This window comes from Lactuca saligna, chromosome 5 (assembly GCF_052625555.1).
Source record: "Lactuca saligna cultivar CGN05327 chromosome 5, ASM5262555v1, whole genome shotgun sequence".
NCBI lineage: Eukaryota > Viridiplantae > Streptophyta > Magnoliopsida > Asterales > Asteraceae > Lactuca > Lactuca saligna.
Window position 1 is genome coordinate 1,129,707 of NC_136421.1, and position 72,089 is coordinate 1,201,795.

Consider the following 72,089-nt stretch of genomic DNA (forward strand, 5'->3'; position numbering starts at 1 on the left):
CCAGATTTATCGTTGCCTATAACCAAGAAATGGAATACAATGGAAAAGTGCTTTTTTTGTTGTATTTCTAATTGCCCACTTTGGATAATTTCCCGGAAGAAATGAAATACCCCAAATGGGATAAGTCAAATAATAAAGTTATAACTGAGATACCCCTAATGGGTGAGGTCACATAAGAAATATTGACTGTAATACCCCTGATGGATTTAGTCAAATAAAAAATAACAACAAAAATAACCCTATTTCATTAACTAATTAAAATGACACTAATACACCTAACGGGACTGAAGTAATTTAACGTCTTTGATTGAATAAAATACCCCTACTTTAATAATTACTTGAAATAACATACACATATTGGATTATAACTGATTCGAATGACTAAATTACCCCTAAACTACATTCACATGCCCTCTTGAAATATTTATAATGACTAAATTACCCCGTACACACTAATATTAATTAGATTATACATATTACAAATACATATGAATCCAAATATCAAATGTTTATATTAGTATAACATACATGAACATAACAAACATAAATTCCATTGTTCAATCCATATAACAAACACACAGTTAAAGTTGTAATTAATCTAACTCCATTGGCGATCCAACACTACTACCTTCACCTTCAACTCTTTTAGCAAGCTCTAGTTTAAGAATTCTCTCAAACTTTTTCCTCTTGCTTGGTTGTCCTGTAGTATACACATGGCCAACAACTTTATTTACCCTGCCTAGTTCCTTAACTTGATTAACCTTGCCCAGTTCCTCAGCTTCATTAACCCTCACCACTTTCTCAGATCCGTTTACCCTCATAACTTCATTAGTTTGTGGCTCAACTGCATCACCCATAACAATATCTTCTCCACCCCCTTGCATATTCACTTATTCTTGTGTTTGCATGATCTTTTTTTTTCTTTGTGACATTAGTTTTAGGAGGCCTTGGCACTTGAGTGTAAGTGATATTGTTGTGCCCTTTTTGTTTGCATATGCCATAAGTAACCTTTTTCCCTGCCTTTGAAACCGTGTGTTTTCCAAACCTTTCAGAAGCATTCCTTATTCTTTTCATTGTTGGCTTGCTTGGCATTCTTCTTTTTAAAGAAGGCAATGGAGGTATAAAGTTTGTAGAAGGCCACATATTCATCCCATTTATGCCACTAATAGACTGTTTGTAGGTATTATGTAAGAAGGATCCTAGGTACAATGGGTCTATATATGGTCCATCATGTGTTATGTTTAAATACACTAATGTAGCTACTGAATGAACATAACCATACCCATTTAGTTGCAATAACCTGCAACTGCATTCCTTTTTGTGATATCAACAATGTATGAATCATCCATTTTCCCTATTTCAAACTTCATACCCCCACAAGACACAACCCGCCAATGCCTACAAAATGTAATGAAATTTTTTAGTGGTGACAGAGGTAAGGTATGTATGATTAATAAGTGTGCATACCTTTGCTCATTTTGGAGAATATTCAATCTTGTTCTGATGTTTGAACAAACAAAATAACAATTCCATCCTTGACTTGTTAGTTTCATTGTCACCATCCTTTGCATCACATATATACAAATCTCCTCTAACATGCTGATAATATATTTCTTCCTAGCATCCAAAATGACACTATTAAAGCTATTTGAAAAGCCATTCTCCATAGATTCACAAGATGAATCGTAAACTCTAAAAAAAAGCTAGAGACCAAGTCTTTGGATCTCTATCCATAAGATGCTTAATGGCTTCAGAATTCAACTTTTCAATCTCTTTCATGACTATGTTAAAATGTGCCTCAGTTGTTACCTTGCTTGCTCTCCAAAACAAGTTTTCAAACTTGACTCCACTAAACTAATTTCTAAAATTAACATATATATGCCTAGTACATTCCCTATGTTCTACTGCTGGGAATACTTCTTTGATTGCCTCAACCAAACCCTACATATGTTTTAGTAATATGTGAAGTTAGAAATGTAAATATTTACTATACTATGTTTAATATTTTACAAACATACCTTGTGTTGATCATAAATTAAAACCAAGCCACTTCCTTCATTCCAACACTACAAATCTTCTAAAATATTTTCAATGAACCATTTCCAATCTCCTTATTTTCCGCACATATAACTGCCCGAGCAATTGGGAATATTCCATTGTTAGATTCCCTACCAACAACATAAAGCAACTCACCTTGGCAAAAACTTTTCAGGAAACAACCATCCAAGTTAATGATCCTTCTACACCCTCCCCTCTACCCCTCTTTAATTGCAGTGAAGCATATGTAAATCTTGCTGAAGTAATACTTACCATCAGGCATTGTATCCACATAAATTTTAATAGTGGATACAGGATTTGATCTTTTAATCTCCTCACCGTAAGACCATATTCTAGCTTAGTTTTCTGCTACCGTGCCTTCAGCTAGAGTCAATGCATACTTCTTGTCTCTCCTACACTGACTCATACTTACAACAATGCCAAAAGTGGTTTTCACCTCCTCTCTAAGTAATCTCACACTCATCTTTTGATTGTTATTTTTTTTGGGTATAGTGGGTACCTATCCATCTATACGTCACAATTTATTCGAATTTGAAATTATTTGAACAATTATGGTCACTAATAAGAGACCTGATATGGAAAGACTTATCATCACTCATCCATGAACCCCAAACCCTAAATGTACATTTTTCATCACAACATTTGGCTAGCAACCATCTATTATCTTTTCACAATACATAATTGATAACAATTTGCAACAACATAGTTACAGAGCATGTGTTTCAATTGTTTAGAACTCTCAAACCTCATACCTAAAAAGGTTCTTTCTCATTCCAGTGTAGCTTTTCACTCAAAATATTTGGCAACTGAGGATAAACATCTTCATTATCATCCATGGCTTCTTCCAAAGGGTCACCCGAAGCTGCATTCTCACCCATGTCAACATCGGGGCCATTATCCTTTTTGAAAAAATGAGGGCTACTATGGTTATCCTCATCTTCGTTACCACCCACATCCTCAGCGCTATGATCATCCTCATCCTTATCTTCATCTTCATCCTTATCCTCATCCTCATCCAAATGGTCTGTCTCAATTTCCTTAATTAGTCCTGCACCATCAATCACTTCTTCAACTATGTTATCAACAACCTCCCCTTTGTGTTCTTCCAACCATTCCACCATGTTACTATTACCAAAATGGTCTACATACATAAGGAGTATAACACCACATTCATTAGCTATTGCTATTAAATCAGCATAATCCATCCCATTGGAAATTAAGGTCAAACCTTTGGGAAAATGAACATCTGGTTGGCAGTAATAGTTCTTCTCACACTTTTCTCTAGTGAACCTTTCGATAAACTCATAACACCTACTCTGGTCCATGCCTGCGAAATCGATGTCCGACAACCTCTGAGTAATCCCCCTAGTGTAGCGTATGGGGTATTTTGTGAAGATTCCTTGGAAATGCACATCGACTTGGATGAATACGGGATCCATGTTTGAGGTTTAAGGAGACAAAAGAAAGTAATGGTTTATCGAAAGAGATGGAAGTGGTGAACAGTAGACGGGAAAAGATCTCGTTTAAGTAAAGTTTTTATTAAATGACATAGCATACACAGTCAGCAAGCCAAGGGGTTTAAGTAACACTGGTTTCACAAATATGACCGACTGACTATATCACAAATGGAATAATGACGTAATTGACCCGACAAAATAAAGTTTGTTCCCTCATAAAGCCACTAAAAAGCTTAAGTGACTAAGAGGGTAAATCCTAGAAAGTTCATAGTACATATGTGTCAATTTTTCCTATATATATATATATATATATATATATATATATATATATATATATATATATATATATATATATATAGTTAGTGTGACATCCCCATTTTCATAGCCATAAAAGAACGATTTTGTTTATGCTTTATAAAAATCAGAGTACCTCTTTTAATAAAAATGTTGCGGAATTTGTTCCCAGTAAAACATAATAAATAGATTTTCAAAGCATTTATGAAGAAAAATATATTTTTTTTCATTTAAAACATTTGGTATGTCATCGTCAATACAGAAACATAAGCATAAACATAACTTACATTTATTTACACTAGTGATCTACATCTCTTTTAATTCTCTCATTGTAAAGTAGCTTCGTATCGACACCTGTGATACAAATAAACTGAGTGGGTCAGGTTGGGAAACCTGGTGACTACATAGGGTTTTCAACCCATAATAATATAATTATTATGTTTAATCATCAAACAGTTAACCCAATTACCCATCCCCATTATCTTCTTTAATCTTAAGGATCTACCTTAAGAATCACCTATTTCTTGTTCATTCATTCCTAAGGATTTTCCTAAGGAATAGGTACGAAGTCCATCGTTGTCAATGACACAGCTGTCAAGCACAGCTGCTAGTTCTATCACTTAGGCACACCTGCCATAGTTGTGACATTCTATATGAGGCGCTTTTGTCGGTATTGTTGTTTAGATGCTACTGTCAAGGTTATAATGTTCTCTATTAGGCATAGCTGATGATATTATCCTTAGAGCGCAGCTGCTAGGATGTTTATCGTAGATCAACAACATCTATAGCTTGTGGCGTAGCTGCCAGTGCTCATCTATAGGGTACTAGGTCCATTGCTGCCAATGTTCACCTATAGGGCACTAGGTCCATACCACTAATATTCCTATATTTCAGCTTTCACCCCTCGTCCTTCATATACCCATGTTTTACCCAACATATTTTGTAGATATAAAAATACGTATACAGTTTAAAACATTTAAAACATGTATAAAAATCTCTCACCCAGCATAGACAGCAAGTATTCAGACAATATGCACACATAGCACGTAATTTATATTAAATACTTCATATCTATGTGTAAGATGAAAGGGACCATGCACTCACCTGGGAAGGTGGTGACTCGGCACTCGGACAGCGCTTCGTTACTCTTAAAACAACTTCCTCGACAAAACCTAGTATCAATATCACTAGGGTTTAGTCTAATCTTCGCTGAGACTAATTAATAGTCTCGCTATTATTACTATTATATAAGCATTAAACAATACTTATATAATCCATAATAATATACCAACTACTCCTTATAAGGTCCTAATAACATTACTATATTGAAACATGAGTTATACTAAAGATAGGGTAGGCATAACTCACTTATAGTGGGTTTTCTCGAAAACCGGGCTTCGCTGGAGCAGTGTTTCTCAGCCTAAAGGCTCTTTTCTTGAGGTTTCGGGAGCCTCGGGGCTTCCTTCGGGTGCTATGGGGTTTACCTAGACTTTAGGGGGAGTTTGGGGCTTTAGAGAGAGAAACTAGAGAGAGAAAGAAGGGTTTGAAGGTGTGAGGAAGTGAGGGAACCCGACACCTCTATTTATAGGGGTTCTGACTAATGGAATCGCCGAGTAGGAGGACCTACTCGCCGATTTGGGCCATGTGGCAGCATTCTGGTGGTGCCACGTGTCTAATTCTGGTGGTGCCACATCACCTCCTATCGCGTATCAGCCTTCAAACTTAGAAAAATCATAACTCTTGCATACGAGCTCCATTTTCGACATTATTTTTTTTCAACGCATAGGTAAAATCAATATCTACAACTTTCATTTAGACTTCATCGGCTAATTCTCGACCGATCTCAAATTTAACAGTAGGAGGCGTTTAGATTGTTAAATAACCGCGAAGAATTCGTAACTCCTTCATACGGACTCTGTTTTCATCTGTCTTTTTACCGTTGAGTTCCTATTAATGAGATCTTTAACTCTCATTTAGTTAGCGTAAGCCAAAAACTGCTCGAACTAAAAATCGAATTTCGGGCCATGCACTGCTAAGCCAAATCTTAGAAAATTCATAACTTCCTCATACGAAGTCAGATTTGGGCGTTCTATTTTTGTATGTTCTCGGTTTAACATATACTACAACTTTCATTTAGATTTCTAAGGCTAAAAGTCGCTCCATCATAAATTTACTATTTACGCTTCTCGGTGTCGTGCCGGTTTTGCCGTAAAACTTCGACGGACCATAACTTCTTCGTTATAACTCGGATTTCGGCGTTCTTTATACGTACGGAAACCTTGAGACATACTCTACAACTTGTTTAAGACTATTTATTATAAATAATATTTTTCCAAAAATTCGTTTTCTATACTTATTGCCTCTAAATTGACTAGCCCGGATCTACAAGTGTTACAGTTAGGTATATATATGAACAATAATTATTGTGTGGATGTATGACTAGACTTCAACCATTGATCTTATATAATCTCCAAAATGGATGATTGGCATTTTTCATTTATCTTATCTGTTTACCTAAATTAAATGACTAGACTTCAACCATTGATCTTATATAATCTCCAAAATGGATGATTGGCATTTTTCATTTATCTTATCTGTTTACCTAAATTAAATTATATATATATATATATATATATATATATATATATATATATATATATATATATATATATATATATATATAGAGAGAGAGAGAGAGAGAGGTGGGTTCAATTGAGAAAATAAAGAAGGTTGAGAATGGGAGAATCATTCTCAGCCACTCATTTAATCTAAGCATAAAAGACACGGTGACAAACTTGTAAATATCGTAATAACCTTTAATCTCAAATACGTAACTATAGAGAATTCGATAACTGTTCGTTCATCATCAAAATTTTTCCTCCAACCTTCAATAATCTTCCAGATTTCTTCAACTAAACCGAAATTTCTTCGCTGTTGATGAAATTGGAATCGGAGTTATGGAGTTGCAATCACACTTGACATTGAGGGACTTAGAATCGGTACTCACAGGTTCCTAATCGGATTTTCGGAAATCAAAATCAAATTGAGAAATCGATCAGAGATAGGATGTCGCATCTGAAGTCGAAATCGGAAGTATATGATGATTTGGAATTGATAACTTGATGTTTTTAACATTTTTAAAATAGTTAACTTGTTTGCACTCCAACTGTTTGATGAAATGCATAAACTAAATTACCACGTTATATTTACATATGAATATGTTTTCTCACCTGAATCAGTATATGATTATTAAAAACACAAAACAAATATGCAAGTCTGTATGTTATTCATATGTGAATAACATATAAAAATTATATATATTTGTCAAAATACCTTCAATACGCATAAGTGAATATACATTGTAATATTCTTATGTGAATATACTGTGTAATATTCATCAGTTAATATATCATCTAATATTCACAAGTGAATATACTCTGTAATATTCACATGTGATATACCATGTAATACTATGTAATATTCAAATATGAAATATCATTTAATACTCATAAGTGAATATATCATCTAATATTCACAAGTGAATATACTATGTTAATATTCACAAGTGAATTCATCGTCCAATATTAAAATATGAATATACTATGTTTATTATATGCTATATTCATATATGAATGATACTTAAATTGTAAAAAAAAAATCATACTTTTTATTCATAAGTGAATAACGAATGTACTGTAATAAAATTTGATGTATTGTTATTCATTTATGAATAACGATAGCTGAAAATATAAAAAATAAAAAATTTTATTTTATCTTAAAACTATATTAATATGGATGTCTATTTGTAGAGAATAAAAAATCATGAATTTTGGTATATTTAAAATCATTTTTTGATAAAAATAGCTTATAAAAATTAAAAAAAAACGATAAAAACTATGTTTTTGTATATATTAAGGTAATGATTAGTATAGTTTAAGGAAATATATTATATTGGAAAACACATGTGCATTCGTTTCCCATTTCCGCCGGTACGTTGGAGCCTTTTGCGGCAAAAATAAATGATTGACTCAGAATGATTACCCCATTCTCAACCTTTTTTTTTCTCAATTGAACCCTCTCCTATATATATATATATATATATATATATATATATATATATATATATATATATATATATATATATATATATATATATATATATATATATATATATATATATATATATAAAAGCAAATCGATAGATGTTTCAAATGCTAATTTTACATAGTTCAATAATTCACTTTCGGAAAAAAAATTTCAATCCTCCGATTATTGTCTTCTTCATTCTTCTTTATTCAATCAATATTTTCTTGTACCCGACTTAAAAAATTGTAAAATAATCCTACAAGTAGCAAATATTTAAAGTTTTAAAATAACATAATACTACTTATTCATTCGTTTAGAATATTTGATACTAGGAAAATCTCATATTACTTTAATACTTTAGAATTAAGTAATTTTAAAACTTATTATAGCCTCATAATATAACTCAAAAACATAATTGTCTCAAGTGTCAACACAATCCACATAAAATGTCATTATCCCAGAATCATCCACATAATCTCGCATCGGTGTCTACAATCAAGTCGGTGCCTTTCTGTGATCCTGAGAGGTACCTGAAACACATAACACATAACACGGTAAGCACAAAGCTTAGTGAGTTCCCCAAAATACCACACATATCTCATTAACATCTCATAGCTATGCTCAAATAAGACCCTGTCTTAATGGGACCCTCCAGTCCCACAACTCGGGTGGACTCTTCGGTCCTAACTTGGTAGGCTCAGAATAATACACAACAAAAATCACAAAGACATAATGCAGGATATCACAATAATCAATATAACACATAAGACACTCCGGTCACACAAATATTACAACTCTAGGTAAAGTATAGTGAGAAACTCACCTCGTAAGCAAGCAAGTAATAATCTCGTACACGAATTTCAAACTAGCCTCCAACTAACACATAAGATAATAATCTATAATTAACACTTAAATCAAAACTTGAAATAACTAGGTTATTCTCTCTCTCAAACTCTTGGAATGGGTACAAGACCATTTTACCCCTCCATGGTTCCCATACTCCCTGCCTTGACCAAACCCTAAAGTCAACATAAGTCAACACTCGAGTCAAACCATCCATGTTGACCTGACTCACCGAGTGCATCTATGTGACTCGCCAAGTCCCCCTTTGTTCCTTCAGAACATCGCAAAAACCTAACTCAACTTGTCGAGTTGTCCCGCTAACTCGTCGAGTTACCCATGTCAAGACTCATCAGGGAAAACCCTAGCCGACTCGTCGAGTCCCTTAAATCCAATTCTCATTCAGATGTTTTAAGGTAGATCTACCACTCCAAACTCTAGATCTATCCTCCCAAGGTTCGAATGTCATGTAAAGCTTTGATCTTTACGTTCATGCAAGACATATTTGCTCCATAATGCCAATACAAGCTCTTACTAAGATGTTTAAGCGCAATAACTCTTTTATGGCTGGATAAAGCTGGGACCTTTGGACTCTATGGACCTCTCATGGTCCAGATCTGATGTCTCAATGCTTGGCAAGCACAATTCATACCATGTCTCAAGGAAATATGGAAAAAACCCCAAAAGTTCCTCATTAACAAGATCTACACAACATGATGAGCAAGGTGATGACTTTTACCTTCCAACAGAAGCTCCAAGTGAATGAATATTGGATCTCATAGCCTTTCCTTGTTCCTTGATTGAATCTCACTTATTCTCTTCCAATGATTCACCAAAATACTCAAATATTAGCTCTATTACTCTCTTTTAGCTCTAATGGCCGATTAGGGTTTCACATAGCGGTGTTGGATAGCTGGTGAGGTGGATATGAGGACATAAGTTCCTTTAAATAGGTCACAAACACGAGGATTTAGGGTTTCCTCACACGAATTCAACTCGAAGATTCAGCTCTCTAACTCGTCGAGTCGATTATTAAACCCACGTGACCAAATCGAACTCTACTCGATGAGTTGGACACACAACTCGTCGATTCACTCATGAAATCCCAAAAATAAATAAATGAATAAATGTAATACCTGAGAGTCTGGATGTTACAATTCTCCCCCACTAGAATATGACTTCGCCCTCAAAGTCATGCTCCAGAAATAACTCTGGGTACTGCTCGTACATCTCGGAATCAGGCTCCCAAGTCCACTCATACCCCTTCCGATGTTGCCACTGGACCTGAACTAGGGGCACCTCTTTGTTCCTTAGAACCTTCACTTTTTGATCCAATATCGAAATCAGACTCTTAATATAATTCAAGCTCGCATCCACCTGAATATCCTTTAATGGTACCACCGTCGTCTCATCGACTACACCTGAATATAATTCACTTTTTGCCACTGGACCTGAACTGAGACACGTGGAAGGTGTTATGAATCTGACTCAACTCTGCAGGTAGCTCTAACTGATAAGCTACCTTATCTTGTCTGGAAATCACTCTGAAAGGGACAATGTATCGGGGCCCTAGCTTGCCTCGTTTCCTGAATCGGATCACCCCTTTCCATGGTGATACCTTCAGGAGGACAAAATCTCCCACCTGGAACTCTAGCTTAGTTCATCGCCGATCTGCGTAACTCTTTTGGTGACTCTGGGCTATCAATAACCTCTGTCTGACCTATTGAATTTGCTCGGTTGTCTTCAACACTATCTCAGTGCCACCCATCACTCGTTGCCCTATTTTTCCCCAACAGATGGGAGTCCGACACCTCCTCCCATATATGAGCTCGAAGGGAGGCATGTCAATACTGGAATGGTGGTTGTTGTTGTAAGAAAACTCAGCCAAGGGCAAATAGGTGTCCCAACTTTCTCCGAAGTCAACAACACATGAACGTAGCATATCCTCGAGCGTCTAAATCATCCGCTCACTCTGCTCGTCTGTCTGTGGGTGGTATACGGTACTGAAATGCAACCGGGTACTTAACTTCTCATGAAATTTCTTCCAGAACTTGGAAGTAAAATGCACATCTTGATCTAACACTATTGAGGTTGGCACTCCATGCCGTGCTACCACCTCTATCGCATAAATCTCAGCCAATTTCTCTGAGGAAGAGATCTCATTGATGGAGAGGAAGTGAGCACTCTTCGTCAACCGGTCTACAATCACCCATATTACGTCAACCCCATGCACGGTCCTTGGTAGCTTGGTGATAAAATCCATCAAAATCTGTTCCCACTTCCACAGAGGAATCTCTATAGGTTGTAACGGGCCATGTGGACTCTGGTGCTCCGCCTTAACCTGGAGACAGGTCAAGCACCTCCCAACTACCCATGCCACGTCCCTCTTCATACAGGGCCACAAGTAGTCTCTCTTTAGGTCCAAATACATCTTAGTGGCCCCTGGGTGGATCGAGAATCTCAATCTATGTGCCTCCTCCATCAATACATGACAAGCTCCTCCTGTATAGGGCATCCATATCTGCTCTTCGAAAGTCATAAGCCCACGACTGTCCATCCCAAACTCGGAAACATGCCCAATCACCCGCTCCCTTTAGCGGTTCTCCGGTCTCACGACCTCCACTTGGGCCTCTTGAATGATATCTAAAACTAGAGTCATCGATGTCATCCTCATGCACATATCTCAGATCGGAGCACTCGTTGATCTATGGCTCAAGGCGACGACTACCACATTAGCCTTTCCTGGATGATATAGGATCTCACAGTCATAGTCCTTCACTACATCAAACCAGCTCCTTTGTCTCATATTCAGGTTGGGCTGATCCATGAGATACTTCAGGCTCTTGTGGTCCATATATATGGTACACCGGACCCCATACAAGTAGTGGTGCCAGATATTGAGGGTGAACACCATTTCCCCCAACTCTAGGTCATGGGTGGGATACCTCGTCTCATGAGGCTTCAGCTGCCTCGATTCATATGCTATCACGTGGCCCCTCTGCATCAACACCACACCCATCCCAAATGTAGAAGCATCACAGTAAACCACCAAGTCCTCCACTCCGTCGAGAAGGGATAACACGGGGGCTTCGTACAACCTCTGGAGAAGGTTCTCAAATGAGGCCTGCTGCTCGGGGCCCCAAGTAAAAGTAACACCCTTTCGGGTCAACCTAGTGAGAGGAACAACAATCTTGGAGAAATTTCTGATAAATCTCCGATAGTGGCCGTCTAAACCTAGAAAACTCCTGATCTCGGTCGGGGATCTCGGAATCTCCCATCTCATAACTACCTCGATCTTGGCCAGGTCGACCAATATCCCATTCCGATTAACGAGGTGTCTAAGGAACTGGACCTCTCATAACCAGAAATCACACTTGGAGAATTTGGCATAAAGCCTCTCTATCCTCAAAACTCCAAGAATCTCTCTAAGATACTCCTCGTGCTGCTCTCTGGATCTCAAATACACCAGGATATTATCGATGAAAATGATCATCGATCGATCCAACATAGGCCTACACACCCAATTAATGAGGTCCATGAATGTTGTCGGTGCATTGGTGAGCCCGAAAGGCATCACCACAAACTCGTAGTGGCCATAACGAGTCCTAAAGGCCGTCTTCTGGATATCCTCCTCGCAGACCCTCATCTGATGATATCCAAACCTCAAATCAATCTTGGAATACCAAGACGCCCCCTGTAGGCTGTAACTGATCGTCGCTCCTCGGTAGTGGATAACGGTTCTTGACTGTCAGCTTGTTAAACTCCCGGTAATCAATACACATCCGATGTGAAACATACTTTTTCTTGACAAAAAGGATCGACGCTCCCCACGGTGAGCTACTCGGTCTGATAAAACCCTTACCCAAAAGCTCCTGGAGCTGTAAGGATAACTCCTGCATCTCTGGTGGCGCAAGGCGATAAGGTGCCTTGGAAATATGTGCCGCTCTAGGAGCCAAATCGATCCGGAACTCCACGTTCCTCTCGGGAGGCACACCCGACAACACCTCAGGAAAAACATCCAAAAAGTCGCACGCTATCAGAAACTCAGCGATAGAACTCGGCCTCTCTGTGGCAACCCGCGTATCCATCACATACGCCAAAATCCCCATACAACCCTGCTGCAGACTCTATCTCGCCCTGGCAGCAGAACATAAAGTTGATCCATATCTAGTACCCTTTCCATACACCATAAACACTCCCCCACTAGGGTCTCATATTGTCACTAGCTGACGCTCACAGTCGATTACAGCTCCAAACCGACTCAACAACTCTATACCCACTATGACACAGACATCACCCATCGCGATCGGCAATAGGTCTATTCGAAACTCAACCCTAAAGATCTCTAGTACACATCCCCAGATCACGTCAGTAGCAAAAACTGCATGCTCGTCGGCTATAGAAACCCTCAGAGGCCGACTCAACGCCTCACGTCGGATATTGATGTGACGACTAAAACCTAAAGACACGAAGGATCGAATCATACCCGAGTCAAATAATACCAAAGCAGGTATATAACTCACAAGGAAAGTATGTACACACAACATAGTATAAGCGAAATATATCTCAAAAGAATATGAATAAAGAATACGTATTACCCACGACGTCAGGTGCTGCATGGACCTCCTCCGTTGTCAGCTGAAAGGCTCTCCCACGAACCATCGGTGTCTCGACCTTCGCTGGCAGACTCTTAGTAGCACATAAAGAAGCATGTGCAGATCCCTGTGCTGATCCCTAAAGAAGTTGGGGGCACTCGGCCTTCCGATGGCCGGTCTGTTTGTAGTGAAAGCAAACTGCAAACCCTTTGGGGAAATCCTTCGCCGTGTACCCCTCCTTGCCACCTTTTTAGCAAATCCCCGCTCGGCACGATCCCTCGCGACTCTTGCCACACTTGCCACAAGTGCGGCCCTTCTGGCCTCCAACCCTCGTATCAGCGGGCTTAGCCCGCATCATCGCCGACTACGACTGAACTGGTCTCTGGTCTCCACCCCGAGACTCCTACTCCTCCCTGGTCTGTAAGTCTAACTCGATCTCCCTCCATCTGGCATTGGTCTGAAGCTCAACTAATATACTGTATGATGAGTTCGCCATGAACTCTCGTATATCCCTCCTCAATATGCTCAGATACCAGCTCACACGTTCCTGCTCAGTGGACACGTGTTTAGAGTAAAATAATGCCCTCTCATGAAACATCCTCGTAATCTCAGTTACTGACTCTATCTTATACCTGAGAGACATAATCTCCTAGGCCAAACGTTCCCTTTTTACAGGGGGAACATACTCGTCTCATAATAACTGGATGAACCTCTCCCATGTCACTGCAGCATGATCTGCAGGAGTAAAACTAGTAGTCACAAACTTCCACCAGTCCTTCGCCCCTGCACGAAGCTAGTTCAGCGCAAATCGAACCCTCAAATGAACAGGACATGAACATGTGTAAAAACACCCCTCAATATCAGAGATCCATCTCATAGCAGAAATCGGATCATGGGTCCCATCAAACTCTTATGGCTTCGTGTTGCTGAACTCCCGAAACAACAACAAGTCATGTAACGCCCGTAGATCCGGGCTAGTCAATTTAGAGATAATAGATGTCGAAAACGGAGTCAAAATGAAAGTTGTAGATATTATTTTACCTACGCGTGGATATAAAGAATGTCAAAAACGGAGGTCGTATGTGAAAGTTACGGATTTTACAAGTCGGAAGTGTGCTGTGCGAAAATGGGTGATGTGGCACAATCTTAGCCATTGCTTTCTCCCCAAGTCTTGCCACTAGATGGTGACATGTGGCACCAAGTTCAACCATTTTCACCCTATAAATACCACCTCTCCCACCCTCATTTTCTTCACACATTTCCCATTCTTTCTTCTCTTTACTCTCTCTCTCTAGAACCTCTCTCTAGCCCCGAAATCCCCCGAAAAGCCTAGGGAACCTCCCTAGCACGAGGCGAAAGCCCCGGAGTGCTCGACGGCTCCGAGAAGAAGAGCTTTTCGGCTCGGAAACGCTGCTCCAAGCAAAGCCTGGTTTTCTATAAAACCCGCTGTAAGTGAGCTACGCCTACGCTATTTTTAATATAGTTTTTATTTAATTATATTAACGTTATTAAGAACATATAATAAATACTTGGGCTATTATTATGGGTTATATAAGTATTTTTTTAACACTTATATAATAGTAATAATAGCTAGAGTATTAATTAGTCTCGGCGAATAATAGACTAAAATCTATTGGTGATAATACTAGGTTTCGTCTAAGGAAATTATTTTAAAGTAAACGAAGCGTTGTCCGAGTACCGAGTCACCACCTTCTCAGGTGAGTGCATGGTCCCTTTCATCTTACACATAGATATGAAGTATTTATTATATAATTTACGTGTTGTGAGTGCATAGTCCCTTTCATCTTACACATAGATATGAAGTATTTTAATATAAATTACGTGCTATGAGTACATATTGTCTGAATACTTGTTGTCTATGCTGAGTGAAAAAATTTTATACATGTTTTAAATGATTTAAACTGTATACATATTTTATATCTACAAAACGCGTTGGGAAAACATGGGTAGATGAAATAGTTGTTTTGTGATAACACGATGGGAGATATCAGTGTTGTCAGTGATCCAGTCATCTAGTGGAGTATAGATGACAACTATGGACGATACTAGACGGTCCAGTGGAACGATAGCAGTTTCGTAACATGTAGGTATTTTTGAACTAGGTGCTCATTAGGTATTTTTGAACTAAGTGTGTTCACTACGTATCTTTGAACTGAGTGTGTTCACTAGGTATTTTGAACTAAGTGTGTTCACTAGTTACTTTTGAACTAAGTGTTTACCAGATGTTTCGGACTACTTGTTCACCAGATATATTCTATAAGCCTTGGTAATGATGGACTTCATGTCGATTCCTTAGGATGATCCTTAGGACTAAATAAACGAGGAATAGCTGATTCTTAGGGTAGATCCTTAAGATTAAAGAAGATAATGGGGATGGGTAATTGAGTTGATTGTTTGATTGTTTAAACATAATAATTATATTATTGTGGGTTGAAAACCCTATGTACTCACCAGGTTTCCCAACCTGACCCACTCAGTTTATTTATATCACAGGTGTTGATACGAAGTCACTTTACACTGAGAGATTTAAAGAGATGTAGATCACTAGTGTAAATAAATATAAGTTCTGTTTATGCTTATGTTCCTGTATTGACGATGACATCCCAAACGTTTTAAAATGAATAAAGTACGTTTCTTCAGAAATGTTTTAATAACGTATTTATCATGTTTTTCTGGGAACAAATTCTGCAACATTTTTATTAAAAGAAGAACTCTGATTTTTATAAAGCATAAACAAAAATCGGTCTTTTCTAGCCGTGAAAATGGGGATGTCATAGTTGGTATCAGAGCATTAGTTTAAGCGAACTAGGAATATGGATTTATTTCTAGACTTAAACTTAGAATGCTAAGCGATGATTGTGAGGTATGAGCACTAGCTTAATTTAGGAATGATGCCTAAATTACTTTTATGTGTTAAATGATTTGTTATGCTATAGTTTGATCGGATCTATGGTCTGTTGCCGACCGGATATGGAAACCTTATGTGTTTAGGATTCTAAACATACGAATACAATATTAGAACTAGCATATAAACGTTTCAGAGCGATAAGGATGATTTAAACGTCAATCCTATGTAAGGGTCTAGATTCACCTTATTCGGTGTATAGATCAAGATGGCAAGGACCCGTAGTGGAAACGTGAATGCAAATGAGAATAGGAACCAACCCCCAGTGGTTCAGCAAATACCTGTTGTAGAAGAAGTTGCACCTGAGCCAGTCACCATGGCTGGAGTTCAAGCCATGATTCGGATTATGCTAGCTGAACAAAGGGAAGAAATGAGGCGGATGTTGAATAGGGACGAACCTACTATGCCCACTGAGCAACCCGAGCTGATTCCCGAGCAATCGGAGGAAGGGAACTACAGCCGCTAAGTGAGTCAAGTGGGGACTCAAGGTGATCAAAGGGATGGCCCGGAGAGGAGAAACGACAAGGATGGGCGAATGTACAAGAATTTCTTGGGTGCGAAACCACCAAGTCTCTCAGGATGCCCAAAGCCTGTTGAGATTATGGATTGGATCTCCGAGATGGAGATGGTGTTTGAGAGCTGTGACTGTAGCGAGAAACAGAAGACCGTCTTCGCTGTAAGACAACTGAAAACTGGAGTTTTGAGCTGGTGGAAGCTATTGGCAGATACAATGCCACGAGGAGAAGCCTTAAGGATGTCATGGGAAGAGTTCTTGGAACAGTTGAAAATGCAGTACTGCTCAGAGATAGATCTGATAGACCTAAACAACGAGTTTCAGAACCTGAAGAAAGGGAAGATGAGTGTTGATGAGTATGTCACCGCATTCACCAAGAGGATGAAGCTATTCCCCTACTTGGTGCCTACTGAACTCTCCAAGATTGATAGGTTTGCTAACGGATTACCCACTGACTTTGGCCCAATGGTCAAAATGGCAACTACCTTGAAAACAGCTGTTAGGGCGGCTAAGAATGTAGAGGCCCAGATAAGGGAAAAGGGTCTAGAAAAAGATAAGGCAGGAGAGAAGCGGAAGTTTGAAGGATCTTCAAGGTCCAACAAGGAGAGAAAATTCTCGAAGCCTGGAGGAGGAGGTGAAGCAAGATGGTGTGATAAATGAAAGAAGAAACACTTTGGAAAATGTAGCGAAGAGATGACATGTTTCAAGTGTGGAAAGTCTGGGCATTACGCCAATGAGTGTACATCTAACAAGAGGTTGTGTTATGATTGTAAAGAAGGGGGGCATCCTTCAAGGAATTGCCCAAAGAAAAATAAAGTAGCAAGACCAGAAACGCCACCGACGCCAAGGGCATTCCACATGATCCTCGACGAAGCAAAAAAAAAAACAATGCGAGGAACCAAGGATGAGGAATTCATACCCGAAGATCAAGCTATGAGGTAGCCAAAGAGATAGAACCATATGATGTAGTCTAATAGTTTCAAGAAATAATAAAATCTTCGTTTTGTTATCTGGTGTGTTAAACTGTTATGTGATTTTCTTGAATGGTGACTTGGAAAACTGCGAGACAATACTTGGGATGAGTATGAGTAGGTGTGAAAGGTAGTAGATGCATATACTACCGGAAGCACAGGACTCACGCTTGGATCAGGGAAAGTCACAAGGTTACCAAGAAGCTAGTAATTGATTTCGTTTTATTCAAGTATGTCGTTACCATTGTTTCGGTAATGACTAAGAAAATTGTTGTTATCCCGACCCTAGTGGTCATATCACATTGAGTCCGACTACGATGAGTAGGTTACGTGGTTCAGAGAACCAAGTTTGATGTAGCGTCCGACTTAAACCAAACGATTGAAATCAAAGCGATCAATAGAAGTATCGCGCTCGTTGTTAAAAAAAGTTGGTAGCTAGAAATGCTACATGTTAAAATGTGATTATATCACATTAGACCATGAAGGAAGGCATATTTCATTCCGGAATTTGACTCTAAGAGACCTGAGTCTAAGCGTTGTTACGTACGATCATAGGTCATTAGAATATGACACCTCGATCAATTGTAGCAATCAAATTAAGTTGTCCTAAGAAGAAGAAGGTGTCTCTGATAAAGAATGAGCTTGTGACACGAAAGTCATGACTGAAAGTCTAACGAGCAGGTGCAAGACCAAGCACCACCTGCAATCAAGGAGTCCAAGAGTTAGATACCCGTTCGAAGCAACATAGAAGTTACAGTTACTACCTAGGATGAAGAGATAATGTATGGAGTCATTATACTGCCCTGTTTCGTTGATGATTCCGGGACGTAATCATCCTAAGGGGGAGATAATTGTAACGCCCGTAGATCCGGGCTAGTCAATTTAGAGATAATAGGTGTCGAAAATGACTTTTCGACAAAAAATTATTTAGAATAAATAATTTAAACCAAGTTGTAGTATATGTCACAAGGTGTCCGTACATATAAAGAATGCCGAAATCCGAGTTATAACGAAGAAGTTATGACTCGTCGAAGTTTCGTGACGGAACCGGCACGACACCGGGAAGCGTAAAAAGTGAATTTACGATAGAGCGAGATTTAGCCTTAGTGATCTAAACAAAAGTTGTAGAATATGTTAAACCAAGAAAATCCATAAAAAGAACGCCCAAATATGACTTTGTATAAAGAAGTTATGATTTTTCTAAGATTCGGCTTAGCAGTGTACAGCCCGAAACTCGAATTTTAGTTCAAGCGGATTTTGGCTTATGTGACCTAAATTAGAGTTGAAGATCTCATTAATTGGAACTCAACGGTAAAAAGACAGACTAAAACGGAGTCCGTATGAAGGAGTTACGAATTCCTCGCGGTCATTTAACAGTCTAAACGCCTCGTACTGTTAAATTTAAGATCAGTCGAGAATTAGCCGACGGAGTCAAAATGAAAGTTGTAGATATTATTTTTACCTACGCGTGGATATAAAGAATGTCAAAAACGGAGGTCGTATGTGAAAGTTACGGATTTTAGAAGTCGGAAGTGTGCTGTGCGAAAATGGGTGATGTGGCACAATCTTGCCCATTGCTTTCTCCCCAAGTCTTGCCACTAGATGGTGACATGTGGCACCAAGTTCAGCCATTTTCACCCTATAAATACCACCTCTCCCACCCTCAATTTCTTCACACATTTCCCATTCTTTCTTCTCTTTACTCTCTCTCTAGAACCTCTCTCTAGCCCCGAAATCCCTCGAAAAGCCTAGGGAACCTCCCTAGCACGAGGCAGAAGCCCCGGAGTGCTCGACGGCTCCGAGAAGAAGAGCTTTTTGGCTCAGAAACGCTGCTCCAAGCAAAGCCTGGTTTTCTATAAAACCCGCTGTAAGTGAGCTACGCCTACGCTATTTTTAATATAGTTTTTATTTAATTATATTAACGTTATTAAGAACATATAATAAATACTTGGGCTATTATTATGGGTTATATAGGTATTTTTTTAACGCTTATATAATAGTAATAATAGCTAGAGTATTAATTAGTCTCGGCGAATAATAGACTAAAATCTATTGGTGAGAATACTAGGTTTCGTCGAAGGAAATTATTTTAAAGTAAACGAAGCGCTGTCCGAGTACCGAGTCACCACCTTCTCAGGTGAGTGCATGGTCCCTTTCATCTTACACATAGATATGAAGTATTTTAATATAAATTACGTGCTATGAGTACATATTGTCTGAATACTTGCTGTCTATGCTGAGTGAAAAAATTTTATACATGTTTTAAATGATTTAAACTGTATACGTATTTTATATCTACAAAACGTGTTGGGAAAACATGGGTAGATGAAATAGTTGTTTTGTGATAACACGATGGGAGACATCAGTGTTTTCAGTGATCCAGTCATCTAGTGGAGTATAGATGACAACTATGGACGATACTAGACGGTCCAGTGGAACGATAGCAGTTTCGTAACATGTAGGTATTTTTGAACTAGGTGCTCATTAGGTATTTTTGAACTGAGTGTGTTCACTACGTATCTTTGAACTGAGTGTGTTCACTAGGTATTTTGAACTAAGTGTGTTCACTAGTTACTTTTGAACTAAGTGTTTACCAGATGTTTCGGACTACTTGTTCACCAGATATATTCTATAAGCCTTGGTAATGATGGACTTCGTGTCGATTCCTTATGATGATCCTTAGGACTAAATAAACGAGGAATAGCTGATTCTTAGGGTAGATCCTTAAGATTAAAGAAGATAATGGGGATGGGTAATTGAGTTGATTGTTTGATTGTTTAAACATAATAATTATATTATTGTGGGTTGAAAACCCTATGTACTCACCAGGTTTCCCAACCTGACCCACTCAGTTTATTTATATCACAGGTGTTGATACGAAGTCACTTTACACTGAGAGATTTAAAGAGATGTAGATCACTAGTGTAAATAAATGTAAGTTCTGTTTATGCTTATGTTCCTGTATTGACGATGACATCCCAAACATTTTAAAATGAATAAAGTACGTTTCTTCGGAAATGTTTTAATAACGTATTTATCATGTTTTTCTGGGAACAAATTCCACAACATTTTTATTAAAAGAACTCTGATTTTTATAAAGCATAAACAAAAATCGGTCTTTTCTGGCCGTGAAAATGGGGATGTCACAAGTCACCTCCCTGTGGCCTGGCAGTGGCGATAGTTGTGGTGGCCGTAGCAGTGGTCACCTCAGTAACAACATCATATCGTTCATCAAAGGTCTCAATCAGTGTGGTCTTAATAGACCCAAACATATCAGGAATCGCCTCTCGAATGGTTGCGGCCCCTCCTCGTGAATAATCATGTGAATCTCATCATCACTAGTCCCACTGCTCCCGGGGTCGTGGCGTGTACCCACCATGATGTCTCTAAACATAACACAAAATCATCAAAGGCTCGCTTAAGCATACTCACACTCGATCACCCGTCCCTACTTGTTCCTTGGTACCTTAAGGATTCTTACTTGGGTTGCATACATATCTGGTGCTTTCAGTAGTACGAGCACAATACCACCTTCCACACCAACCTATAGTCACCCCAAGTCCTCCTCCTAGGTTCCCATTTTACAAGTACTCTAACTCTCATGAATAAAAGACTTCCCTCTCAGTAGATCTCACATATGCTCATCTAAGTATCTCTCTTAGATTATCTCAAGACTTAAAACTCTATCTCTAAGTGATCTTGCTAGATACTCTTACTCAGCACATACTCAAAGCACATAACAAATAGCAACGACTCCTAGGCTAAGGCATCACAAATAAGGAAACTTTAGCCCTAAGTATGAATTACTTATCCTATCCTCTAGCATGCATCACTATTATCTCATAAATATCTCATAACATAAATAAGTAAGGGTATCTTGGGAAATCGCCAATCTGGCTCTCGCTGATTGTCTCAAGTGTCAACACAATCCACATAAAATGTCACTATCCCATAATGATCCACATAATCTCGCATCGATGTGTACAATCAAGCCGGTGCCTTCCTGTGATCCTGAGAGGTACCTTTAAAACATATCACATAACATGGTAAGCACGAAGCTTAGTGAGTTCCCTAAAATACCACACATATCTCATTAGCCTCTCATGGCTATGATCAAATAAGACCCTTCGGTCAATGTGTCTTAGTGGGACCCTCCAGTCCTACAACTCGGGTGGACCCTCTGGTCCTAACTCGGTAAGCTCAAAATAATACACATCACAAATCACAAAGACATAATGCAGGATATCACAATACTCAATATAACACATAAGATCCTCCGGTCACACAAAGATTACCACTCTAGGTAAAGTATAGTGAGAAGACTCACCTCGTAAGCAAGCAAGTAATAATCTCGTACACGAATATCAAACTAGCCTCCGCCTAACACATAAGATAATAATCTCTAATTAACACTTAAATCACAACTCGAAATAACTAGGATATTCTCTCTCTCAAACTATTGAAATGGGTAAAAGACCATTTTACCTCCCCATGGTTCCCATACTCCCTGCCTTGACGAAACCCTAAAGTCAACAGAAGTCAACACTCGAGTCAACTGTCCATGTTGACCTGACTCACCGAATGCATCTATGTTACTCGCCGAGTACCCCGTATTCCTTCAAAATATCATGAAAACCCAACTCAACTCGTCGAGTTATCACGCCAACTCACCGAGTTACCCATGTCCAGACTTATCAGGGAAAACCCTACCCGACTCGCCGAGTCAGCTCTTTGACCCGTCGAGTCCATTAAATCCAATTCTCATCTAGATGTTTTAAGGCAGATCTACCACTCCAAACTCTAGATCTAGCCTCCCAAGGGTAGAATGTCATGTAAAGCTTCGATCTTTACGTTCATGCATGACATATTTGCTTCATAATGCCAATAAAAGCTCTTACTAAGGTGTTTAAGCACAATAACTCTTTTATGGCTGGATAAAGCTAGGACCTTTGGACTCTATGGACCTCTCATGGTCCAGATCTGATGTCTATGCTTGGCAAGCACAAGTCATACCACGTCTCAAGGAAATATGGAAAAAGCCCCAAAAGTTCCTCATTAACAAGATCTACACAACATGATGAGCAAGGTGATGACTTTTACCTTCCAACAGAAGCTCCAAGTGAATGAATACTAGATCTCACAGCCTTTCCTCGTTCCTTGCTGGAATCTCACTTATTCTCTTCCAATGATTCACCAAAACACTCAAATATTAGCTGTATCACTCTCTTTTCGCTCAATTGTAAGCCACACCATCTGTGATGATGAGGTAGAACGGGCGACGAGAGCCAAAGCTTGCTCCGACTGTGTGGATTTCAACCAAAGAAGAACGTAGCGATCTCGTTTTGATTGGGTTCAGTTGAAGCAAGATCAGTTTTCGTGACCGGAACAACACAAGTTTCTGGTGGAGGATTAGGGTTGAGAATATGTGTTTCAAGATCAAACGTTTCTAGGGCTGACACAATATTTGTCTTCCATAAGGAGTAGTTTTCTTTGTCAAGTTTTATACTTACAGATGGTATTTGAAAATTAGGGAGAGAGTTGAAGTGTGCTAATGACAGTATTCATGCCATTGACGTGAATTTGTGAAGGGGAAAAAGAAGGGCTAGAGCCAGTGGCGGAGCCAGGACCAAAATAAAGGGGTATCCCAATTTTTTTTAGGGTAATCTAATTTTTTTTCCCGGGACTTGGGTTTCCCGGGTTTGTTTTTGGTTTTAAACCCAAATCTTAATTGAATCCTTAGCTAACCTCAAGTCTTGTTATATAAACATGAAGTTGAAGTATATTGATACTTGAATCGATGTGGGACTCAAAGTAGATATCAAATAAAGCATGAGCATAAAATGTTTATATAATAGAAAAAAATGGCTGAGTTTACATGTGTTTAGTGATGTGGGATAGAATAGTTGGGAAAATAAAACAAAAATAAACAAAGAATATGTAAAAAGCAAGAATAGAACTCGAGACCTTTGCTTGAATAAGCCAACACCTTAACCAACAGATCAATTGTAACGCATATATATACATTATACCGAATTTTTTTAAACAAAAATTACACTACCGAAAAAAATTTGAAGGGTATCCCGGGCTACCCCGGGATCCCCTTGGATCCACCCCTGGCTAGAGCTCTAATACCATAAAAGGGTATTGATTTATTTTTTGTTCCTAAAAACAGGAAGGGTCGACAGTGAATCCAGATGCCTTCCAGCAGCAAATCCAAAATAATTCAGAGATGATGGCCCAATTGTTTCAGGTGGTTGGTTATAACTTATATAATAATTCTCAAATATTTGTATAAGAGTTTTGTGACCTTTAAAAAAAAAAAAAAAAAACAGAACGATCCTGAGTTGTCCCAAATCATTCCTGGAAACGACCTAAATAAGTTACAGGGCCTCTTAAGAAAGCGTCACCATTAGATATCTCGCCAACAACAAGAAGAGATGGTAAGATGCCCACTTACATCATATATATTATCCATTTATATTTTATACAACCAAAAAAAAGAAATTTTTTTTGTCATCTTCTGTTTTGTCCTACACATATACAAGGCACTACTTTATGCAGACCCTTTTGATGTGGAAGCACAAAAGAAAATTGAAGCTGCAATCTGGCAGGTATATATATATATATATATATATATATATATATATATATATATATATATATATATATATATATATATATATATATATATATATATATATATATATATATAAAAGTTAGATGATTTTATAGAAAGGCGTGCATTGACGAGAAGTGGGCTGCTGAACTAGAACCCTGAAGCTTTTGCAAGAGTGGTAAGTAAGTATTCAAATTCACAGTTAGAATTCAAAAAAACATGTATGTTTGAGAATCAAACTTTCAGGTCATGCTTTATGTGGACATTCAGTTTCTTATTAAACTGAACATGCATTTGTATTCACTCTCAAGCGGCTTGATTCAGGCCTTTGTGGATGGATGGTGGGGCCCAATCAATCATAGTATCAAAAGAGTGTGCTGAGCGTTTGGGGTATGTGGCCTTTGTTCTGATTAAATACATATTAATGTAAAAAGAATATAACTGAAAAGTTTTAGATTGCTGAGGCTTTTGGATGAGCGATATAAGGGCATTGCTCATGGAGTTGGATTCTCCAAATATGGAATTCCTTTTTGAATTAGATATGCTTTGTAAGCACCAGGTAACATAAGAGTTGCTTTTTAGATTAACGAATAATTATATCCATATTCTCATAATAATTAAGTGGGCACATGCAGTGCATCACTGATTTGAAAGATAATGTGTTGAGAGTTGGGGGAGGAGTGGTTGCTGTGAATCTTAATCATATTTACATGTATGTAATATGTAATGTATTCACAAGTTTTGTTGTATTTGTTGTAAACTATAACAATAACAGAAAGGGACATCCCACGTCATTTCCTAGAAGAAGAGAAGCAACTAGAGGAAGCTTCTACCCAACTCCATAAAAATCTTTTTTCCTTGTAAATTTCAGGGTTCAGTAGAGAGGAGTAACAATCACCCCAACACCATCTGCATCGGGGGTTGGTCAATCTTCAGGTTAGTAAAGGCCTAGCCTTGTCAACCACTAAGGTCACTTAATTATTTAACTTATGGGTGCCTTGTTTTAAAAGCAATGAACTGAGCTCAAGTGAGTATAAATCAAAGATTTTGTAATTAACACTGCTGTTTTGGGCATCCTGCCCTTGGACATGTGAGTCTAATATTTATATACAGTTTTTAGAAGCATCATAATAGCATATGATGTGAAGTATATGGTGTGTGTTTGTGTGAGTGTGATTTCAGGGAGGTGACTTTGAAGCCAAAATTGAGAAGCTGGTTGAGCTAGGGTTTAGTAGGGAGGCACTTATACAAGCTTTAAAGTATTTTGATGGCAATGCAGAACAAGCAGATCAATGTGTAACATCATCGTAACATTATCTTTATGGATCGTTTTTGCAACTTGCATGATTAAAGTTGTTGCTTTTGTTATTTTTTTTGCTATGATTACTAAACCAGACATGACTTTCAACAAAAAAAAAAAAAAAAACAAAACAAAAAGAGGAAACCAATTCATCCCAATGTCCAAGCTGGGGTTACTAGTCAAATCAGTTCACATCCAATGTTTTTGGACATAAATCACAATGTATCTTTGATATTTGTTATCCAATTACAACCAATTATTAATATGCATTGAAAGCAAGACATGGCATATAAGGCTCTCAAGAACATAAGTGTCTGATTTCAGTCTACAACATGCAAACCAACCAACAGCTGTATCTGGAATTTTAATGTGTGTGAATATGGTACAGCACAAAGCATACAGCTACAGGTTTTATAGCAGGTGCAAAAGAACAAGAGATTTCAACAATTTTTTCCATATGATAAAGATAAAATTATAACCATAAAGTTAAAGCTGAGAATTCAATAAATCGATGACAATTTAAATTTGCTTACAAACCACCCAAAACTGAAAAGGATGCATGATCCTATCTTGTTATATATGTATCAAAAAGAAACATACAGATAGATGGATAGATGAGATGGAAGTTGGAAGTCAAAACCTCTCAGCTAATCTTGCAGTAACAGCTCTAAGTTTTGAATATACTTTCCCTGCAGGGGATCCTAAGATAAGGCTGCACAAAGAGTCTCTAGCAACTTTGATGTTGGCAAAGGATCCCAATATGTGAATCTTTGTGTCTGCAATAACAATCCGAGTCTTTGTTGAATTCTCAATTGCAAATTTGGTTTTACCTCCTTTACCAGACAGCCTTCCAATGGCACGAGACAGATGCTCTCCTTTAAGGGTCTTAACATCTTTAATCTCAAAGGAATCAACATAAAGCTCATCCATTCGCAGCAATGCAACTGCATCTATCACATCAAAACCAAGCATGAAAGCATGCACAAAGTCTGCACACTTTTGAAGGTTACTAACATCTGGGGTGTCACGCCTCGTCATCAATTCAACATTTCGTGTCTTCACATTCATTCGGATGTCAACCTTCATCTGCTCATACACTGGACTGTATATGTCCATCCATGCTTTCTTCAGTGGGGTATACCTGTGTTTTGGAACAGATATTTTCCGGAACTGAACTTGCCCATCCGATATCTCATGAGCTGTCAAAGCCTTAAACTTGGGCTTTGCTACAACCTTACTTTCACTTTCTTCTACTTCCATGGAACTTGTCCCTTTGTCCGTTTGCATCCTGCACCACCTATAAACCAATACCAGACACCAGATACAAGTAAACAAACTATCAATTTTCATTCCAAACCCTAAAAACTCATGAGCATACACGTTTATGTTTCAAATAAAATCGACTGAGCACATAATAACACATACTTGGAATCGGATTTATGGTTTCTGGTAGATTCATACTATCAAATATATAACGAGCGAACCAGAAATACTTACGGGATTTAATGCGATCGACGAGAGTTAGAGAATTATGCGGCAGGGGGTTCAGCAGCTGTGAAAAGGTTGAGGGTTTTGGGAGTTGAAAACAGACGAATTCTTTGAGGGTTTCTGGTATTAGGTTATTACTTATGTCTATATAATGGGCTCTTTTAAAGCCCAGTCAACTTGAAAGCTTAATGGGTTGTGTGTTTCGGTTTGTGTTTGTTACTTCAATCTTGTTTTTACTAAAATCTTTTATCTTTAAAAAATACATTCTCGTAAGTCGTAAATCGATGATTTAAACCAGAAAATCATATCCAAACGAATCAAATGTTTTCATTCTGCGCGTTATAAAAAGATTTCAAAACCAAATGAAGATGGTTATCTCGGTTCTGTAAGAAACTCAATCATAAGTTTATGTGTGGATTGTCGAGGAAAACTTCGGAATGATAATCTACCCTAATAAATGAAAATGACTTTGCCACATGTTATTCTTTTATAATTTATTAGTCACATGTCATTTTGTCATAATTTGAGATATATCTATTTTCCATTTGTCATTATTTTAATTTTAATTTTCAATATACCATTAATTTGGTTTCCATAAATTAAACCTACCATTAATTTTAAATTTTAAATTTTAAATTTCAAATAAATTTACGGTTTAAACTTTTATGTTTAACATTTTGTTATAATTAACCCGTGTACTACACAATAAATACATAATTTTTATTTCTTTATTTTTTGCATGTTTTTTTCTCATAATTTTCACTTATGTCAATTTCAAATTCAAATAAATTTCTATTTAATCGTTCGTACTTAACATTTTGTTTTAATCAACCCGTATAATATACGGGTCTCACAACTAGTTGTTTATATAAAACTAATCAACAGTAGTTAAAGTCTTGAACTATATTAAAATTAAAGTAGTATATTGAAGTTTATTTTGGAAAGGGAAGTGATTCGTACACAACATTTTTTTATCATACACAACAATTTATGCATTATAGAGTTGTACAATACAACACTTTAAAACATAAATTATTGTGTACGGAAAAAAAAAGTGTTGTGTAGGAATCAGTTCCCTTTTGGAAATACAATCTAGAGTGATTAATTAAAGATCATGTGCGAAGGTTTAAAAAAAAACATTTTAATTTTTTTTTAAAATTTATAACTACAATTCATTAATACTACGATAATTGTTATACCAATAATACTTAAGAAAACATAAATTAAAGTCGAAAATTACTTGTAATTGATATTGAAACTTTGCATTAATTGTATGATTTTTCGTTTTATATATATATATATATATATATATATATATATATATATATATATATATATATATATATATATATATATATATATATAGAGAGAGAGAGAGAGAGAGAGAGAGGTAAATGTTCAAATAAGAACAAAAAAAAGGTTAAGAACCGTAAGAACTTCTAATTTTAGATGTTTATAAAGGGTTTAGGGTTTAGGGTTTAGGGGTTAGGGTTAAGGGTTTAGGGTTAAGGGTTTAGGGTTTAGGGTTTAGGGCGTTTATAAAGGGTTTAGTGTTTAGGGTTTAGGGTTTAAGGTTTAGGGTTTATGGTTTATGGTTACCCTAAACCCTTTATAAACATTTAAAGTTAGAGGTTCTTACGGTTTTTAATCTTTTTTGGTTCTCATTTGAACCACTCCCTATATATATATATATATATATATATATATATATATATATATATATATATATATATATATATATATATATATATATATGTATATATATATATATATATATGGAAATGATCAAATGAGAACACCTAAAAGATTGATGCGAGAACACTTCTGGACCAATCATTTTACAAGGGTATATTAGTAATTGCGTGTTTAATATAAATTATAACAAATCTTAATCTCCTATATTTTAGCAATATTAAATACAGTTACTTAAAATAATGGTTTAACCGATTTTTTTTAATATAGGACAAAAATAATTTTTATTAATTTTTTGTTAAAAAAGTTATTTTTTTATAAATTTATCATTCATCAGATATTATATGTATAAAGATTGAAAAAAACATTTTTTTTCTTTTGCATTCATAAATGAACGAGAAAATACATTAAATTAATTTTTTTAAAGAATTTTAATTGATTTGATTATGTTAATCATGAAGGATTATATGTAACAATAAAAGATGGAATGAGTAAAGCATCATAAAAAGAAAATAACTAAAAATAAAAACTCAATTCAATCGTAATCATAAACGTATAAAGTACATTTACCAATTCAAAAAACCAATACATTTGGAATCAATAATGAATAAAGGAAAATGTAAAGATTAAAAAAAATCTAGTTTAGTTGTAATCACAAATGACTGAAGAAGATAAAAAATCCAGTTTGCTACGATTTTTGTTGTTGCTACCAGCACACACAAAAACAAAGAAGGATTATTGTTATTCTCGGGTTCACACCTGCAAAATCATGTTCAAGGATAAATAAGAAAAAAAATCAGATAATAACGTTATGGATCTTCACTGATTCACAAACGAATATATATATTTGTCTTTTGATGGTAGAGAAAGGAAAACACAAACCTTATATCTTTCATTTTTGGTGTAATCATATATATAAAAGTGCAATATTTTACTAATAAACTTTTCAATTGACCGGTATTTCCCAAAAAAAAATAACTATGAAAATAACTTTTTTAGTTTTTACCATATACCTTATAATGAATAAAGATTTATTCATGTATGATGATAACTAAAATCATGTATGATGATAACTATAATCATGTATTGAGACTGATGAATAAATTGAATAGAGTTGCAAATCATAAATGATTAACATTGATGAAATAAAATCTTTAAGTTTTTATCTCCATTTCATAATCATTAATGAATTTTAACATATTTATAATTGAATAGGATTGAAAATAATATAAACTCTACCTTAATGACGGTTTCTGTTTTCTCTTTCTTTTTAAGCAGTTGCAAAGTTTCCTGCTTTAGAACCTTCAAAAGCTCATCTTCTTCCTTCTTAGCATTTCCAACTTCCTCTTCTTTAATCTGCTTGTAGACGTCCATTTCTTGAGTATATTGCTTGTTCTTCTTCTTTGCCACTTTTTTATAACCTGCTTTTTGCTTGTCTGTCATGTTCTTCCATTCTTCTTCACATATTTTAGCAATCTACCACCACCAAGTTTATGAACCAAACTCATTAATTAGTTCATTATAAAAGAACACACATTTTATACTAAATAGATTTTCAAACTCAAATTACCTCCACCATACTCTTGCTTTCTGCAATAAGAGCAGCTCTCTTCTTTTTCATAAACAAGAAATACGCAGACTCTGGTCACTTTGGCTTCAATGGATCTTTCTCCTTCCTGTACGCAGAAAATAAATCCATAAACCATAGTAATCTTCAAGAACTCGATTCTTGGAAACGGGTTACCAAAAATTTTGATTTTTTCTTTAAATCTTGAAAAGGGTATCAAAGAACTTGATTTTTTTGTTCAAATATTGTAAAGGGCATCACGAGACTTGAATAAGTAGATAATTACTTGTTCTTTTTGTAATTTCCCTCTTTTTCTGCTTCTTGTTTAAACTGCATGTATTGTTCAAGCAACTCCATAGTTGTCTTCTAATTCTGTTCTTCTTCCAAAAGCTTCATAGCTTCACTTTCTCTTTTTTCATTATCTATAATTTTTGAATAAGTAGCCTTCTCAATCGGATACTTCTCTTCGTACAGCTTCTTATCTTCGGGGGTGAGTGCCTTCCATTTCGTCCCCAAAATGTTTGCGACTTCACTGAACTCTGCTTCTGGATTCTCTTTCTTGACCTGTAAAAATCATAAAAACCCCCATGATGTTATCAATTTAGCTAAGCTTAGATGTTTTACCAACAAAATATAAGATAAAGTTAAAGAAAAAGGATTGATTCTTGCCTCGGTCCAATGATCGTTACATAATCTTCATATTTCACAAAAGATCCAACACTTCAATCGCAAATCTGAAAAAAAAAAAATCGAAAAATAGGGTTGCATTTTTTTTCTTTGCCTCTGTTCTTTAGTTTTTTTTTCTACAAAAACCCTCTGTTCTTCAGTTCTTACACCCACCTTTAGGATACAAAAATCGTTGTTCCTCGATCCTTTTTATATCAATTTTAGGAGAAAGAAACATCCTAGCCCTGTGATCGAATGAGCGTAAAAACACACATAACCATCCCATGTTCATCATCTTTCTCCTTGACATGTATGAAGAATAGTAGAAAATATCGTATTTATCTCTCGATTTTTAAGAGCTCTTGGGAGATCATAACTATACACACAACGGCGGCTGGAATGAGAGGATGTCGTAGGGTTTTGTAAAATGCAGAAGAAGGGGGTAAAGAGAGAGAGAGATAAAGAGGGAAAGATAGAGAAAGAGAGATCATAGGAGTTGCTAAACATAGGTTAACAATCAATTACCATTATACCCTTATGACAATTTTAAAGTAACACTTGAATTCCTATAATTTTAAGAATTTACATAAATGACCCAATCGATAATTGCCTTAGATTTAGTTTTTTAAATGGTTCAGATCTTTTCTCGCATTCTCAACCTTTTAGGAGTTCTCATTTGATCCTACTCATATATATATATATATATATATATATATATATATATATATATATATATATATATATATATATATATAAACAATTGGACCCTTGATGACTTTAGGTTTGTGTGACCGCTCATCTAGCACACCCCTTCAGGCCATCCTTTTTGTACCTAATTGGTAAGAGTAACGTTCTTTGTTTCAAGATGAGTTTACAAAGTTTTCTAGGGAGAGAAAGCTGTATCTGGTAGCTGAAACTTTTGATGGTGAGACAAAACTCTCTTTGGTGGCGGAAAAGTTTTGCTAGTGAGAGAAAGTTCTGATGTAACATAATACTTTAGTTGTTGCAGAAAACATTGTCAGGAAGGAGGAAGTTGTTGTGTGACGTTTTATGATTGGGTGATAATTAAAACATCTCTTTTATGTTATAATTATGGATGAGCATGACCCATCAGAATTAAGGTTTCTCATGATTGTTTATATATAAACACACTTCTCCATACATATTCTTACATAAAAATTTCAAAAGAGCAAATCATTAGGACATTGAGAGTACATCATTTGGAGTAGCTTATGAGAAATAGATTTTCTTTTGTTTGAGAGTTCAACTTAACTTTTGTAAGTGACTATAATTTGTTTTGGAAGTTTAATAAAATCATCTCTCTCTCTCTCTCTCTCTCTCTCTCTCTCTCTCTCTCTCTCTCTCTCTCTCGTCCGTGGACGTAGATCACTTTGACCGAACCACATTAAATATTGTGTACAATTTTTTATTTTAGTTTTCAGAAGTTTTACCAAAGTTCTCTTATTATTTTGTCTGAAGTACTTAACTTGTTTGTTAAATTTCCAACAAAATGGAATCAGAGCTCTTCTCTGAGCATTGACAAGTGATATCTCATTACCAACACCCAACTTGTTGAATTAAATGAATTTGATATTTTCAACCACGTTGATATTGATCGTTATTAGTGTCATTTGTCAAGTAATTGATTTCCAGATAAAATGTTAAAAAGATAATAACTCTTTCTAAAATTTCCCTTTATATAAGCTAATTTGATCCCAAGGTAATGCTTCTTTAGGAGTTAAGGGTAGAGCCCCTTATGCTGGTTATTTGTTTTAACAATAAAAGATTAAGAAAAACCAACTAGCAGGGAGCTAGAAAAATAAATTACAAAGGAATGGGCATCATTGGGTTTTGTAACCACAAAGTACAAATTATAGAGCGTTTTTTAATCCTATATGTATACCACTTAAACGACTGGTGAACAATTCTCCCCAAAATAACATTCTTCTCATTCTTGTGACTAAGACTCAAAGTGTCACCTCTTCAATTACCATTTAAAATTTGGATTGTCATGTGTCAAATTTTATGAATTATGATACCCAAACATATGATAAATATACAAATTATGGGAAGTCAACTGACAGTATCCAGTTTTTAATTATCACACACACTTTTTTCTGTCCAACGTCTAACAAAAATTTCGTAATTATACGGTTTTTAGCTAATGGAAGTTAAGGCTCCTGTGACAAAACAACAAAAATAAACCATAAAGCGAAGCTTAGAAGCAACTGCAAACAAGCGAACAACACAAAGATTCATGGAATGTAACACATAGGATCAAGAATGATGAAACAACATTGATCATCATGTCCTAATGTAAGCACGTCAGATAGATGCATCGAAGTTCAAAGTTGGTAATTAATACAAACTTATAAACATAACAAGCTGCTCAGCGTGGTTCCTTTATATTTGCTTGGAAAAAGAACACACACACACAAAAAACAAATGATTTGCATTTTAATCCAAACAAACAAAGCACAGGTGGTAATGCATGAATCAGTAGATAAACAAATTAATAATGGATCGGAGTTTCAGAAACCTTTCCAGACAGAAAGAATTTCATTTACAACTTCAGCTATGAGTTCCCTATCAGCATATTGTATAAATGCATTGAATTCGTCTATAATGTCAAAAATCTTACCAAACTTGACAAGATACTCAAGGCATCCGAGCTTGAGCATTGGCAAACGATAAAGAGAAGCGCTCTGAAGCCTCTCAAGAACGTTGTTGGCGTAAATATCCTGTAACAGGCTTTCTTGGCATGCATCTTTGAGATCTGAAACATCATACTTGTCAGCAGCTCTGAGAAGATGGAGTCTGTGAGTGAGAAAATCTTGGTAATGTATGTTAGCGTATATATAGCTGAGAAAAGCTTGGCAAGCTTGAATGGACATGTCAGAGATGTTTATGGCAGACATCTCTTTCTCTTTCAGGTCGTGGGAGAACATGCTTCGAAAGACCGGTGAACGGGCTGCAAGAACCGCCCTGTGGGCCCCAATGCTTCCATCCGAAGCACGGATGATGATATCTGTGTGGATACTTTCTGATAACATTCGCCCAAGAGAAACAGAGGAAACTTCTCTTTTGTTCTGTTTCTGTGGGTGTGGGAAGCCTTCACTCACACTCCAGATCGAACATACTTCCTCGCCTCCCTGTTTGTTTGTTACATAAACGTATATAAAATGTCAGCTATTCTACCAATTGGAAGTAGTTAGTTTTCACTTTTCATATCGTACAGACTTTGAGTGAAGTAGTTTTACCGACAACTAACCTAGCTATATGATGATGATGATGATGATGGTGATGATGATGATGATGATGATTATTTTAGTCTAAACTTGACCTTATAATTAAGTTATACCACCAATTAATTAATAGGTGAATTTAGCTAACTACGGCTACAAGATGATTTTAAGAAACAGTAAACTAGATTAATAGTATATTGAAAAAAGAAAGATGAATGAAGTTTTACATCTGGAGATGCAGTCTTGAGATCAAGAAACTCAACATCAATGATGAATCTCCCGGTCAATGGAACCTCAAGCACCCAAATAAAATCCTCATCACTTTTCAGCGGCTTATCCCTAACTTCTGCATACATAAAATAATAAAAATAAAGATCATGATATTCATGTGGATCTTTACTTTAAATATCATTATTATTAATTATCAAATAAAGTGCGTAAATAGTAAACTTACCTGGATGAACCAAAGTCTTGCGGCCTCCCAAAAAGGATATTATACGAATGTCGAAGGAAGCAACCGGATGACCGTCTCCAGCTAACTTTGGTATCTCTGGGAAGAGTTTAATCAACCATATTTTTCGATTCTTTTCCACAACTAAATGCCTTTCATTTTACAAAGTTGCAATAAACAAGAATCATTAACATCTTTCCAAATATTAAAACTGCATTTATGATTCCCTGGCTGCATTTGCTTTTTTTTTTTTTTTTAACCATTATATTTGAAACAAGAAAACCACCACCACGCAAGAAGCTAGGAGGGGCGAAAAAACCGAAAAGGAGTTACAAAGCCTGAGAGATAGTTACAAACAAACAAATGGATTAACACACCAGTCAACCCATTTAAAACAACATTTTGACCTCCTGTGTTTCACCCATGTGTATACTATGGATTTGATGCTCTCAGCCACGTGAAATCCGAGATTTTTTAAAAACCCAGTCCCTTATTGTAAAATGGTGGTGTTGATTGAGAGCTAAGGGAGAGGAGCTGTGGAGTCGGATAATAAGGGGAATACACAACTTAAAGAACAAACCAGATGATGTTCTTTCCACCGAATTGGTAGATACTTCTTGGAACAGCGGAATGCATTCTTAAACTTTCAATACTCTGTTTTGTTTGCTAATTAAAGATTGCTTATTCATAACAAAAGAACAAAAATCACAGAAGCCGGTATTATTCGGGTATTTAGCGAAACTTACCAGTTCCAGTTGCCGATCTTGAAAGGATCGGATTTTCGGTAAGAAAAGCCAAAATCATCGATACGCCATTGAGCGAGACGGGACGTGGTATCGACCCGGTATGCAGAGTCCGTCATCCTACCGAAAGCAAGCGCCACCGCGATTTCATGGAAGCAATCGAAAATTCCATCCAACACCAACACTCCGTGCTTTCCCAGGATTGCTAATGATCACACACACACACGTGCTGTGCTTGCTCAAAAAATTTAATAAATTTACAGGCTGAGAGGGATTATGCTCGACTTCCTTGCGGGCTTCGAGCACGCAAAAATCTTGATTAAACTTTTACGCCATTCATTCCTGCCTTACTAACCCAGCAAGGAAGATGATGGTAAATATTTCTTTGCACTTCAGGCTGTGGTCTTGCGTTTGGGTTTAATCTTCTTCCAATCTTCTCATTTTAAAGCATTCCAAAATTCCAACAAATTTTAGATTTAAAATATATATGTTTTCTCTTAAAGTATAAGATATTTTTATTTTATGTTAAAAAATAGATACCGATGTAATGAATATGGCATACTTATTAAATGAAAGTTTTTCCATAAGTGGCCGGTGAAATGTTTAAAAGGTCCAAAAATAATGGGCAAAATGGGGTCATATATATATATATATATATATATATATATATATATATATATATATATATATATATAACACCGTAAATTTCAAAACAATTTTTTCAATTTTTTTTTTATAAAACATAAATTTCAAAACATTCAGAAAACAACCATTTTCAATCGTTCAATCCAAGTAATACAAAATCCTAAAATCTCAAAATCATAAATCCCGTGCGTGTGTAGTGATCAAGCCGGCGCCTTCCCGCGGTCGTCACTAGTACCTGAAACAATTAACATCAAACACTGTAAGCACAAAGCTTAGTGAGTTCCCCAATATACCACACATAACACATATTAGCCACTCGAGGCTATAACTCTATGGGTCCGTGCACCCAACTCTGTGAACCCTCAGGCAATGTTTTAAAACCCGGGTTTTTAGTTGACCCGGTGTGATGACCGGTTCACGGGTCAACCGGTTCAACCGGTTGAACCGCCGGGTCAACCCGGTTTATGGTCTTTTTCTATTTCTATATATTTTTACTTTCATGTATAATGCATAAACATATAAAACCAATAATTTGATGTCCACAAAGTTTAAACATTGAAAAACATTGAAGAAACCGCAAACGACTCGTTGTTTTGGCGTTCGCTACTTGTATCCAACCATCCAAACTCTATTGAAACGGGTCAAACCGGTTTAACCGGTTCAACATAAGCGGTCGAACCGCGGTTTAGGGGAAACCCGGTCGGTTCGATCCGGTTCGTATTTTTACAAAAAATAGGTCTAATTTGACCCGCCTTCTGCCCCGGGTCACGGTCCAACCGGTTGAACCGGCCGGGTCGACCCGGGTTTTAAAACATGGCCCTCAGGTTCAAACTCTGTGAACCTTACGGTTCTAACTCTGTAAACATGCACAACATAAATCACATAGAAATAGTGCAGTACAACACATAACATACATAGCATACAAATACTCTGTCACATAACTCTGGTTACCTACTCAAGGTAAAGTATAGTGAGAAGACTCACCTCGCGTATCTCGGAATCACTAGCGCTCGATCTCCCGAGCTATCGTCCTCCTACAACACAAGCATATCTCTACTTAATACCACCTTGATCCTGGCTGACTAACACTACAAAGTCAAACTAGTCAACTTTGGACAACGGTCAAAGTCAACCCCTGACTGACTCTACTCACCGAGTCAACCCGATGACTTGCCGAGTCCCCAAGCTTAGAACTTCCCTCAATCCGCGACCTGACTCGCCGAGTCACCCCGAGACTCGCCGAGTCCAACAACTCTGAGTCCACTCGCACCCAACTCACCAAGTCATCCCTTGACTCACCGATTCTCGACTCAACCAGAAAATATTGGGACTCTTCGACAAGACTCGCCGAGTCCAAGAACAGACTCGCCGAGTCTAAGGCTATCTTCAACCTACTCGCCGAGTTGTTCATCCAACTCGTCGAGTTCCAGCTCATCTTCAAGCAACTCGTCGAGTCCACCCTTGTGACTCACCGAGTACCACTGGTCTGAATCCATACAGAAGCGTTCCAGGCCATGCAATTGATCCAAAACATAAATCTAGCCTCCTACAACCCATCCATCACGTAAAGTGGCAAACTTTACGTGAATCCAAAGAGATCTAGGCCTTATACACTTTAGAGCTAGGGTTTGGGACATGATGGCTTCACTAAGCACTCAAACACAGGGACTTTAATGCACTCTAGACCTTCCCCATTCCAGATCTGAGGTAGCAACCTCAGATCTAACCTCCAAACTCCAAAACATACCAAGATAAGCTTCCATAAACCCCAAAATGATGAATCCATAGAGTAACAGCCCAAGAACAAGATATTACCTCAAAAGAATGCCCCAACTACAATGAAACTCGAATCCAAGCAAAGCCCCTTGCTCCAAGCCTCCAAACTCCCAAGATTTCTCAACAAATACCCTTCAAGCTCCCAAATGCACTTTGATCCACACACACATGAATACTAAGGGTTTATGGACTTGAGGATGAGTAAAGAGGCTAGGGGAATGGATGTTAAGTTCTTTATATAGGGCTCAACCCCGAGAATTAGGGTTTTCTCCACTCAGCACCTACTCGCCGAGTAGGCCACTTGACACGCGACCAAAGTCGCGACCCTACTCGCGACCCTACTCGCGAGTCCATCCATGACTCGCCGAGTTGCCTTTCAAGATTTACACTTTTAACCCTTCAACTCTACTCTTGATATTTCGGGGTGTTACAATTCTCCCCCACTTAAATTAGGCTTTGTCCTCGAAGCCTACGAAAACTCATCTCCAAAAATACTCCCACAACACGCCACCTGGCCTTCACCGGACCGGGTCCCTCAAGGCATACCCATCGAAACTCGAACTCACTTTCTCTTTTCTTGCGGTGTCCTGACCACCGTCTCAACCCGGGTACCAGCTTTACCCTCTGATATCCACACACAACAACTGAGTAATTCCCATGATGCATCACTGCTCCAAATCTCAACAATCACTCGACCCATATGAGCTAGAAAACCATGAACCACCGGATCCCTGATCCGAATCCCACTCTATCCATTCCATGCTGACCGAAAGACCCATTCTTCAATCTCAGAGTAACTCCCACGAGTCCTCTTCTTGCAATCACACGCACATGCTGCACTAGTCCTCGCACTCTCGAGTTAGGAAAACCCGTCACACTGATGACATCTCTAACATCCCCAAGGGGAACCACCACTACACACACGACTCCCGGATCAGAATCAAGCTGGGAGTCCCAGACTCAATCCCTGCATCCATCCTGAGACTCTTGGCTCTACACCCGCGGAATCCCTTCCGCGTCCTCAGCAGTCACCCCAACATGATGTCATTCCATACCACCACCGCAATCACGCTGCTCAAAGACTACCGATCTAATGACACCTCCTCCCATACAACAGCTCAAAGGGTGGCACACTGGTGCTCAACTTATGGTTGTTGTTGCAGGAAAGCTCTGCCAAGGGCAAATACGTGTCACAACTCTCTCCGAAATCTATTATATATATGCCTGAAGTATGTCCTCGAGCGTCTGAATCGTTCGCTTGCTCTGCAGTGTCCTTAGACATCACCAAGGTAAACTCCACCTCATTTCTCACATCCCTCTTCGATACTGAACACCAGATCAGCTCTTGGCCCCACAGCTGAACCTCCAAAGGTCACACATATCATGACCCGAGATATCACACCAACTTCCTCCCTTTGACAAATATTCCGGCCCAGTGACACGCAAGTCACTAAATTCTCTTCTCCTCATACGAAAAATACAATCCGATCGAAGATTGAATCAACTCTGACCTCTGGAGTCTGCTGCACATATCTCCTGCGCACCTTGCTGAATCTCTCGACAGAGGCGGAGGCCCCAGCCTCGCCCCGGTTTAACCATTAGGCTCCGAAATCCAATATTAGGGCTACTCAAGCCTAAAACTCCTCTGCATCGTACACTGATCAGAGAACACTCCATCATCACACTCTCTTGCTGTCTAGCGAGTTCTATGGCTTCTTGCAATATCACGACAGCCTCTGACTAGTGAGTACTACGATTCCTCGTAGCACCACAACGCCAACCGACTAGTGAGTACTACGGCTCCCCGCAGTACCACGACTCCCCCTTTCTAACTTGTGAGTACTACAACTCCCTGTAGCATCACAACACCCTCTGAATGGAGAATACTACAGCTCCCCGTAGTATCACGACTCTCTCTAGCTTGCGAGTACTACAGCTCCCCGTAGCATCACAACACCCTCATTCTCATTACAACGCCACACTATGCTCACTAACTCATGCACCGAAGACTATCATAGGTAGTTACACACTAGCCCCAATATGCATTACAGACTCTAGCGGCAACCGCCATACGCAGAACCCATCTCTGCAAAGATCCACTTCCTTAAATAATTCCCTCTTGATGACAATACGCGAAAGGCTCCCACTGGAACCCTAGATACATGATACATCACTAGCCGCTTCAAACTCAAGACTCTAAATAACTCCGAAATCAAGACGCTATACGCGGAAACCACGGAACACCATCATCGAACATCACAATGTCCTGCCTCTACCACTGATTCTCCTACTCCCAGCACCATACATATACAACAAAACATTCCTCTGAGCCTCATAATAATTCTTCATTGTACCCAATGCGCAACTTCAGTGTATCCAAACACTCACTTGGAATACAAAGAAAGCGCTGATGCTTCAGAACACACTGATGATCCTCCGGAATCCTTTCCTCTATTGCTCAGAATCCACGCAAGAATACACATATCGGCCCGGAAGTTGGCTGCTCGATGATCTTCTAACCACCCCAAAAAGGCATAAACAATCCATACTTCGACCCAGAAGTTCTCGACTACCCATACTGTCATCACGAGCCTTCCACTTGAAACGACCCTGACCACCGCCAGATTCCTGTCCATTCACCACCTGCTGTGGAGACGCCCATCTCTCTCTCAGACATATACCACCTGCATTTTCTCGCCCTGCAACTTTCCCTGATCACCAATGACCCTGATCCCATGAATTCAAATTGCAGGTTCCTGTATTCAACCCCTAACCGCTCTTGCACAAATCTCTGGTTCCCTCAATAAAATGCCCGGTTCTCCCCCACTAAGGTTCGAACCGTCCCCAATTGGCATACAACCATCCTGCCAATTATTTTTACTAGCAGAATCGCACCTGCCCCTGGCATGTGCTGCGCAACGCCCGAAAATCCCCTTTAAGGAAATCAATCGATCTCATGGACTCTAAACCTCAGATGAAATCCTCAAGAACTTTTTGTCACGATGGCCTCTAGTCGTTCCAGGTCTCGTACCAATCCAATACCAAACAACTCAACTGTCCAATAACATCACTGACCCATAGACTGAACCACAAATCATCATACTCCCCCACCTTGACTCATCAACCAATGCTCCAACACATGGATCGTCCCAAGAACAGGGACCTACTCCCATATTCAATACCCAACATAGATCGAAAATCACTGCACTGATAAGCTCTACTGGTCTCCCCACTGATACCACTACAATACGCCCTATTATACTCAAATAGGTGTAACGTGGTCCTCGACTATCTCAGTCCTAACTGACTATCTGCTCATGATAATCACTGCCTCGCGGCACACATGCTACCTGATACTCTGGAGGGAAATCATCATCAATGACAACCTGCAGGGTTTACCCCCAAACCCAAAACTTAAACATCATGCCTCTCATGTTTCGCACACGAACATAAATAACACCACTCAGGTCATAGAAGGTGACATCTCCTCTATCGATTGATTGCTCAACTCAGACCGAAATTTTCTCCTCCCTTTGACTCCATACCAAAATACTCTAAAAGGCTCTCAACCTCCCTCTCAAAGGACGCCTCTTCGAACTCAATCATGGCCCACAGGCCTAAAACCCATAGCATCCAATCTCTACCTCATCAATCGAGACCGGATAACCGGAGAACCATAAGAATCATTCACTACGAACCATGGTACCCATCCCATGACATTTCTTCTCAATATTCTCTGGTGTATGGTACCCGAACCATAGCATCAATCCTTCATCTGCTCCGATGTATGGTACTCGAACCATAACATCACTCCTCAATCTGCTTCGATGTATGGTACTCGAACCATAGCATCAATCCTCCATCTGCTCCGATGTATGGTACTCGAACCATAACATCACTCCTCAATCTGCTTTGATGTATGGTACTCGAACCATAGCATCAATCCTTCATCTGCTCCGATGTATGGTACTCGAACCATAGCATCACTCCTCAATCTGCTTTGATGTACAGTACTCGAACCATAGCATCAATCCTCCACCTGCTCCGATGTATGGTACTCGAACCATAACATCACTCCTCAATACGCTCATTAGAAACTTCAGAATACCCCCTGTATCAAGTATGGGTCCTTTGCTTTCAGTAGTACGGGCCCATACTACCTGCCACATCCACCCATACTTTCCACACGGACTATCCCAGAGCTCCTAAGTAGCTGCTCGACCTTCTCGATCCCCAATTCCGTCGCGTGCTTGCTCTCCAGCGAAATTCTCTACTCTGCCAACGCACTCATCTGGCTATAGATACTCCCTAGGCTCTTCCTAGATTCTCACACTTCTCTGCCATCAGCTGCTGAAGAGCTCCTAATGATGCTAGTCATCTACCTCCTGAATATCGTCATATTCGCTTGGTAGCTGACTCCCATCATCGAGAGTTCCACAAAGCACGAAGCAAGCAGCATTCGAGCATCGAAGGATATATATAACTCACTCTGGGTGATAACTCCGCTTGCTCAGCTCATCCCCGAAAGTACCACCGAACTCTGCAACTCTTCCCCTCGCGGGTTTTAATTACTCCTTTGCTAAGTACCACGGTACTTATCTAGGTATCTCCCTTAAATTACTCTTCTACTCGAATCCCCTCAAGGATTCCAACTAAATATTCTCACTCATCACATACTCAAAATCACATCGCATAAAACAGCAATCCCTAGGCTAAGGCATCACAAATCAGGCCACTCTAGTCCTAAGATATGGAATACCTAGCCTGTCTCTAGCACGCAATAATATCTCATAAAGTGCATCATAAATATCTCATAACACCAAAGTAAGGGTATTTTGGGGATTCACCGTTCGGGTGCTGGCTGACCGTACACACCTTCCACTCTGCTTGGTTCCAAAACCTCTTTTTCTTTCTAGAACATTTTAGTTTTGTTTGATAATTTCTCAAATCCTCGGTTTGAGTTCAAATACGCCCAAAGGTGCATCCGAATCCCTCAAACCAAGGCTCTGATACCAAATTGTAACACTGTAAATTTCAAAACAAATTTTTTCAATTTTTTTTTATAAAACATAATTCCTTTAATATTCAGAAAACAACCATTTTAAATCGTTCAATCCAAGTAATACAAAATCCCAAGATCTCAAAATCATAAATCCCGTGCGTGTGTACTGATCAAGCCGGCGCCTTCCCGCGGTCGTCACTAGTACCTGAAACAATTAACATCAAACACTGTAAACACAAAGCTTAGTGAGTTCCCCAATATACCACATATAACACATATTAGACACTCGAGGCTATAACTCTATGGGTCCATGCACCCAACTCTATGAACCCTCAGGTTCTAACTCTGTGAACCTTACGGTTCCAACGCTGTAAACATGCACAACATAAATCACATAGAAATAATGCAGTACAACACATAACATACATAGCATACAAATACTTTGTCACATAACTCTGGTTACCTACTCAAGGTAAAGTATAGTGAGAAGACTCACCTCGCGTATCTCGGAATCACTAGCGCTCGATCTCCCGAGCTATCATCCTCCTACAACACAAGCATATCTATACTTAATACCACCTTGATCCTGGCTGACTAACACTACAAAGTCAAACTAGTCAACTCTGGACAACGGTCAAAGTCAACCCCTGACTGACTCTACTCGTCGAGTCAACCCGATGACTCGCCGAGTCCCCAAGCTCAGAACTTACCTCAATCCACGACCTGACACGCCGAGTCACCCCGAGACTCGCCGAGTCCAGCAACTCTGAGTCCACTCGCACCCAACTCACCGAGTCATCCCTTGACTCACCGATTCTCGACTCAACCAGAAAATATTGGGACTCTTCGACAAGACTCGCCGAGTCCAATAACAGACTCGCCGAGTCTAAGGCTATCTTCAACCTACTCGCCAATTTGTTCATCCAACTCGTCGAGTTCCAGCTCATCTTCAAGCAACTCATCGAGTCCACCCTTGTGACTCGCCGAGTACTACCGGTCTGAATCCATACAGAAGCGTTCCAGGCCATGAAATTGATCCAAAACATAGATCTAGCCTCCTACAACCCATCCATCACGTAAAGTGGCAAACTTTACGTGAATCTAAAGAGATCTAGGTCTTATACACTTTAGAGCTAGGGTTTGGGACATGATGGCTTCACTAAGCACTCAAACACAGGGACTTTAATGCACTCTAGACCTTCCCCATTCCAGATCTGAGGTAGCAACCTCATATCTAACCTCCAAACTCCAAAACATACCAAGATAAGCTCCCATAAACCCCAAAATGATGAATCCATAGAGTAACAGCCCAAGAACAAGATATTACCTCAAAAGAACACCCCAACTGCAATGAAACTCGAATCCAAGCAAAGCCCCTTGCTCCAAGCCTCCAAACTCCCAAGATTTCTTCAAGAAATACCCTTCAAGCTCCCAAATGCACTTTGATCCACACACACATGAATACTAAGGGTTTATGGACTTGAGGATGAGTAAAGAGGCTAGGGGAATGGATGTTAAGTTCTTTATATAGGGCTCAACCCCAAGAATTAGGGTTTTCTCCACTCAGCACCTAATCGCCGAGTCCATCTTTGGACTCGCCAAGTAGGCCACTTGACACGCGACCAAAGCGCGACCCTACTCGCCGAGTCCATCCATGGACTCGCCAAGTTGCCCTTCAAGATTTACACTTTTAGCCCTTCAACTCTACTCTTGATATTTCGGGGTGTTACAATATATATATATATATATATATATATATATATATATATATATATATATATATATATATATATAATGTTTAAAAGGTCCAAAAATGGTGGGCAAAATGGGGTCTTTTATATATATATATATATATGGGGGAGAGTTCATGCGAAAATGTAAATAATTTGCGAAAACAAATAAAATTCCTCAACTTTATATTTTGAATGAGAATCCATACAAACTTTGAACTATATAAAGATAATCGATTATACATAAGACATTGTTTCATATTAGCAAAACATGTTTTTTGATATTTTTATTATGAAAACTTGAATTTAAAAGTGTTTAAGGTTGTAAAAAAACAATTATTAAAACAACTTTTAAATCTATATTACCATAACACCTCAAATATAAACTTATTTTCTTTAATTTATTGCTAATAAATTTAATTTCTAAAGTGCATGTGTTTGATTTTTATAAGAAAAATCTATTTTCACGTTTTCACAAAAACCTACATATATATATATATATATATATATATATATATATATATATATATATATATATATATATATATATAGATGTTATTCGGGTCGGGACCAAACCGAACCGACCCGAACCCGAATAAACCGAAAACTGAATAAGGGTAATTGTACGAACTGAAAACCGAGCAATACGGGTCGGTTCGGTTTGGGTATTATTCGGTTCGGTTCGGTTTAGTTCCGGCCCGAATAACCCAAATAACATGTACAAGATGGTTAAGGAGTCAAATAACTTGAAATAATCCAAATAACCCAAATAACATTTACAATCTGATTATAAATACTGTATTTTGTATGAGTTTTGTAGATTATGATAAACACGAATAACACAGATTAACTATTCTTGATATATAAAATGTAAAATCCAACCACCATAATATTAAAATATAGTAATTAAGCAACATATTAAACACTAAACATTAAACATCCAAAACACCCAAAAAACTATATATAAGTATATAAGTTAAACATTAAGCATTACGTGAGTATTTTGGGTAACGATTGATAGAACACAAGACTGAATAAGCAATCGTTCAAGTGGAAAAAAATGTGACTTTTCATATTTGCTTCGGTCCTTTTGGACCGAATAAGCCCTTATTCGGGTAACCTGGACCGAATAACCCGAAAGCCGAATAAGCCTTATATAGATACACGAAAACCGAATCGAATTGCTTATTCGGGTATAATTCGGTTCGGTTCGGTTCGGGATTTCGGGTCAAATTCTCATCCCTATATATATATATATATATATATATATATATATATATATATATATATATATATATATATATAGAGAGAGAGAGAGAGAGAGACGGAGAGAGAGAGAGAGAGAGAGAGAAAGAGAGAGAGAGAAAAAAAAAGAGCTAGGTTCAAATGTTTGTAGCAACTATTATGTGCATGTATGCACCAATAATAATTGAGGAAATAATTAAATCCGTGATAAATAATAGAAGAGTATAAGAGTAATCTACACTATAATTAATTATGGTAAAAGAATACAAAATCAATTAATATCCCATTAATTTAGGTTATCAGTTTCTCAAACCTATAACACCACCACCGATTCTCCCTTTTTCTCTAGAAATCATCATGTAGAACCACCATCTTCTTGTTCTCTCTTCACAGGCCCAAAAACTCTTCTCTTCTTCTTATTTCGACACCACCAGAGAAATAGTACCACCCCACACCACCGTCGAACCACTAGATTTATGAATCTGAGAACAAGGGTGTTTTAACAGTGCTTGGCAACAAAACAATATCCAAATCTGCATCGATTCTCCCCCTATGCACACTGATGTTCTCATTCCTTCAACCTCGATGCCTTCACCATCGTCTTCTTCCTTTCTCCTTCCTGTTTTGTATAATGGAATCCATGATTCTTAATCTATATGTTAAGGTTAGTATGTTTTGAAGTTAACTACCCCTGGTAAAAAACTAATTGTTTAATACGTGAATTTTAATTTATCTCTCTTAGTAAGCATTATGATGCACATCAAGTCTCAAATTTATAGTTGTTTAATTAACTTTCCTGTTAAATAAAAATTGGTTGATTCATAGATACTCACAATGTATGATGTTTAATTTAGTGTTCATATTAATTTATTTTCTTTATGTGTTTGATGTTAATTTATGTCAATGTAATGATAAGCATCTAGATTATCTATTGCTTTTCCAAGAATCACATCTCTTCTCTTTTCTTTAATCAAGAATCGTATCTCCTCTTAAATCAAGTTAGTTGAAAATTTGAAGTTAATTTGTGTCTATTTATGTAAACTAACTAGAATGATTTTATATACTATTATGAAAACTTGATTGGTGCTACACGAACTTGAGGAGGCTTTTGCAAGTAAGTTCAAATTGCTTGAAAATTAGGAGTTTTTTATGTCTATTTCATTAAATCAATTGGTTTGAAATACTTATTCAATGGTACAAATAATGGCACTGTGATTTTTTTTCTTATATATTATTTTTGTAATTTGTATTTTTAGTGCTTTTACTCCGTTTAAAAAAAATCTAACTTTGAAACGCTATATCTCTTTCATACTAGCTCCAAATTAGATGATTTTTTTTTCTACGTATTCTCTTTTATGTTACAACTTAGGCTTTGTAATCATTCTAATTCCACTAATATTGACTGATTTACAGTCCCTTGAACACGGGTTGTTCGGGCCAAATTTTTAACACAAATTGTTAAACATTCAAGAATGCCTAGAACTTATTTTCATGGCAGAATTCTCATAGAATGTAAATGCCTAGAATTTGATTTCAAGATATTCTCATAGACTATAATTTTTATCAAAGGTACATTTACATTGTTATAGATAGGAATTTATTTAACTAAAATTTCACATGGTTCTAAATTATGAGGTATTTTTTATTAATTTATAATGCAATTTGGTTGTAATGAACAAGAGCTTTTGACTTAGAAACATTGAGGCGTTTTTGAATTGTCATTGTTGATTGAAGGCCACATGCAGTGATAAGAGTAAATACACTTCTTCAAACACTTTTGTATTTGATCAAGTGATTTGAGGATTACATTCTATTAGAATAAATTACAATTCTTTAATGTCTACTACATTCTATCAAAATCTGTAGTTTTTATTCTATTGGAATGCACTAGATTTTATGATATTTAAAGGTTATTTTTTGTTTTCTTTGTGGATTTAGGTCTTCAAGAGGTTGTCATTAATATGGAAAAGGAAAAAAAAACATGGAGAATAAAAGTGTATTCTAGCAGAATGTATTCCGCCAGAATGCATTCTGTAATGTATTATGTTAGAATTTATTTATATAAATCCATTCTGTTAGAATGTCTTTGAGAATGTTTGTTAACAACAAGTATATTTGTTTAACTGGTAATACTAACGAGTAACGTATCTTATTCTTTCAGAATTGCATGGAGAATGAATTCAATATTGATCATACAAAAGAAATATTTGGAATCGAGTTGATTATATGGACCATTGAAGAGGATCAAGTTTATTTATGCAATAATTGTATATTCAAGAATGCTATTCAATTTTTAAAATTTTTATTCATTTTTGATGATATTTTGCTAGAATATGTATAACTATATTAGAATGTATAAGGATCTTAGTTTGTAAAAATATGTATGAATTTGTATTTAATTTCGGATGTATAATAAGAATAAAATCATAGATCCAAGTTGGATGCATATGAATAATATCTTATTTTTAAATCAGGTCAATTATCAAATATAACTGCATTGGAAATGTACTCTACAAGAATAAAATTGAAAATATATTTACTAGTTTAAGGTTGACATTCTATCATTCTCACAAAATATAATCAGATTTTTAAATTTGAATTAATTTAAAATATTCAGATTTTTAAAAATAAAGGAGTTAATTATCCCTAAAAATCCAAAAATTTCCTTTTTTAATATAGGTTAATTGACTAAAATTCCCTTATGCTGAAATTTGTGTGATTATATGGTATATGTTACCTATTTGTAAAGTCCCGAAAAACAGATCTACCAATGATCAAATATAATCACAGATGCAAACACGAATTAATAAGCAAATATAGAACAAAAATACCAAGCTTGCATACGCTTCAATGCTATAAAACGTCTGATACAACTTGGGAGAATACGAGAGTATCAACAACAAATAATGACTGACACAACCCCTATTTATAAGCTTGACTCACGACTGTAAGGAGTTTACGACCGTAAACAGTTTATGGCCGTAAACTCATTCTGACCGTAAACTCATTAAAAAACAATCATAACTGCACACCTACTGCTATCAACTACTATACCTAGACCAAACCACTATACATGGTCTTTCACTATTGTAATATCATAGACCCTTAGACCATGATATTTGATTTTGTTCCATACGATGGTTTAAATCTGTGCATTCTGGCACACAATAGTTAGTAAAAACAAAATAACCTAAGCATATATATATATATATATATATATATATATATATATATATATATATATATATATATATATATATATATATATATATATATATATATATATATATATATATATATATATATATATATATATATATATATATATATATATATAGGGAAGTGTTATACAGAAGACAATAAAAAAAAAAACCCTAAAAAAACATAAAAATAAACAAAAAAATACTTAGATATCACAAATCTTTTTTTTTTTGACTTTATATTCTTAAAAATCACAACTTTTTTATAAATTCGCTGAAAAAAAATTAAAAAATCAGATTATTTATTATTTATTTATTTTTATTCATTCATTTATTTATTGTTTTGGTATTTTTTTAAAAAAGTTTTCAGCAAATTTATATAAAAATGTGCAGTTTTAAAGAATATAAACCAAAAAAAAAATTGTTATCTCTAAGTATTTTTTTATGCATTTTTATGATTTTTAGGGTTTCTTTGTTTTGCGTAGAACCTAAACCTATATATATATATATATATATATATATATATATATATATATATATATATATATATATATATATATATATATAATAATAATAATAATACTGATAAAAATCTTTTTGTTTTCTGGTTCATCCCTGGCATTTGAGAATATATTTAAATTTTAAGGATCGGTTATCACAAAAACATCGACTCTAACAAGTACACAACCTCTTCAAATGCATAATTTTCATTCCAATTCAATGCGGAAGTGGAAGAGTTTCTTGTTGATGCACTGCAACAGAAATGGAAGAAAACAACATCGCCATACTCACACACATAAAAAAAAGAGTGTCGCAGTCTTAGGATTTTGATTATTCTTTTAGGGATTCAGGTGTCGTTTTTTGATTTTAATTAATATTTGTAGTTCTTTTGGACAAAATGTTATTTTGAATTTTAATTTAGCTTATTTAATTTTAATCAACAATGTTTTAAGGTTAAATAACACGAATGATTATTGTGGTTTGAGGTAATTTGCATGTGTAACATCCGTTTCCCAGGTATTTTCTATTCTTGGCTCAAAATAATTAATTTTTGCAAATATGGTCCATACGTTGAGCGTACATGGAGTGTACGCCGAGAGTAAGTTGTTAAAGATGGACGTGGACTTCATCTAGTATGTGGGGCATACTTAAGGAGTAAGCAGGGCGTATTCTAGCTGATCCCCAAACCCTAAATTTTAGGGTTGATACCCTATTTAAGCACCATAAGTCCCTTAAGGCCTCTTCATGTTGTAATATCCTGTTTCCTGTCATTTTCTATTTCAGGGCCGTGGGCCGGAAGTTGATTATGTAAAGGCTTTTGGCCTTAAGGAGGTAAGGTTTAGTTATTGTGGAAAAAGGTAATGATGGTTAAGAGATTTAACCATTGAATTCTGTGTTGGGCCGAAGTGTAGAAAGGGAAAAATCATAGGATGGGTTCTTACATGAAATATAGATTTTTGTTTGAGAAGTTTTTAGTCCAAGATATTTAGATAACATTGTGAGTCTTTTTAATACCTTTCTGTGGATATAAAGATCGTTAAAAACCAGGTTGGTATAAAGAAGTTATGTAACATCACAAAAATCAGAGTAAAATTTTCAAATTTTTAAAATAAATCCATAGATCATAATTGTTTACAAAACAATTTTCCAAGAGCAATAACTAAAATCAAAGTATCCTTCAAATCTAGAATCATAAAATCAAGAGGATGTGTGCACAACCATGCATTTGCTTTTCGACGATCGTTTGAAGTACATGAAACAATAAACTGAAACTGTAAGCCAAATCATAGTTTGTTTGCCCAAAGTACCACACTAAACCAAATGGATAACTGCATCCATACATGAGCCTTCAGCCTAACTGGAGTGTGACAACCCAAGTTGTTCCGTTACATTTCCCCGTTGCCGTTAACGGAATATTCCACTGTATAAAAGTTCCGTTACTTAGAGGGCGTCAATTTAATAAACATTCCATTTGGTTGCAATTAACATGTCGTTAAGTCGTGATAAAAGGGAAATAAAAACACATGACACACATTTCCATTTATTCGGAAAATGTCAAGTTTTATTATTACGACCATTAAATCGGACGCGACCAGAAGCCCCGTATAACGGCAGTATTGGGTAGGATTCCACTGAGCTCCAACTCCCACCCATATATAAAGGGGAGTAAACTCCATTTGGAGCTTTTCCACCCCCTCTCTCTCTCTATACTCTCTCTCTAGACTCATTTTCGCCCGGAAACCGCAACCAAACGCTTCCAAATTGTAAGTCCGCTTACCCTAGCTTGTTCTAAACATTACTACCTGTAGTTATAGCCCAAAAACCACCCAAGAAGGCATGGGATAAGGAGTTTACGGCCCAGGAACACTCTAGGGCCGTAAAGCCCTAAAATGGTGCCAAACATGACTTTAAACTTGCCCTTAAGCTTGGAAACTAATTAGGGATCTAGCCTAGGAGTGTTTAAACATCAAAACACAATGATTGAGGGCATAAAAGAGAGTTTACGACCCAAGCACACGCTTAGGCCGTAAACCCCTCTAAACCATGTCAAAATGCCCCAAAAACACTCCCAAACCACCCTTAGACTTCACACATAATTTAGGGACTTAGTATTTGGGGTTTGGATCAATTAAACACATTAAAATGAAGGATAAAAATGAGTTTACAGCCCAAGTCTATACCAAGGCCGTAAACTCCCCAAACCAAGCCAAAATGTTGGTTTTTGTCCCCCAAATGACCTTAGACTATTTCTATAAAATGCTAGGAAGGATTTAAGGGCTTAAACACAAGAAATAGAGGGAATAAAAGGAGTTTACGGCCCAAGCAATTGTCTAGGTCGTAAACTCCCCAAAACACATCCAAATGATAGTTTTAACCCTCCAAAATAGCATCACACTTCATTAGAAATCACTAGAAAAGCATTAGGGGCTTTAAACTTCACAAAACTCTAAGGATGAGAGTTTACGGCCGTAAACTCCCTTAGGAGTGGTTCCTTGGCCGTAAACTCATAGAAAATGCCCTTAGAAGCCTCAAACCCACTCATGCCTTTGAGGAAAAGTGCTTAGAATAATTCCATGATGCAAGTAGAAGGCTTAAACACACTAGAACTCATCACCATGAGTTTACGGCCGTAAACTCATGGTGATAAGTCCCTGGGCCGTAAACTATGTATTAAGGGGGTATTCTTGGATAGTAAATTCCATTCCTTAGCCATTCACACCCTTAAACACTACCCGGGACACCCAAACACTTAGCCAAAGTGTTTTCCGCTCCTTTGAGCGCGTATATTTGTTTAATTAGTATTAAATATGCTAATTGTATGTGAACATATGTTATCATATGTTAAATAGGTCATTGTGTGTGTTCAAGTCCTTGCGTGACACCGAACGCCCAAACGACACTTTCCTCGGACCTACTTACACCAGGTGAGTTCATACCCACGAATGAACCTTTTAATGTTTTTAAATGTTTTATAGGGGGGAATACAACTTAAACATGCCAGTTATCATGTCAATCACATGTGATTGATAACCCGCATGCACAAGATTTTACCACTTTACACTGTTTTACCGAGTGGGACACTATAATGATTTTTACTTATTTCATAACTTTTACTTATACTGATTTATCCAAATTCATTCTAAATTGGTTTATGAAAGATCCTCTAAGGGTTTTAAAACATATTTTACAAAAGAATACAATTTGTGATTTTCTCTGTACATAAAGGCTTTTCATTAAAGATTTCCTTTTAGACGTATACTTTTACTTGTTAAATACTGCTGCTTAGCTTATACTTATTTTATACTCCTACTCGGTAAAGCTTTCACTTATACTTGTAGTCACGTATACCTGATGACGCTTATACTTATTCACGCTCTTACTTAGTGATACGATTCTTCTCACTTATACTTGATAACGACTCTATTTCACTTATACTTGATACGCTTTTGCTTCACTTATTGTCGCCTCTACTTCGTGATACGCTTATACTTGTTCGACACTTCTACTTCACTTGCGACCGCTTCTACTTCACTTGTTAGACACTTCTACTTCACAAGGATCACTTCTACTTGATACACACTCAGTCGTAGTTAGATGTATGTCCGTGATTATATAGGTACATATAAGTAATGATTGAATGACTTAGGAAGACTCGTCTGCCCTACTTCCTTTTCTTCGTTGAGATGTGGTCTGGTGGGATCGGATGGCCGTCTGAAGGTCGTTTGACTCATTAGTTATATATTATGTATATGAGTATGGACATATAGGAATTCTCTAGTCAGTTTAGTAAAGAGTCTCTACTTCTAGTCTACACTTACATTAGAAACCCAGTATTGGGAAGTCTCCACCTCTAGTTCAACACTTACACACTACCCACTATTTGGAAGTCTCTAGACACTATTTGGGATGCATCTTCAGGACACGGCCTTCTCCGTCGTCTAGTTGGTAACCAGAGTCTCCTGTAGGGAGAGCGGACATTGTGTGTATAGATCTATATGGGATTGACACCCCCGCACCCTGACTGCTAGCTACAGTCCACGGCACACCAAGCCAAGGGGTGACAAATGTCACATTCTCAAGATGCTCGTAGGGCGTCTGGTTCTCTAGTGTCGGTTAGTATGGTTACGAGTATCCCAGATTACCTTATAATTCTTTGGCCTTAAGGTAACGGTATTTCACCGGCAATCTACACTGTATGCTGGTAATTCATTTCAAAGTCACACTGTCTTGACCTTACATGATGTATCTTTCATTTGATACTGTATGGGGTCTGTTATCTCTGTTTTGACCTTACAAGACGTATCTTTCATTTGATGCTATATGGGGTCTGTATCCACTGTATTCACAGAATCCACTGTATTCACGGTATTCACTGTGTTCACCGTTCTAGACCTTGCTAGACGTATCTTTCATTTGATATTGTCTGCGGTCGGTATTCACTGTTTAGACCCTACTAGTTGTACCCTTCATTTGGTACCTTCTGGGGTCTGTGTCTCCAATTGTTAGACTGAACCAGGCGTGTCGTTCGTTTGATACTTTCCTGGAGTCTATGGTTCCTGGCCTTAGTCAACAGTCCTCACTGCTGAGGCATATGATATTCCCTGATGTCGTTTGCTTTCCTCAAAAATCAAATTCAGTATTTTGATAATGATAGCAATTTAGGGAAAACTACTTTTTACCACACATCACTAACCAGTCCTTGTAGAAGACTGCTTCTATTAAAGAATATATAGGATTTTCTAGAAAGGACTCTAATACACTGAAATCTCTTAAACTACTAGTTTTATTAAAGTTATTTGAATGAAAACGTCACTAAATGCCTATGAACTCAGCAACATTTGTAAAAATGCTGATACTCGCTTTTCAAATAACTTGTATTCTCAGGTTAGCATTAGACAGGTACAACTTGGAGCTGTTGATGAAGATGGCTTAGTGCCTAGCTGTACTTATATATATATATATATATATATATATATATATATATATATATATATATATATATTTGTCTGTATTACTTGTATTACTTCGATGTATTGCAATGTAACCTTGTAAAACTATTACTATTAATGCAATGTTTTGTGGTACTTTGATTACTATAATGCATGTGTTGTGATACTTGACATGACGTCATCCACCCCAGAACGTTTCCGCCGTTCCGGTTTTGGGGTGTGACAGATTGGTATCAGAGCATTGTTTATAGTGAGCTAAGTATATGAATTCATAAAAGATATACAGCCTATAAATACAAAAGGGATAAAACACTCTGACCAAGAATTATACTTTAAAATATAACCATATTTTACCAAAGTATAATAACATCCAGAATCTAAGCACTCGAACACAAGTATCACAAGAAGAACAAGAATAAAAGTCTTCGGATGTTGAGCACTACAGTCAAATCTGGGCAGTTATGTAATCGTACGCTGGAATAAATGTAACCTGATCAACTACCTTTATTCGAGATGCGATGAACGTGTGCTCGGGAGTGATTGTGGTGTGCAACAGGGCTGAAACATACCAACTAGGATTGTTAGAGACAAACATAAAGTTAAAATACTATAGGAGTATTTTAGAACGCTAAAAGATTCACACTAAACCCAGAATCATAATTCAAAGATAAGAACCAAACAAGAATTAAAATACCATAGGGGTATTTAGGATACATAGATAACTTGGTGTGAGAATTATAAGATCCTTCTTGATATACCTACAACTAGAGAGGGTATACTTCCAAGGTTATATATAATAAGGATCCCATAGGCTAAGAATGTGTGGTTTCGCTCTATTTCCTTTTCGTCGTTGGGATGTGGTTCTAGAGTAGTATCACGTATTCGAAGGCCTATCGGATCTAAGCTATATATGATTTGTATACCCTGTGTAATAGTAGCAGGACTCGATATGGATCATCCAGCGAAATGTTAATAATCTGTTAGGATTCTTTAGACATTTCCATTCTCACACGAACCCTGTAGAAAACCCTACCCACTTCAGTGCATAACAGAAGAGTTGAATTCGACCCCGAAGAGGTTCATTGAGAAGATTTCCTGTTCGAAAATAAATGAACTGGGTCGAGACTATTGAATACACCAAGTGCCCATGTTCTTTTAGGGACATCGGTGAGAAACTCGCCTAAACTTCGGAGATTCCCAGTCATCCATCATGAAGTGATGACACCCGGAGTTGGAATCAGAAGAAAGGCGGAGTAGAAATTCAATATGTCCATACGAGAAGAGAACCCTAGGAAACTACCCGAAGGAAACCAACGCCAGTTCTAGTCGAAGAAACGAGGCAGACAGCGGGAACCGGTACATGGGACCCGAGAAGTGTCTTTTTCCTCGTGTTCGTCACGCTAATACACCCATAAATAATACAATTTAGTGAGTTTGTGGTTACACTACTCACGCTATTTTTTAGGTAAATCGTCGATTCCTGTTGCCAGACACACGATTAGGGCAGGTCCCCGCACCTTTATTGAGAAGTGTTCAGTCATGAGCCTTCATGAGCCTCTCTTTCTGCAGTTTCGTTCCGAACCGTTCTGAAATCTCTCCAGGCTGGAGAGTGGAACCTTCCCAGTATAAAGGTAACTTAGTAGGAACGACTCGCATCTTATGGCCTTTCCGATATTCACACACTCATACCTCGATTACCAAGACTACATCATAGGGATGTAGGTCGACGTTGAAACAACCAATACTTGAGGCACGGGAAAATTTATGCCTAATGCGACCGGGACAGAAATGTCCAGGGTTAACCATCATCTCTCATTGCCTTATATTCCTTTCCGTGTAGGGAAAACCATGCCACTGAAGAAGCGTAACCAATCCACAAGCAAGAAACCTACTCTCCTATTCGATGAAGCTACGTTTCAAGCTGCAGTCTCGGCAGCCATAGCAGCTGTCATGGCTCACCTGAATGCTAACAACGCCGATGTTAGCAAGGTGACTATCGGGATTTCCGATCCTAGTAGTGGATAGCAACAACCAACCTCTGCATACCCAGCCACCCAATAACCTCACTCAAATCTACAGAAGAGAAAGATCAAGATTAAGGAGGGAAGTACCTCGGCTCAAGGACCTTCCGATGGGCAACGAGCTGAGGCAGTCTATACCCCTGTCAACCCTTCCCTCCCGACTCCAAGAAGACCGTATCTAGGAGACCTTCCCCACTGCAACAAGTGCAGCTACCATCACCATGGTGCCTGCCGGGAACTCTATTGTGCTAGGTGCCACATGTTGGGACATACTGCTCGCGTCTGCAGAACCCCGGTTGAGTTCATTACATCAATCACCAATGTGGCGACCCGTACAGTTTGCCACCTATGTGGTAAAATGGGACACTTCAAGAAGGACTGCCCAACCGAAGAGAAAGACAAAGACACAGAAGAAGCCTGACACTACTGCGTAGGGAGAAGCGGCAAGGAACTCATTAGATTTTGGTATGTCTCTCGATCTCGGATAACTAAACTAAGAACAATAAAATACTAATTCAAATGTAAATTCTCCCCAGTAAGGCGAAAGTCGCAGCACTGTTAAAAAATTTAAACTTCATTAGGTAAAACTATAATGGCTAAACGTATACATTACGGCCATGTATATTTAAGATGGACAGACCTAGAGTGAGCGAATGCCGCCTCATTTCCTGTTCCTCGTTTGGTTGTGGATTTAGGGCGGGGTCGCTCAGTCAACAGTCCTCCCCACCTTAAATATACATGACTAGTATATGTGAGGCGATTATAGAAATGCCTTGTGAGAATTCATTCACAAAAAGATACTCTATTCGGAAACACTTAGAACTCTTTATAGTTCCGCGTCAACTCTATCAGTCCAGGTATCCGCGGTAGCGATACATAGGACGAAACCCGAGACGCCTAGAACTTGGGTGCATGTTCGGCATATGACTCTATCGATCTTCATCATATATCATGTCGAAGTGTGCCAACTTCGATGACTTTATTGATCATGGTTTGTCTTCGTGCAACCATGTGTACATCCTTAGTGCTGTGTAAAAAGAACTTTCTCCATAGCCAAGTCGGCAAATAAAGGTTCTTCCGAACCTAAACCTAACACAAATAATCAAACCTAATGCGATCCGTCAATCGTCCCTCTTATCTCGAGACCTTTCGAAGTACCCAAGGGAGGGTACCATACACTGTCGACCGACCCCTCGTAGTCAGATAAACACTGCAGATACTTCAGAAAACGACAACCATCCGAAGCATACCTCTTAGATTTCCCTGGGAGATCCTTCGCACCTCGCACATCAGGTTCGTGAACCCAGAGAATAGAACTCATGAGACTGACCACTATCATCAGGCATACCGATGGCATACATCAAGTATTGGCGGTTAAACCAAGCATGAGTTCTACCACGAACCTCTTAGCAAAACACTTTCACCATATTCCATAACATAGGAGTCGAAGTCAAGAGAATCACTGCGGGTCGAACGAGTAAGTTCCGAGTGATGAAACCATATACCCACTAGATTTGACCTAGACCGAGAAAATTCAGAACCTTCGGAAGAGTAGTTGCAGTAGATGCTCTAACTACTCAGATACCTCGTCCACCAGTCATAGTCAAGTGGTGCTTATCATCCTCCACCCTCTCGCAAGGAGGAAATCGTTGTCGCCTTGTAGACGATGAATTACACTTTCCAAAGTGAACACTAGGATACCGAGAACCACAGGATAACCTTCGCAGCCAAGAATACTTAATAAAATGCGAACGTAGTTGCGTTAAGCCTTGTGACCATGATTCCGAAGAGATTATAGACTCGACACCAGCCTTGGTGTTAGTCGAGGGGTTATGCAGGAGCATACACTTTCCACGCTAGAATGAACCACAGTCTTAGAGATTCCTTGGACTATTAGGTGTTCCACGAATACTATCTCACGCAGAGATAATATAACTACCTCCCGAGATAGTCCAACGCTCGTTTAGTGAAACCCTATCTCCTCGACCCTCAGGGTTTCCGTACCTCAAGCATCGTTAGTGCAGGTCCATGTTGCACGAGTTTGGGATAGACACTCTATAGCAAACCGATGACCATAGTCACGCAATCCTCATGGAAATCTAGAAAGTCTCTATCAGCCAGTTGAAAGAAAACACGAAACCGAAGACCATCCGAGCTTCCTAAGGACTAACCTGAAGGACTACACATCCAGTACAAGTGAGAATGTTAGGAACTTCGGAATGGCGATCACGCCAGTGTTGATCTTGCCATTATGTTCTTAGTACTGAAAAGCTCTACTCCTTTCCAAGAGCTTAGGACCATCTGAGAATCCTCATGGAGACATGGTCCAACTCTTTTCAGACCACTACTAGTTTCGAATATACCACAAGATTCACATTCGATCGATCCATTTCTTAGACTTGATACGTGATTTCCCGACAACACTTTTCGCGCCTCACACATCTTGATAGAAACCATTGAGGACCCTGACTTCATAAATATACCACTTGGAACCCACTAGCTACACTAGATGGAATCCACACCCCGTACGTGAAGGTCTGTCGGAATGACAAACACAGACTAGAGTTCACTTGGGAATGCGAGGACAACCATATAGGAAGTACTCTCCTACCTCTACTTGGCCACTCATAGCTACTTCCTTGCCTACACCTGAATTTCGGGACGAAATTCCCTCTAACGGGGGGATGATGTGACAACCCAAGTTGTTCCGTTACATTTCCCCGTTACCGTTAACGAAATATTCCACTGTATAAAAGTTCCGTTACTTAGAGGGCGTCAATTTAATAAACATTCCATTTGGTTGCAATTAACATGCCGTTAAGTCGTGATAAAAGGGAAATAAAAGCACAGGACACACATTTCCATTTATTCGGAAAATGTCAAGTTTTATTATTACGACCATTAAATCGGGCGCGACCAGAAGCCCCGTATAACGGCAGTATTGGGTAGGATTCCACTGAGCTCCAACTCCCACCCATATATAAAGGGGAGTAAACTCCATTTGGAGCTTTTCCACCCTCTCTCTCTCTCTATACTCTCTCTCTAGACTCGTTTTCGCCCCGAAACCGCAACCAAACGCTTCCAAATTGTAAGTCCGCTTACCCTAGCTTGTTCTAAACATTACTAGCTATAGTTATAGCCCAAAAACCACCCAAGAAGGCATGGGATAAGGAGTTTGCGACCCAGGAACACTCTAGGGCCGTAAAGCCCTAAAATGGTGCCAAACATGCCTTTAAACTTGCCCTTAAGCTTGGAAACTAATTAGGGATCTAGCCTAGGAGTGTTTAAACATCAAAACACAATGATTGAGGGCATAAAAGAGAGTTTACGACCCAAGCACATGCTTAGGCCGTAAACCCCTCTAAACCATGTCAAAATGCCCCCAAAACACTCCCAAACCACCCTTAGACTTCACACATAATTTAGGGACTTAGTATTTGGGGTTTGGATCAATTAAACACATTAAAATGAAGGATAAAAATGAGTTTACAGCCCAAGTCTATACCAAGGCCGTAAACTCCCCAAACCAAGCCAAAATGTTGGTTTTTGTCCCCCAAATGACCTTAGACTATTTCTATAAAATGCTAGGAAGGATTTAAGGGCTTAAACACAAGAAATAGAGGGACTAAAAGGAGTTTACGGCCCAAGCAATTATCTAGGCCGTAAACTCCCCAAAACACATCCAAATGATAGTTTTAACCCTCCAAAATAGCATCACACTTCATTAGAAATCACTAGAAAGGCATTAGGGGCTTTAAACTTCACAAAACTATAAGGATGAGAGTTTACGGCCGTAAACTCCCTTAGGAGTGGTTCCTTGGCCGTAAACTCATAGAAAATGCCCTTAGAAGCCTCAAACCCACTCATGCCTTTGAGGAAAAGTGCTTAGAATAATTCCATGATGCAAGTAGAAGGCTTAAACACACTAGAACTCATCACCATGAGTTTACGGCCGTAAACTCATGGTGAGAAGTCCCTGGGCCGTAAACTATGTATTAAGTGGGTATTCTTGGATAGTAAACTCCATTCCTTAGCCATTCACACCCTTAAACGCTACCCGGGACACCCAAACACTTAGCCAAAGTGTTTTCCGCTCCTTTGAGCGCGTATATTTGTTTAATTAGTATTAAATATGCTAATTGTATGTGAACATATGTTACCATATGTTAAATAGGTCATTGTGTGTGTTCAAGTCCTTGCGTGACACCGAACGCCCAAACGACACTTTCCTCGGACCTACTTACACCAGGTGAGTTCATACCCCTGAATGAACCTTTTAATGTTTTATAGGGGGGGAATACAAGTTAAACATGCCAGTTAGCATGTCAATCACATGTGATTGATAACCCGCATGCACAAGATTTTACCACTTTACACTGTTTTACCGAGTGGGACACTATAATGATTTTTACTTATTTCATAACTTTTACTTATACTGATTTATCCAAGTTCATTCTAAATTGGTTTATGAAAGATCCTCTAAGGTTTTTAAAACATATTTTACAAAAGAATACAATTTGTGATTTTCTCTGTACATAAAGGCTTTTCATTAAAGATTTCCTTTTAGACGTATACTTTTACTTGTTAAATACTGCTGCTTCGCTTATACTTATTTTATACTCCTACTCGGTAACGCTTTCACTTATACTTGTAGTCGCGTATACCTGATGACGCTTATACTTATTCACACTCTTTCTTAGTGATACGATTCTTCTCACTTATACTTGATAACGACTCTATTTCACTTATACTTGATATGCTTTTGCTTCACTTATTGTCGCCTCTACTTCGTGATACGCTTATACTTGTTCGACACTTCTACTTCACTTGCGACCGCTTCTACTTCACTTGTTAGACACTTCTACTTCACAAGGATCACTTCTACTTGATACACACTCAGTGGTAGTTAGATGTATGTCCGTGCTTATATAGGTACATATAAGTAATGATTGAAAGACTTAGGAAGACTCGTCTGCCTTATTTCCTTTTTCTTCGTTGAGATGTGGTCTGGTGGGATCGGATGGCCGTTCGAAGGTCGTTTGACTCATTAGTTATATATTATGTATATGAGTATGGACATATAGGAATTCTCTATTCAGTTCAGTAAAGAGTCTCTACTTCTAGTCTACACTTACATTAGAAACCCACTATTGGGAAGTCTCTACCTCTAGTTGAACACTTACACACTACCCACTATTTGGAAGTCTCTACCCACTATTTGAGATGCATCTTTAGGACACGGCCTTCTCCGTCGTCTAGTTGGTAACCAGAGTCTCCTGTAGGGAGAGCGAACATTGTGTGTATAGATCTATACGGGATTGACACCCCCGCACCCTGACTGCTAGGTACAGTCCACAGCACACCAAGCCAAGGGGTGAAAAATGTCACATTCTCAAGACGCTCGTTGGGCGTCTGGTTCGCTAGTGTCGGTTAGTATGGTTACGAGTATCCCAGGTTACCTTATAATTCTTTGGCCTTAAGGTAATGGTATTTCACCGGCAATCTACACTGTATGCTGGTAATTCATTTTCAGAGTCACACTATTTTGACCTTACATGATGTATCTTTCATTTGATACTGTCTGGGGTCTGTTATCTTTGTTTTGACCTTACAAGACGTATCTTTCATTTGATGCTATCTGGGGTCTGTATCCACTGTATTCACAGAATCCACTGTATTCACGGTATTCACTGTGTTCACCGTTCTAGACCTTGCTAGACGTATCTTTCATTTGATATTGTCTGCGGTAGGTATTCACTGTTTAGACCCTACTAGTTGTACCCTTCATTTGGTACCTTCTGGGGTCTGTGTCTCCAATTGTTAGACTGAACCAGGCGTGTCGTTCGTTTGATACTTTCCTAGAGTCTATGGTTCCTGGCCTTAGTCAGCAGTCCTCACTGCTGAGGCATATGATATTCCCTGATGTCGTTTGCTTTCCTTAAAAATCAAATTCAGTATTTTGATAACGATAGCAATTTAGGGAAAACTACTTTTTACCACACATCACTGACCAGTCTTGGTAGAAGACTGCTTATATTAAAGAAAATATAGGATTTTCTGGAAAGGAATCCAATACACTGAAATCTCTTAAACTACTACTTTTATTAAAGTTATTTGAATGAAAATGTCACTGAATGCCTATGAACTCACCAGCATTTGTAAAAATGCTGATACTCGCTTTTCAAATAACTTGTATTCTCAGGTTAGCATTAGACAGGTACAACTCGGAGCTGTTGATGAAGATGGCTTAGTGCCTAGCTGTACTTATATATATATATATATATATATATATATATATATATATATATATCTGTTTGTATTACTTGTATTACTTCGATGTATTGTAATGTAACCTTGTAAAACTATTACTATTAATGCAGTGTTTTGTTGTACTTTGATTACTATAATTCATGTGTTGTGATACTTGACATGACGTCATCCACCCCAAAACGTTTCCGCCGTTCCGGTTTTGGGGTGTGACATGGAGAGTCGTGCTGGCTAACACCCGTAGATTCGGGCTAGTGAATTTAGAGACAATAAGCATTAAAAATGAGTTTTTTATAAAAGATTATTTAGAATAAATAATCTTAACCAAGTTATAGTATAATTCACAAGGATTCCTTTCATATAAAGAACGCTAACTAAATCCCCTTGTAAGTAAGTTATGCTTACCCTTCTTTAAGTATAACTTATGTTTAAGTTCATTATCGTAATTATGAACCTATAAACAAGATTTATCATTGATTCAAATTCTTTATATTGATTGAACTACCTACAAGAGAGGTGTCTTGAATGGTCACGTTGGGTTTGGTTGTTGGATTTTAGAAAAGCTATATGTCGAAATGTTCCTGCCTTCCAACTGTCTGCCTGGCTAATCCTTACTTGATAGATCATGAATGTAGACTTTGATTTGATGATGAATCAAGACTAATAATTAGGTGCAATAAATGTTAGACTAAAATCTAGTGATAATAATACAAGGTTTTGTCAACAGAAACAACGATTATTAGAAGCAAAGTGTTGCTCGAATTACGAGTCATCACTTTAAAAAGTGAGTGCATAGTTACTTTCATCTTACATGTAGATATGAAGTATTTAATATAAATTGCATGCTATATGTGCTAGTTATCTATGTTCTTGATATCTATGTTGGATGAACAGTTTGTACATGTTTTACTTGATTTAAACTGTATATGTATTTTTATAACTATAAATATATTGCGTAAACATGAGTAGATGAAAGATGGGATGAATGATGAGAGATGAAAGATGATATAGATGATGAGAAGCCTTGAACTTAACGATGATCCGATCATCTAGCAGAGTATAGATTACGACCAGAGACTATTCTAAACAATCCAATGGAACGCTAGCAGGGTCGCAACCTATAGGTGTTGTGAACGATGTGTTAACCAGATGTACTCTAAAAACCCTGGCCGCTAATGAATGCTGGTAGATATAGATTTAGTGCCCTATGGATGAACATTGGCAACTATAGACTTAGTGCCTAATAGATAACATCGACAACTATAGACTTAGTGCATGTTGGATAAAACCTGGCATTGATGGACTTCATGCCTATTCCTTAGGACATTCCTTAGAAATGAATGATTAAAGAATAGATGATTCTTAGGGTAGATCCTTAAGAATAAAGAAGATAATGGGTATGGGAAGTTGGGTTAATTGTTTGATGATTAAACATAATAATTATATTATTGTGGGTTGAAAACCCTATGTGCTCACAAAGTTTCCCAACCTGACCCACTCAATTTATTTATATTATAGGTGTCGATACGAAGCTACATTACACTGATAGATTAACGGTGATATAAATTATTAGTGTAAATATATGTGAGGTCTGTTTATGCTTATATTTCTATATTGACGATGACATCCCAATGTTTTAATATAAACAAAGTACATTTCTTTGGAAATTCTTTGATAATATCTTTATCATGTTTTCTGGGTACAAATTCAGCAATATTATTCTTTAAAATGGGTACTCTAATTTTTAAATAAGCATAAATAAAAATTTTAAAATGACTGTGAATTTGGGGATGTCATAGTTGGTATCAGAACATTAGTTTAAGCGAACTAAGAGTAAGGATTTATTTCTAGACACGTGAATAGACACAAGCACTAGCTTGTTTAGGAAAGTTGTCTAAATTGGTTTTATGTGCTAAATGATTTGTGATGTTTTATGATGCCATTATTTGATCGGATCTACAGTCTGTTACCGATCGGATCTGGAAATTTAATGTGTTCAGATTTCTAAACGTTTAATTATGGTATTAGGGTTGGCATGTAACTTTTCGGAGTGATAGGGAGATTTATACGTCTGTCATAAATAAAGTGTAACACCAGATTCCAGGTACACAGTTAATTCTAGAAATCTTTATATTTTCACTGGGGCTTGACGAGTTGGTGGCCTAACTCGTCGAGTAGAGTCGTGACCCGCGGGAAGTTTAAGTGACATACTCGACAAGTTAGGAGACCGACTCGGTGAGTAAGTTCTGTTTGAGTGAAACCCTAAATTTGAGGGTTTTCACTCTATTTAAACAACTTATATCCCCCATCTCAGCCTCCATCATCCCTTATACTTCAAGAAATCATTATCTTGAAACCCTAGCCTTGTTTGAGTGTTCTAAGGCCATTTTGTGCAATTTGGTGGATTGTGAAGCTTGAAAAGAGGAAAGGACCTTAGGAGTTTAAGATGGAGCTTGGAGATCGAGAGATTGTGTTCCATTTCCAGCTCATTTAAGGTAAAAAGCTCCTATCTTGATCTTCCATGTAATTAATCATCTTTAGGGCTTGGATCTTGGTATATTTGGGGCTTTCTAAGCCATTTTCGGGTTGTGAAGTGCATTATGGAGTTATGACTTCAGATATGGGGTCATCGGGGGTCTTTATGGAATAAAGATGCCAACTTTGTTTCCATAAACACCCCATGCACCTTGTAGACCATCTTTTATGGTTTTTTGAGCCATAGAACCCATGCATGTGCATCAAGCTTGAGGCTTTACATGTAAAATGGACATTAGGAGGCCAGATCTATGGTTTTGATGTGTTAAGACCCATTTAAATCGACTGTATAGTAATAGTAAAGGAGGACTCAGTGAGTCGTTCTTAGGACTCGGGGTGTAATGACCGCCAAGTCCCTTCTGTCGAGGGACCAGATGATACTATGGAAGGTCCCTCAATTGTTTAGGCTCTTAAGGGACCTGGGAATCATGGGACTCGACGAGTGTTAGAACAAACTCAGCAAGTCCAAGGTAATCTCACAATCTTTGAAGATAGACTCGAAGAGTTGTTCTTACAACTCAGCGAGTCATAGACTGGACACATTCGCATGCTGAAGATGAGCTCAACGAGTTCATGGAAGAATTAGATGAGTCGGATGAAGATTGAATGAAGTGTTGTTGAAGGTGAAATCATCGAGCTCTTGCTAGGCTTGACGGGTTGGGACGAGCTTGTTGTAATTTGTGGATGAAGGGACTAGATGAGTTGGCAGACCAACCCGGCGAGTCTGGTCGACCAAAAGATGACTTGACCATGGTTTTACTTTGACTTTGCCTTTGACCTGGATTCAAGTTGACCCTTGTAGTAATATATTTTAATACAAGTGTGTTCTGTATAGTTTATAAGACACTAAAAATACGAATCAAAATAAAAGATGAGTCTTGAATGCGCTCCATCTTCTCAAAAGCTGGCATTGGTATATGTGTACTGATGACCTGAGAATACAAGTTATTTTGAAAGAGTTTATCAGCTATAAAGCTGGTGAGTTCATAAGCATTTTAGTGTCATTGATTGTATCAAAAATTTTGTAATAGTGATTGAAGCACGAGTTTTTAAATGTTGTAGTAAAAGTATGTAAATGTTTGTAAATGTTGTACTAAAAGTATGTAAATGTTTGTGAATGTTTGTAAATGTTGTAACTCTTAGAAAATCCTATATTTTCTACTAAAAGTAGCGTTCTACCAAGGCCCGACTGTCTTGTATGTTCGTTTCTTGTAAAAGTGTGTAATTTTTCCCAAGTGTAACTATCATGAACAAAATATAGTTTATACATTTCCGATTATGTGAGAAGATCAAAAAATGAATGCAATGGGGAAAATATAATATAGTACTGTAGTGTTGTATTATAGTAACTACTGTTGTACTATCTACCTTAAACCGAATTTTTATCAAGGTATAATGGAAGAATCCATACACAACACATCATTTCCTAGGTTATATACAACCATAACAGTTTCATAAATTCCATTACAAGGCATTGCTTTAAAGTCTAAAACACCATTTAGATAAGCATAATTAGAACCATTCTCATTATTAAATGAATATCTAAATCCTTATCTAAACAAACCATGAAACAGAATGATGTTTCTTACCATATCTGGCGAGTAGCAACAATTATTTAAATCTAAACCTAATCCATTATTAAGCACTAGAGAATACACTCCAATCTTGGTGATAGGCGACGATATTCTATTTCCCATGATTAGATTTATTCTTCCATGATCCATATCCCTATTTCTTCTTAGTCCCTACAAATCAGAACAAATGTGGTAACCACATCCTGTATCAAGAACCCAAGAAATAGCATGAGATGAATCATTAGATTTAATTGTGTAAATACCTACGAAAGACGGCTTGATCTTCCCATCTTTGATGGCTTGCAGATATTCCGGGCAGCTTCTCTTCCAATGACTTATTTTGTGGCAATGGTGGCACTCTGCCTCCTTTGGGTTAGAGTTGGGCTTAGCAGGGCCATCCTTGGTCCCACTAAAAGAGGAACCATCTTGGGACTTTCCCTTGTGGTGGCTCTTTGACAGAGCCTTCCTCTTCTTCCCCCTTCTTTGCCCAATAGCCAAAACAGGAGCAGCGGGTGGTGCGGGAGTCGGTGCAACAGATTTCTCCTTGAGGTTGCTCTCAGCAGTCCTTAGGAGTCCTTGGAGTTTGCTTAGGGTGACCTCTTCCTTGTTCATGTTGTAGGTCATCCTAAATTGGTTGTAGCATGAAGGCAAGGAGTGAAGAACAATGTTGATGGCCAAATCCTCCCTAAAGTTAACATTTAACTTGCGTAGACGATCAACATATCTTTGCATCTTTTGCAAATGCACGGTTAACGAATCTCCACTTCCTATCTTAGCGGTGATCATGTTTGTAATGATCTCATAGTGTTCTTGCCTTGCGCTTTGGTGGTACCTCTCCATTAAGTCTTGATGCATTTCATAGGGATACATGTCCTCATAGAACTTTTGGAATTCTTGGTTCATTGTGGCTATCATGATGCAATAGACTTTCGTTGCATCACGTTCGTGGGTCTCAAAGATAGCCATTTCTTCGGGAGTAGCGATTTATGGGTTGACCTTCTCGAGCTTTTCGTTGAGGACATACTCTTTGTCCTCGTAGCGTGCAATCGTGTGAATTTATCTTATCCATTCACTAAAGTTCGATCCATCGAAAGTCACTTTTTGACAAAGACTCATTAGCGTGAATGAGTTAGCAGCAACATTGTTCACGTTCGACATCTACAAATAGAAAGGACAAAGTTTGATTAGAATTGAATCCCTAATTAAACACCCAAAATGAAACATTAGGGCTAGGACCCAACAACATTATTTACATATTAGAAAAGGGATGCCGTAATCCAACATGCAAATAATTTGGAGGTAAGTGAATGACGATTCACTAATTCTTCACCATGAAAACATAACCTTAAGTTTTAAATGTATTGAGAATTCCGAGGTTTTTCTTGGAGATTCATTGAACTTTTCAATGGCATGTTTAAATCTCAATATGCCCCTCTCGTTTGTGACTGGGATGCCGAGGATCACAAAGTGGGTATGAATAACCACGCAAATCTACATGGTGCCTTCATTGTTACAATCACCTATTCGATGTGTCGGTAAACCACACACGCTCCATTAACTTCTTAGAACCAATTATGATAAATAAGAAATAAGAAATCACCCTTTTCCACCTTTTCTTAGAACCAATTAGTGTGATGGTAAACCACACACGCTCCATTTACTTCTTAGCAGGGGTGCAAAGTGTAATTTCATGGGATTGCATCAATTCACTTTTGCATAAAGTAACTAGGATTGAGAATTTGAAAAACATGTAGTTACTTTATATTTTAACATTATACTTTTAATTAGGAGAGAGTTGCCCTCTCCTATCCGTTCGGCTAACGACCCTCCACCAGTCAAGCAAGCGGTGGGTGTGAGTGTACACCCATTAAGCGCCATTTTATAGGCAACAACCTTATACCCACCTTATAGACCGGCTTCGTGAATGAGGCCTACTAACGGTAAGACTAGCATTTTAATTATCCATATATTCATTAAGCTTGTAATAATATAATAGTATAAGGTTGAATTTTAAACTTGTAAAACTCTAGGGGTTGAAATTTAAATTCTTCAAAATTAAATTTTTTAATCACAAAATTCAAATTTCAAAACTTGAGGACAAATTTTGAACTTTTCAAAACTAAAGGGATCAAATAACAAATAATTTAAATCAAGCAATTAATCTCATAATTATCTATATTTGATTTATTTAATATTACTTGCAAGATAATTATCCAATTTAATCCAAATAATCAATCATTATCATATAAGGAAATTATTATTCATTCAAATGGTAATTATCTTTTGTTTTGTCAAGAATATACTCATATATATATATATCATAAAATTTAGATATTTATGAACCAAAACAGTTAAGGCAAGTTTCCTCAAGTAAAACATCAAGAAATCCCGAGATAAGCTCTATCTGACCCTTGAACTCGCTGAGTACCACAATGGACTCGCTGAGTTGGTGCTACTCGCCGAGTCCACTATGGAACCCACCGAGTTCACTATTCAGATCCACAAAAAACGAATTTTCAAGCAACAAACAATCAACCAATGCCTCAATTCAATAGAAACCAATCAAGGCTCTGATACCACTGATGGGTTTGACCCATAAGAACTTTCCTATGTGCACATGCAAACCCTAATGCTTGGATCTAGGTTTCTCTAATTGAACATGAAATGTATCCAATAATGTTATTCATAGATTTAGTGTAAAAAAACAATTCATAACATATGAAATCAGATCTAGAAGAATACCTTGAGTTGCTTGCTTGAAACTTCTTGTTCTTGTAGCTTAGAGTCACAATTGTCACTCCTCTAATGGCTTACAAACACTTACTAGCAATAGGATGATTTGGAGAGGGAGAGAGGTGAGAAATCGGCCCTAGGGTGTCCTCAATCATAGAGTGGCCAATTTCCCTCACCCAAGGGATCTATTTATACTATAAGCTCCTGGGGTTTCACCCTAAACCCTAATTGGATAACTTAGCCTCAAAGCAATCCAAAGATCCTTCTAGATGATAACCTTGGACGATTTTAAGATATCCTTATCTTAAAAATCGTCCCCCCTTATTATCTATAAGGATTCATATCCCAAAACACAACTATCACACATTTAACAGTTTATGCCATTTTATTCAATTAATCTCTTTAAGTCACCAAATTAATTCCTAATTAATTTATGACTTATATCAATCAAATAATATTATTATTACTTTAATATATTATTCTTATAATACTTTAATAATAATATCTCTTCTCTCTATATAAATCACACTGTCAAGTTGCTATGGTGAAGGCAACCCAAAAGGACCATGCACAACCGGGTCAAGTACTTACCAAATATAGTTACAGCCTTAGACACTAATCCAACAGTTTAATGGGAGTCAAACAATCAGACACAGAGTTTAGCTCCAAACGCAAAACACGTCGCAAGTAGGACTTACCCAACTCCAACAATTTTGATATAGAATAGGACCTCGGATAAAGTTTTTACCTTCCTTATCATGTAATCGGAGACCTTTAGATAGGTCAAATTTTCTTAACCACAAAGAAAAATGTAACGCACCGTATGTTTGACACACACACACACACATATATATATATATATATATATATATATATATATATATATATATATATGAAGTATTTCTTTACATACCTCTCATAATTCATCGGCTTATCTAAATTGCTATATCAACTTCAAAACCATTAACTAAGGTCAAAACAAATTACAGATATAACTAACCGTCTAATGCACGATTATCAAATCACTAAAAACTTATAGTCTTCATTGTTATTTCTTTACCAGAACATGCTTCCCCATAGATCAACATGCAGAAACACAACTCCAACACCACCTCCACCACCCCCTACAACTATGGATGCAACTACTTTTCAGGCTGCTGTAACAGCCGCCGTAACTGCAGCAATGGCACAAATGAGTAACAATAGGTCAGGAGGAGGAATAAACAGCTTTACAAATGGACAAAGCCAAGGCCGTTCCGGGGAATGTACTTACAAAGACTTCTCCAACAGCAAACCCATCCCCTTTAATGGAACTGGGGGAGTTATGGCTCTATCCCAATGGATAGAGAAAAGGGAAGTGTGTTCGAAATATACGCCCCGAAGAAAACAAAGTAAAATTTGCCGCCTGTACTTTCTCTGAACGAGCCCTAACATGGTGGAATGGCCACATCAAGTCACTAGCCCTAGTGGTGGAAAACTCCCAAGAGGCAAAAACCTGAAACGAATGCTACTACGAGAATACTGCCCAAGAGGCGAGATTCAGAAGCTTGAGCAGGAGCTTTGGGGCCTTACGATGGTAGGCTCGGACATCACATGCTATACAAATAGATTCAGTGACTTGATAATACTCTGCCCAGGAATGATGATTCTGGAAAGCCAAAAGGTGGAAAGATATATTTGGGGACGGTCACCCCAGCTTCGAGGAAGTGTACTAGCCTCCAAACCCACAACGTTCGACAGCGCCAAGGAACTGGCGCAATATCTCGTTGACCATGGGGTCTGCCAAAGTGCCACAACCATCATCCCTGAACCAACCAAAGGAAGCAACAACAATGACAACAATGCCAACAACAACAACAACAAGAAGTTCTGGAACAAGTGAAAAGGTCAAGCTTCGCAAGAACCTTCAAAGAAACAAATAGTGGCGGTCCATGCCGCTACTACCCCCACTGCTATTCCCGCTACCCCGGCGCCAACGAAGCAATATGCTGGGAACCTGCAAAAATGAAACAAATGCAATTACCATCACCATGGTAATTGCCAGGAAATGCACTGTAAAAACTGCAACAGCAAAGGGCACACTGCCTGTTTTTGTAAGGCACCGACGCGACCAATCACCCAAGTTCCTGGTACTAGAGTAAACCAGACATGTTATGGGTGTGGGGAAACTGGGCACTTCAAGAGGGATTGTCCCAAGACAAAGAATACTAGCGGCGTAGGAAGAGTGCTGGAAATAGAGCAGAACGAAGCAATTGCTGACCCCACGGTGGTTACGGGTACGTTTCTCCTCGACGACATTTATGCATACATACTATTTGACTGCGGTGTGGAGAGGAGTTTCGTGAGTCATAAATTCAAACACTTACTTAATCAAAAACCCCAAGCACTCAATAACATATTCA

General features: G+C 37.7%; 2 protein-coding genes and 2 pseudogenes across 3 annotated transcripts; 1 reads left to right on the forward strand and 3 right to left on the reverse strand.

The window, feature by feature from the left end:
* Positions 1-22,926: 22,926 nt before the first annotated feature.
* LOC144997205 (protein DNA-DAMAGE INDUCIBLE 1-like) lies at positions 22,927-25,725 on the forward strand (annotated as a pseudogene).
* Positions 25,726-26,138: 413 nt separating this feature from the next.
* Positions 26,139-27,287, reverse strand: LOC144998849 (RNA-binding KH domain-containing protein). The gene is made up of 2 exons (XM_078958581.1): positions 27,155-27,287; positions 26,139-26,954 (listed from the first exon to the last, which is right to left on the reverse strand). Exon 2 carries the CDS (start codon positions 26,942-26,944, stop codon positions 26,291-26,293), a length of 654 nt encoding a protein of 217 aa, XP_078814707.1. The 5' UTR covers positions 26,945-26,954; positions 27,155-27,287; the 3' UTR covers positions 26,139-26,290.
* Positions 27,288-29,590: 2,303 nt separating this feature from the next.
* On the reverse strand, positions 29,591-31,380 carry LOC144997213 (high mobility group B protein 6-like; annotated as a pseudogene).
* A 2,125-nt stretch (positions 31,381-33,505) lies between these two features.
* Positions 33,506-35,960, reverse strand: LOC144997323 (BTB/POZ domain-containing protein At1g55760-like). 2 transcript variants are annotated; one of them, XM_078957196.1, is made up of 4 exons: positions 35,513-35,960; positions 34,770-34,918; positions 34,543-34,658; positions 33,506-34,222 (listed from the first exon to the last, which is right to left on the reverse strand). In XM_078957196.1, the coding sequence occupies exons 1-4, from the start codon at positions 35,626-35,628 to the stop codon at positions 33,602-33,604; spliced, it is 1,002 nt and encodes a 333-aa protein (XP_078813322.1). In that variant the 5' UTR covers positions 35,629-35,960; the 3' UTR covers positions 33,506-33,601. The 2 variants fall into 2 exon arrangements, with proteins under 2 accessions (XP_078813322.1, XP_078813321.1); XM_078957195.1 differs by having other exon boundaries at positions 34,543-34,661; positions 35,513-35,958.
* Positions 35,961-72,089: the final 36,129 nt, after the last annotated feature.

Bases quoted from the DNA above. Each gene is read 5' to 3' on its own strand.
- LOC144998849 (XM_078958581.1), bottom strand. From the start codon at position 26,944: ATGCAAACGGACAAAGGGACAAGTTCCATGGAAGTAGAAGAAAGTGAA.
- LOC144997323 (XM_078957195.1), bottom strand. From the start codon at position 35,628: ATGACGGACTCTGCATACCGGGTCGATACCACGTCCCGTCTCGCTCAA. The intron at 34,919-35,512 runs GTAAGTTTCGCT...GTAAAATGAAAG, and splicing joins AAGATCGGCAACTGGAACTG to GCATTTAGTTGTGGAAAAGA. The intron at 34,662-34,769 runs GTAAGTTTACTA...TTATGTATGCAG, and splicing joins CAAGACTTTGGTTCATCCAG to AAGTTAGGGATAAGCCGCTG.